General features: G+C 44.8%; 1 protein-coding gene across 3 annotated transcripts; it reads right to left on the bottom strand.

Moving 5' to 3' along the window:
* Positions 1-13,190: 13,190 nt before the first annotated feature.
* B3GNT2 (UDP-GlcNAc:betaGal beta-1,3-N-acetylglucosaminyltransferase 2) lies at positions 13,191-47,336 on the bottom strand. Of its 3 annotated transcripts, none has more exons than XM_075863154.1 (2): positions 47,133-47,336; positions 13,191-22,004 (listed from the first exon to the last, which is right to left on the bottom strand). In XM_075863154.1, exon 2 carries the CDS (start codon positions 21,993-21,995, stop codon positions 20,802-20,804), a length of 1,194 nt encoding a protein of 397 aa, XP_075719269.1. In that variant the 5' UTR covers positions 21,996-22,004; positions 47,133-47,336; the 3' UTR covers positions 13,191-20,801. The 3 variants fall into 3 exon arrangements, with proteins under 3 accessions (XP_075719269.1, XP_075719270.1, XP_075719272.1); XM_075863155.1 differs by lacking the exon at positions 47,133-47,336 and adding an exon at positions 23,341-23,513; XM_075863157.1 differs by lacking the exon at positions 47,133-47,336 and adding an exon at positions 22,981-23,055.
* Between the last annotated feature and the right edge of the window lie 24,753 nt (positions 47,337-72,089).

The raw sequence follows: 72,089 nt of genomic DNA on the forward strand, positions 1-72,089 counted from the left end.
CTATAGTGCCGTCGCCACCCCTATAGCAGCTGCTAGCGGCACCACCGCCCTCATGCCCGGTGTCACCGCTAGCAGCCGCTATGGCTGCTACAGCGGTAGCGACGGCCACTAAGTGAAGAAGCACCCGGGTGGAAAGGCGAATGCAGTTAGTGTGTGTTTCCCCGCTGGTAGTTGCAACGGCGCAGGGATACACACACCCGCTGGCGCCCCTCTTGCAGTGTGGTGGCTGCCGCCCTGTGCGACCTCACTGGTCGAACGTATCCAAGGCCGGCCATGCAGGAAGATACAAGTTCATTTCTTTCTTGTGGCATTAGGGGTAGGAGTGAGAAGAAGGCGGCTGGAGACACTGTGGCTGGTACTAGGTGCATAGTAACTGATACCAAGGACCATGTGTCTGGCACTAATGGTACTCTACATGTCCCTCTTTTGGCATGTATGACAGCCGCTGGTGAGACCCAGGCGTCACCTTAGTTGTATGTCATCCGCTGGTGAGGCCCAGGCCACCATAGTTTGATGCCTCTGGAAGAAAAAATGTGAGAATCCGTGGTCAAGATGACCAGTCAACAACAATAAGTTTATTTCACATTTGGGGGCAGCATGTAGTAGATAAGAGGGTGCAGAGAAGATCACTATCTTAATTCCAAACTGTGCAGCATGTAATCTTGGCTTCCAGAATAGTTTCTCAGCTCAGATTCGGGTTGGTGGTCTCTCTTGCCCACACACAGTGGTTGACGGCTTTCCTTGTATATAAAGTCAAACCTCAAAACAAGGAAGACTTGGATAAAATGGTGGCTTGATGCTATAAATGGTGCACGTTTTTTACTCCAAAAACTGGCTGTCCTAGTTTTTTTTAGAAATGTATCCTTTGAACTCTCTGCAGAAGGTTTTAGTTAGTCAACACCAGGACTGACTTAGTCGCTGTGACGGTTTCTTCGCACGACTGACACCATTGACTTACAATAGAATCTGTCGGGTCCGTAGTGTCCGATGTTTTGACGGGAGAATAGCGCTGTAGGCAGCGCTATTTTTCCCATAAAAATAAACAACTGAATCTACAACGCAGGCTCCGGCGCAGAGGTATACCTAGTCATTACTTTTTTCTTTTTGTCTTGCAAGGATTGTTACATGAGGAAAACACAAAACACACTAAGCCTCTTGTTTTGCCATAAACATTGGATCAGGTGCACAGGTCAGTGATATGTTTATGGTGTGCAGGTAAATGTGGCTTTATGCAACAAATGATAAATATACCTGCATTAACTGTGCAATTTACTAATGTAAAAACAAAAAAAACAAAACTGAAACTTTTAGGGAGTTTCCACTTTTGTCACTATAAATCCTAAATTTCTCTGTGATAACCACTGTTACTGACTTTGAACCACCCAACCAGTTTCCTGATAACAGAACATCCATAAAACATTTTTGTAGGGCAATTATATGATGTCCAGCCATGTCCCTGACTGCCTCTCCAAGACATACACTATATGGACAAAAGTATTGGGACACACCTCTTAAAGGGGTTGTCCACTACTAGACAACTGATGACCTATCCACCGGATAGGTCATCAGTACATGATCACCTATCCACCGGATAGGTCATCAGTACATGATCTGTGGGGGTCCGACACCCAGACCCTGTACCGTTAAGCCGCTCCGGCGGCCTTCGAGCACCGGCCGTACATGCCGGAAGCAGTTAGCTTCGGCCACTGAATAGCGCTGCAGTTCAGCAGCAATGCCGCTATGCACCTGAATTCGATGATTAAAGATTCAGGTGTTTCATTCAGTCCCATTGCCACAGATGTATAAAAGCTAATCTAGTCTAGTCTAGTCTAAATGCAGTCTGCCTTTACAAACATTTCTGAAAGAATGGGTCGTTCTATAGGGCTCACTAAATTCCAGCATGGTCCTGTAATAGGAAGGCACCATTTAAACAAGTCAGTTTGTGAAATTTCTTCCCTCCTAGATATTCTACGATCAACTGGGAGTTGTATTATTGCAAAGTGGAAGCATTTAGGAACAACAGCTTGAAAAAGGTCCTAAGGTTGGACAGAAACGTTGCATCCTGTTTTGCGGTTTGAAATAAATCACCTTTATTTGCCATAGTGCTGCGGGATTTCTTTCTATATACATTCATTATCCTTGGATCAGGATTACCTGCTGGGCACCCATATCCATTTTGGAATTTACCTTTGAGTGCTGCTTTTTTCTATTATTATATGGAAATATTATATATATTTTATATATAATTATATAATTGGCTAAAACATGGCACTGTTTGGGCACCATTCCGTATGATGATGTTCGTTATTTGCACAAACAGTAAACCATATAGGAGAGGGGTGGTTTGCAAAAAAGGTACTACAGTGGGAACCACTCAGAGTAAACACAGCCCTGGCAACACATTGAGTCTATTACCAGTTCTAATAGAGATGCTGTACTGTATGCTTATTAACGGCTGATCATCTCGTGCATGAATATATGTTTCTTAAAATGGTTATATTTTACAATTATTTATTTAAAACTTATCTTCTATTATGATTATTTTTTTAGCATTACTGGACAAGAAGTTGGATGAAGTCCTTTAAAATGTAATCTGGAATGTGAAAGTTGTGGTCTAAAAACTAAAGGGAGGGGAGGGTACAATGAAAAGACTAACGGAAAATGCTGAAAAACAAACATGACATCCTACTAAGCAAATTAATTTTTATGTATGCAATTCTCTGTAACACAATGCCCCAAATAAATCAATGCTGAACTCTGAGGTTACAGAAAGGTGACTTTAGTAGTGAAACGTAACTACATCACATATCAAGGGGAAAATATGAGGATTAAGGATAGGATGCAGAAATGAAATAGAATTGAGAATAGTATTATGTCCTAAGCCAAACACAAAAGCAATAAACGCTATTAGTAAATTAAATACTGCTAAACATCGACAGCGCAACAAATGTTTGACCTCTTGTTTTCCTAGGGAAAACACATTTGGATACATGAAATAATTCATTTAATGATGTATTCATGGTACATACTCTATGCCTATGGAAACCAGATTCCAATCAGCATTACCAATACCATAGCTTTGTTTCCTTGTGCTAATTTGTGAACTCCCACGGTCTTTGTCAGTGATTACCAGTCCTGGGAACCCTGGTCTAGGCATTGGAAAGAGCTGGGATTTGCACTGCATACTGTGTAAATTAGCGTTCATACAGTATTTCATGTTAAGCTACACCTCCCAGAAAGCAAATCAATATTTGCTTAGTAAAGACACTGAAGCAGCAGGACCGTGTGCAGATGTTAGCTTAGGTCACTCAACACAGATCAAGTGGCTTGAGTACTGTATCTTAATTATAAACTGAAGAGTGAAAGTACTATGCACACCAATCTCTATTGGATCGGGTTGGGCCCCTACTTATGCACCCACGCCTAAACCTTGTGCTATCCGAACCTTGCTACAGAGATACTTAATGATAAACTGCTATGCAAAATATTATGGGTAGGTTCAGTGACCGTGGCTAAATGATAGAACACTTTATAGATCAATGGATGTGTATATTTAGTAGTTTTGAAATAATATCCTTTAGATCCCATGCATGCAAGATATTCAGACAGACTTCAACACCTGAGAGCGGGATGTGTGTAAACAGGAGTGATGTCATTGGCATATGCCAGGTGCTCCCCTGATTCCTAGCCCTTGCTCACATCTCCTGATTACATAGATTAAAGGGGTTTTCCAGTGACAAGAAATTGGATAGGCTACCAATATCTGATTGGTAGGGGTCCGACTCTCGGTACCCAAGCCGATCAGCTGTTTTGAAGCTGCTCTTGACCTGCTCCATACTGTGAGTCACGAACACACTTGTAGCGGTAGTTCACATTATTACAGCCTTCACCCATGAAGCAAAAGCAGCACTCGCATGAGCATCGCAGCCCCTACAAAACAACTGATCGGCAGGGGTGCCAAAAGTCAATCCCCCACCGGTAAGATATTGATGTCTATACCAGGGGTCTCAAACTCGACCGGGTAAGTGAGCCACATATAGAAAAAATGGGAAGTTGACGGGCCGCATTACTTTCAAATTTGATACAATACAAAATTATTGTTAATTAATTAGTTATTTGAACTACTATAACAATACTACATTACTATAATACTAATACTACATTACTATAATAATACCGCTAGGTTTAAAATTTGAGAGAATTCTTCACGGGCTTATTTCAGCTAAATGCAGTCCGGCGGCTCAGTTGGAGGCGTTTGGCAGACACACATGTCAAGATTGGGCAGCCCCTTTTTAGATAGTGCCACAGTGCCCTCAGTAGATAATGCCACAGTGCCCTCTGTAGATAATGCAACACACCCCTAGATAATGCCACAGTGTCCTCTGCAGATACTACCACACACCCACTTGTAGATGCTGCCACAGTGCCCTCTGTAGATGCTGCCACAGTGCCCTCCGTAGATGCTGCCAAAGTGCCCTCCGTAGATGCTGCCAAAGTGCCCTCCGTAGATTCTGCCACAGTGCCCTCCGCAGATACTGCCACATTGCCCTCCGCAGATGCTGCCACAGTGCCCTCCGCAGATAATGCCACACACACACCCCAAGTAGATAACTCCATTGGCGCTCCCTCTAGGAGTGGAATCCCCAGCCAGAGTGTTGCCGACGCTTTGGCTGGGGATTCCTCTGCTGTTGGAGCTCTGACGTCACTGTCCATACACTGTGACGTCAGGGGATTCTCCTGGACGGGAATGTGATACCAGGGGCAACCCCAGAGCTGGAGTCCCGGGCAGAGCACTAGTAGGCTCTTCCTGGGACTCCAGCTGTGCTCCTGACATCACTGGGACTCCTGCTCAGGGGAAGCCCCTGACATCACCGTCGATGTATGGACAGCGATGTCAGGGAATTCCACAGAATTCCAGAGCAGAGCCGATAATAGCGCTCTGCACGGGACTCCAGCTCTGGGGAAGCCCCAGACATCGCTGTAAATATGAGGACAGCGATGTCAGGAGATTCCCCAGAGTCCCGGAGCAGAACCAATACTAGCGCTCTGCACAGGACTCAGGCTCTGAGGAAGCCCCAGACATCGCTGTCAATATGAGGACAGCGATGTCAGGGGATTCCCCAGAGTCCCGGAGCAGAGCCTGTACTAGCACTCTGCTCGGGACTCCGCTCTGGGGAAGACCCTGACAACACTGTCCATATATGGACAGCGATATCAGGGAATTCCACAGAGTGCCGAAGCAGAGCCAATACTAGCGCTCTGCACGGCACTCCGGCTCTGGGGAAGCCCCAGACATCGCTGTCCATATGTGGACAGCGATGTCAGGGAATTAAACAGAGTCCCGGAGCAGAGCCTGTACTAGCGGCTCTGTGTCTCACGGGCTGCAGATGACTGCCCCAGGGGCCGCATGTGGCCCGCAGGCCGCGTGCTTGAGACCCCTGGCCTATGCTGAGGATAGGCCATCAGCTTCTCCTCACTGGAAAATCCCTTAAAGCGTAGTTGTATGTTAAAGGGGCAGGGTGTCAGCGTCAGCAGAAAAAGCAAGAATGGGGATTAGGGGGCCCCGTTCTAGAGATAGGTGCGGGTCCCAAAAGTGGGACCCGCATCTATCTGACATTTATGTCATATCCTGTGGATATGTCATAAATGTCCTTCATGGGAAAACCCCTTTAAAGGCCTTGTTCATACAGTTACAATTTGTTGCAGACTTTGCATGAATTTTTTAAGTGAAAGCTAGAATTTAATCCAGGAGAGCAGACCTATAAGGCCTGACTTTATATATTTTTTCTGTTTAGGCTCCGTTCCTGGTTTTTGCTTAAAAATCTGCATTGTGTGAAAAAGGCGTAATACAGTGAAGCATAATACATAGATACGGTAACAGAAACAAGTCCTCCAACCGCCAGTGATCATCAATCAGCCCTGGCAGACTGCTATTCCTGCAGGGTCAGTTTTATAGAAAATAGGGCCCAGAGTAACAAGCAAAGTAGCCACCCTGGCAGTGATGTGATTACTTGTTACCTCTCCAGGCTCCAGCAATTTTCTTCTGTAACAGGAAGCTGAACGAGGTCAGCCCGTCTCAAACAAATCACATTCAGCTTCCCCTGCACTGATCTGTATGATGATTAGATAAGGTGAATTGTGCGGTTCTATGACGTCACTCCGTTCTCTCTATCTTTGGTCAGAGCTCTTAGCGTAAATTAAAATTCTGCCTGACTACTGGAACTGACACAGGAGCGGACTGTTTTCCTCCTTGGGATCCAGTCCTCAGGGCCCCCTAGAAAACAGAGACCTTAGACCAGGGGTCTCAAACATGCGGCCGCTAGTACAGACTCTGCTCCGGGACTCTGGAATTCCCTGACATCACTGTACACATATGGACAGCGATGTCTGGGGCTTCCCCAGAGCCGGAGTCTCGTGCAGAGCGCTAGTATCGGCTCTGCTCCGGGACTCTGTGGAATTCCCTGACATCGCTGTCCATATATGGACAGTGTGTCAGGGTCTTCCCCAAAGCGGAGTCCCGGGCAAAGCGCTAGTATCGGCTCTGCTCCGGGACTCTGTGGAATCTTCTAACATCGCTGTCCACATATGGACAGTGATATCTGGGGCTTCCCCAGAGCTGGAGTCTCGGGCAGAGCGCTAGTATAGGCTCTGCTTTGGGACTCTGGGGAAGCCTCTGACATCGCTGTCCATACATCGACAGTGATGTCAGGGGCTCCCTCAGAGCAGGAGTCCCAGTGATGTCAGGAGCACAGCTGGAGTCCCAGGAAGAGCCTACTAGCGCTCTGCCCTGGACTCCAGCTCTGGGGTTGCCCCTGACATCCATGTCCATATATGGAAAGTGATGTCAGGAGCAGAGCTGGAATCCCAGGCAGAATGCTAGACGCGGCTCTGCTCCTGGACTACAGCTCTGGGCAAGCCCTTGACATAACTGTCCATATATGGACACTGATGTTAATGGCTTCCCCAGAGTTCCGGCACAGAGCCTATACTAGTGCTCTGCTCCGGGACACCGGCTCTGGGGTTGCCCCTGATATCACATTCTGGTCTAGGAGGATTCCCTGATGCCACTGTGTATGGACAGTGAGGTCAGGGGCTCCAACAGTAGAGGAATCCCCAGCCAAAGCGTCGGCAACGCTCTGGCTGGGGATTCCACTCCTAGAGGGAGCCCCAATGGAGCTATCTATTTGGGGGGGGGGGGTGGCATTATCTGCAGAGGGCACTGTGGCAGCATCTGTGGAGGGCACTGTGGCAGCATCTTCAGAGGGCACTGTGGCAGCATCTACGGAGGGCACTGTGGCAGCACCTACAGAGGGCACTGTGGCAGCACCTACAGAGGGCACAGTCATAGCATCTACAGACGGAACTGTGGCAGCATCTACAGGGGGCGCTGTGGCATCTAGAGGGCACTGTGGCAGTATGTACAGAGCACACTGTGGCATTATCTAGGAGTGTGTTGCATTATCCACAGAGGGCACTGTGGCATTATCTACAGAGGGCACTGCGGCATTGTCTGCTGAGGGCACTGTGGAAGCATCTACAAAGGACTCTGTGGCAGCATCTACAGAGGGCACTGTGGCAGCATCCACAGAGGGCACTGTGGCAGCATCCACAGAGGGCACTGTGGCAGCATCTACAGAGGCCACTGTGGCAGCATCTACAGAGGCCACTGTGGCAGAATCTACAAAGGGCACTGTGGCAGCATCTAAAGAGGGCACTTGCCCAGTTTGCCACCCCCAATTGCTGCTGTCCATCCACTAATTGAGGGCACTTCGAAGCCCCTATGTGTGCACACCTATGTGTGATATTCAGCTAGATATCCATAATCCTTACGTATGCTCAATGTAGGCATTGATCCCATGTTTTATTGAGATGACATATGGGCTTGACTATCTGACCATCAGGCCATGTAGGGGGTTAGGAAAATCATTGCTGGAGGGAGATATATAGTGGGTTTTGAATCTCTCAGCGATGCCCAGTTGTAGGAAGAGGTTAAATGTAATTTTTTATATATAATATTGGTCATGAGATTAGACCTGGCTTGTTACAAAACCATATGTTTATTGCATTGTGAGAGTCCCTCTTGGACTCTATATGTAAACATATTTTGTATAGAAGGCAGACATATTCATTTTGCTTCTCCAAAAGGTGAGGTTTCAACATACATGAAATAGAACAAATTAAATAACAGTCTGCAGTTCCACTCCACCTAGATAATATGTCATACACAGAAATAGCTTCAGCCTGGTCAGAGCCTATAAATAGTATTACAGTATTTAGTAACCCTTTTGTGGTTGCTGTGCAATTGACAGAAATAAAACCTTGTTCGATAGATTCAAGAATTCTCATTTAAGGGGGTTTAACACGGGCAGATTTTCGCTCAGTAACAATCTCCGATAACAGCACGTCGATAGGCGTTTGTTTGCTCCATTCATACAGAGCAATGATTGGAATGTATGGGGACAAATGTTGGTTGACACGATCGCTCGTCTCCATCCATTTTTGATCTTGTCAGAAACACATCCCCAGTTTGAACAGGGAGACAAGCAGCTATTTTTGGTTTAATAGATGATCATTCGACAAACAAGCAATTGCTTGTTTGTTGGATTATCGCTGCCCTGTTTACACAGGGCAATGTTTGGGAACCAGCGTTTGTACGAGTGCAGATTTACCCAAACATTGGCCCACGTAACAGGGCTTCTAGATCACAGGATCTGTGGTGAATTTGTCGAGCCCTGTTCTTTGTTTTTTTTCCTCCAGCAAGGAGTGTGGTCGGATACATCTGGCAGCCACTTCCCTCTCTTTTAAGCCAATGGTACCATTCTCCAGTCAAAACCTTCGGACTCACAGGCAGGCTTTATGCCATCGTACGTTGCACTGTATTTTCCTCTACAAGAATATATTTGTAACATGGCATCCGACAAAGTGAACCATTATTATTGTGATAACTTAAGCTCCAATTACCCCTACTGACAGACCGTAAGTTTAGGCCGGATTCACATGCCCATGTTCGGTCCCTGATATACGAACTGTATGTCGGCCGTATTTCCCAAACTGACCACAATTCAGGGACCGGGCTCCTAGCATCATGGTTATCTATGATGCTAGGAGTCCCTGCCTCCCTGAAGGAATACTGTCCCGTACTGAAAACATGATTAAAGTACGGGACAGTATTTCCACGGAGAGGCAGGGACTCCTAGTATCCTAAATAACTATGATGCTAGGAGCCCAGCTCCCTGATCTGTGGTCATTCAGGGATATACGGCCGACATACACTTCGTATATATCACGGACTGAACACAGCCGTTTGAATCCGGCCTAAGAAGATCTGGAGGACAAATTCATGTAAGCGTTACATGTGGTACTCAAAACCATAGTATGGCCTTAAATCCAGTAATACTGACATTGGTCACTACAATATATCATCAGAGTGAAGAACAGTGTCAAGAATAAGGATTTTATATTTATCATACTCAAGATTCCTGCCCTGTGGTAATGAGATCAAGTGATCACCGCTGAGTGACTTGCTAGCTAATACCCAAGTCAACTTGTAGGACTCTTTCATGTGTGACACTCTGAGTGTAGCCAGGGTCATGGCACTTTTGTTGCAGAACAATTCTCCTATTTTCCTTGGGAGCATTAACTGAAATTCTACTCCCTTCCTGCTGACTGTCCCTAAGGAAAGTCATTATTCCAGTGAGGATAAATTAGTTCCTAAATTGGCGCGCTACCTCTGCCATGGCCAATAATGCTCTCCAAGGGGATAATTAACAGTTCTTATGCAACTTCAGCACTGTGGTTAGCACTGTTGCCATGCAGCACTGGAGTCCTGGATTCAAATCCAAACAAGGGCCTGGTTTATATGTTCTCCCTGTGTTTGTTTAGGCTTCCTCCACTTTTCTCTTAGGCCGGGATCACACATACAATTTTGCTGCAGTTTTTGGCACCAAAGCCAGAAGTGGATCCATAAGGAACGAAAGATTTAAATAAAAGACTAATGCAGCTCTTTTATTTTGTATCCACTCCTGTGTTTGCCTCAAGAACCTGAGCCAAAATCTGCATCAAAAGTGTGTGTGATCCCAGCCTTACACTCCAAAAACATAAGAATTTAAAAATTGTGAGATCCACTGGGGGCAGTGACGTATGACAATTTCTATACAGCTCTTCAGAACTTTCAAGTAAAGACAAAAGGTATATGCACATTAAAGACAGCCCTGTCCCCTTTCCCCACTGTTATTCGACTTGGCATTGGAACCATTGGCAAGACATTTTCTGTCCTCCAATGATTATGATGGTATACTGGTAGGTAATCAGGAAATCAAATTGACTTGCTTTGTTGATGATCTTTTGTGATTTTTAAACTCACCTGGGGATCATTTGGGGAGAGTACTGGAGAAGCTACATTATTTTGGAACATTCAGGTTATAAAATTAATGCGCTAAAGAGTCAACTACTCTATTTGACGGATTCAAGGACGAGACCACCATTACATACGACAGTAGATATAGCCAGATCTCATATAACATATCTAGGGATTCAAATAGGTAAATTGCCCTCTTCATTGTATAAGCTTAATTATTTACCCGTTTGAGAAAATTCATGAGTTAAATCGATGGTCGTCACTGCCATTGTCTTTGTTCGGGAGAGCTTCTTCTCTTAAAAATGATACGTTTTGCTCGCCTTCTTTATCCCATGCAAACGATACCTTTACTGATAAAACATTTAGTCAAAAACTGCAGACTGCATTCTTACAATTCTTGTGGCAGAAGAAAGACCACGGATTGCATATAAGAAATTGGCACTGCCTAAGTGTGAAGGTGGTATACAGTTACCACTTGTCCGTTATTACAATGTAGCAGCAATCTGAAGGCACATAGGAGATTGGCTGCATAATACCAATTTGTATTCGAATGTCCCGTTGGAACAGACTCTGGTGGGATCGGTTCCTTTGTCAGCCTTATTACACTTGTCTTATGCTCAGCTTCCTAGTAATGTTAAAACAAGTCTACTGCTTAAAAAGATACTATCGGTGCTTGGAAGGCGATACGGAAGATATGGCCTTCCTTATAGCCTTTCTAAACTTTGGCCGTTGTGGGAGAATACACTGTTCCCGCAAGGATGTCAAAATAAATTATTTTCTCAGTGAAAATCTGAGGGGATCAATGTCTTGGGTCATCTCATGAATGAGGAGGTGGCTATCATGGCAGGAATTTTCTAGTAAATATAATTTGGGTGATAACCAGTATTTGCAATATGTTCAAGTGATTGAGTTTTGTAACACTAAAGTCCACACCATTGCAGCAGTGGCGATACAGGGAGCATTTGCTGGGACAGTGCCGCAGAGCGCTATGGGAAGAACTCTAGCAAGTCTATATGGCAAGCCCAGAAATGCCTATCTCAACTCTTTTAGCACTTCTTGTTTCCGGACTTGGGAGGTGGAGCTCGATGACCCTGAAATTTCAAATAAAATTCTGGACGGATGGGAGGAAGTGAGAAAGGCAATGGTCAATGAGCAGTGGCGTGAGATGCACTTTCGACTTATGCATGGAGCAACATATGCTTTTAATTTCTCTTATAGAAACGCCCTGGCACACTATTTGCGTAGCTGTCCTAAATGTGACTTACACAGAGCCGATCTGTTACATGGAATGTGGCATTGCCCACAAATAAGGGACTTTTGGAACATTTCTTTACAATTCATTGAAGCCACCTGGGGTGTGATGTTGCCCGCAGTTCCACAGGCGGTGCGGTTTCACTATATAACTTTAGATCTTGATGTGGGTGGGCCGCCTTTATTGGCTCAGAAGGTGATTCATATTGTTCTGTTGGTTATTAAGAAGTGCATCTTACGTCACCGGTTGCAGGCTTCTGTTCCGGAGCTTGCGGAGGTACTGCCTACTCTCAAAACATTATTGGGGTATGATAAATTGGAATTCGAACGACAAAGAAAAATCCACAGAGCAGTTTTTCAAAACTTGGCGTACATTTATTGAAAAGCATTATTCTATGGTGGAGATTGGGGTATTAATGCGTACATTTCAATATACATCGTGCCATAATTTGCAGAGTGTTCAGGGCACCCTGGGCATGTTACAGAGCAGTTAGGAGACTGAACACCGAGATGGATGGGTTCAGGGTGTGTGTGTGTGTATGTGTATGTGGGGGGGGGGGGGGGTTGTTGGGAATTTCATTGCAATTGTTCATTTACATGTGTTTTATTGATTACAAGTAGAAATCAAAATTACTTTAGAGATGGAATACACTGTAGTATTATATGTCTTGTACTGAATGTGTTGTACACATTATTTACATGTATGTGTTTTGGTTCTGAATAAAAATATAAAAAAAAGAAAAAAAGACAGCCCTTACAGCAGCTATGGGTCACCCATGTCCAACTGGCCCCATCCCCAGATGCACCCACGCCACGATGCTCAACTTCGCAGCGTTAGCTGAAGAACGAGAACAGCTCTAATAAGGGATATTGGTCAGTCCTTGGTTCTGAAACCCCTGGGAAAAGCCTGATAAAATCGCTGGGGGAAGAGGAGGCTGGTTATACAAATGTAACCACGTGATACAAGGCTGGGTCGCCTGCAGTAGAGCGTTGTTAATAGGTCTATGCTCTGGATAAGAAGGGGGTGAATCCTCACTCTATAAAATCCAAGTACCCTCTCTTAAGGTCCGTTTACGCCGGCCGATAAAGTGAGTAACGATCAATGATACATCGCTGATCTGCTTTCGTTTGCTCCTGTCACACGGCGCTATGGATGAGGACGAGCGGTCATTACGCCGATCACTCATCCCCATACGTTATCATGTCGGCAGTGCATCTTCCTGTTTACAGAGGGAAATGTGCTGACAACGATATTTTACTTTTTTTAAAACAAAATGACCAGCAGATGATTGAGCGTTTATCTGCTGATCGCTGCCATTTACATTGGGCAATCAGCAACGAGCGTTCTATGAACGCTCGTCTGCCCGATAATCGCCCAGTGTAAAAAAAACCCTTATTGAGAACCAATTTAAGAAAGAGACAGATCTAGTACGATGGTGTGAAGGCCTATGAAACATTTGAAGACTTCATTTGCATAAATTAGCATAGCAATGAATTGGAAACATTCAAATTACACTCTAGACATCGGTCATTTCTTATATCCAATGAAGACTAAAAGTACAAGCACAAACTTTTGTCTCAGTGGGAAATAAAAGTAACAGGTTTTATTAACTAAATTCCAATTCAAATCACAGCCCATAGAAAATCCATGCTTGGTTTAATATTAGAAACATTGTGTACAAATAGTATGTGATATAAACAAATCATTTTTTTAAAAAGCAATAGATTTAAATAAATAAAAACAGAGGAACTAGTAAAGTCAACAGGAGTCAACATTAAAACTGGGGCGATAGAAGCTGCGAGACGAAACAAATTCTTCAAGTTTCAGAATTGTATTTTTCATTATAAAAGATCTAGGAATGTGCAAAAAAAATAAAAATACAAATACAAAAAATGTAAAAGATAGGGACAAAATACAGTTGTAATTCTCTATGAACAAAGAAACAAATATATACTCTGATTATTAGCTCAGTCGTAGAAATGAGGCGAACAATAAAAGCAAAACAATGTGAAGGAAGAACTAGGGTAGCGACCTACAAAAGGTTGCAATTTTGAATCTTTTAACCTCTTTTTTCCCCGTTTTTATTTTTCATTGATGTGGCAATGAGAGACCTTGTTTTATGAGGGATAAAATGTATTTTTCTCCGACACAGTTTTGGGGGGGGGGGGGGTACGTTTTGTTTTGTTTTTTACGGTCCAATAACGTAATTTTTTACTTATAATTTATTCGCATACTCCTGTATGCGAATACATTATACTGTGTCACTATGACTATATACTGTGTCACTATGACTATACACTATACTGTGTGCCCTAATAACAGTCATACTGAAGAGACAGCCCTGGGGTCCTGTCTAGGGCCCCAGGGCTGACTGCAGATAGTTCCCCAGTCTCCAATCCCATATTGTACGTTTTTCTCTGATGGAATAAGTATAAGGCCGGATTCACACGAGCGTTGCGTTTTTGCGCGCGCAAACAACGCAGCGTTTCGCGCGCGCAAACACTATTTGACAGCTGCGTGTGTCATCCGTGTCTGATGCGCGGCTGCGTGATTTTCGCGCAGCCGGCATCATAGAGATGAGGCTTGTCGACGCCCGTCACTGTCCAAGGTGCTGAAAGAGCTAAATCTTTCAGCACCCTCGACAGTGAATGCCGAACACAACAGCGAAAAACCTGTAAAAAAAAAAAGATAAAGTTCCTACTTACCGAGAACTTCCCGGCCGTTGCCTTGGTGACGCGTCCTTGGTGACGCGCCTCTCTTGATATCGAGCCCCACCTCCCTGGATGACGCGGCAGTCCAAGTGACCGCTGCAGCCTGTGATTGGCTGCAGCCTGTGCTTGGCCTGTGATTGGCTGGAGCTGTCACTTGAACTGAAGTGTCATCCCGGGAGGTCGGACTGCAGGAAGGAGACAGGAGTAATCGGTAAGTTAGAACTTCGTTTTTTTTTTACAGGTTCATGTATTTTGGGATCGCAAGTCACTGTCCATGGTGCTGAAACAGTTTAACTCTTTCAGCACCATGCACAGTGAATGTCTCCCGACGTCGCGGACCGGAATTTTTTTTGCCGAGTTTGGCCGAACCCGGTGAAGTTAGCTTCGGTTGTCGGGTTTCGCTAATCGCAGACACACTCCGTTTGGATGTTCGGAAACAGAAAAGCACGTGGTGCTTTTCTGTTTACATTCATCCTTTTGACAGCTGTTGCGCAAACACACAGTTCGCACGGAAGTGCTTCCGTGCGACATGCGTGGTTTTCACGCACCCATTGACTTCAATGGGTGCGTGATGCGTTGAAAACGCTGAATCAACGGACATGTCGTGAGTTTTTTGCAACGGAGCAACGCTGCGCAAAAAACGCTGCCATGTCTGCACGGCCCCATTGTCTAATATAGCTACGGGCAACGCACGTGAAAATCACGCGCGTTGCACGCGCGTATTTTACGTTCGTCTGAATAAGCCCTAAACCAAACAGGAAAAAAAAAAAAAAGTCACGTACCACCAAGTTCAATATTATGGCGACTTTCTGGCGTGAAAGCACTGATTCTAAGTGAGGAATATAGATGCAAAAAATAATTGTGTATACAGCTCCTATGCAGACCTATGTTTATACATGTATAAACCGTGTGTGTAGTGTGAACCTGCAGTTGTGTTATTCCCCTCTATTTGTCACCTCTTCCGTCTGTGGGTGATCAAGAACAGTGGGCAGATAGAAGGAAGTATGACTGCATGGGCACCATTGCAAAAAGTTAGTGAAATTTCTTCCCTCCTTGATATTCCACAATCAACTGTGAGTGGTATTATTGCAAAGTGGAAGTATTTAGAAACCACAGCATTTGCACCACAAAGTAACGGACTATGTAAAGTTATAGAGGGACAGCTGAGTGTGGAGGCACCCGTTTCTATGACGGAGCAGCTGCACGCAAGCCGTACATCACCAAGCACAATGCCAAGCGTCAAATGGAGTGGTGAAAAGCACGCCAGCACTGGACTCTGGAGCAGTGGAAACGTGTTCTGCGGAGTGATGAATCACGCTTCACTATCTGGCAGTCTGATGGACGAGTATGGGTATGTAAAACGCCAGGCGAACGTTATCTACCTGCCTGCATTTTGCCAACTGTAGAGTTTGGTGGAGGAGGGATGATACTATGGGGTTGTTTTTAAGTGGTTGGCTTAGGCCCCTAATTCAGCATGCTAAACCATTTGACAATTGTATGCATCTAACTTTGTGGGTACAGTTTGGGGGGGGGGGGGGGGAAGGTGTTTCTGTTGTAGAATGACTGTGCCCCAGTGCCAAAGCAAGGTCCATAAAGGCATGGTTAGGTATGTTTGGTGTGGAAGAACTTGACTGGCCCACACAGAGTCCGGACCTCAACCCCATCGAGCACCTTTGGGATGAACTAGAACGGAGATTGCGAGCCAGGCCCTCCCATCCAACATCAGTGTTTGACCTCATACACTCCAAAACCTTGTAAGAAGCCTTCCCGGAAGAGTGTAAGCTATTTTAGATTCAAAGAGGAGACCAACTCCATATTAATGCCGATGGATTTAGAATGGGATGTCATAAAAGCTCCTGTAGGTGTCCCAATACTTTTGTGGATATATTCTACGTACGTCTGAGCTGTATAAACAAAATGCTACGATACTTTAGTCTAGACTATTTGTAAAGTTATTTCACTTTTTATGTTACATGCATTGTAGCAGAGGGAAAAAAAAATGTCTGCAAAGGTAGACTAAGCCTACGATGCTGCCTTTCTTGAAGGCGTCATGAACCATGAATAGACTATGCTACGTAATTGTCAAGACAGCAATCAACCACTTTGGACAGCCATGTTTTTGTTTTTTTTCCTGCACTTCAGTTGCTGCCACACTTGATTGGTGAATGTTAGAAGGTAACATCGTTCTGCTGTGTAAGGCAAGAAATAAATATCATCATAGGTCTTATTTTGTTCAGCATAAGGAGTACTGAAGCTCGTGTGTGTGTGTGTGTGTGTGTGTGTGTGTGTGTGTGTGTGTGTGTGTGTGTGTGTGTGTGTGTGTGTGTGTGTGTGTGTGTGTGTGCGTACAGCTAGTCTATGAATGAACTGCAAACAGAGACCTCAATGTACATAGCTGGTTCATAGAAAGTGTTGTATGGATGTGTATCTCCATACAACGAGGTCCCCAAGACACGGCACATACTGAGATTGAGGTATTTTCTTATTCTGGAAAAAATTTGGAACACAGGAGAACCCCTTTAAATTCAAGCAAGTAAACATTTCTACAATACATGGAAAACAAACTGCCTTGTGAAATTCCCTAGAGACACAAATAACAACTGATAGGACATCAATATTTACATTGATATATATTTATTTATTTTCCCCTCGTACACAGAACTTTGAGACACGATAAAACAGCTAAGGACTTCTCTTCTGGCCACTGGATAGGAAGGACTTTGCTATAAAAGTATAGGGGCTAGGGGAATTTTTTATTGCATGAATTCTTCCAGCTGTACGTCAAAACAAGCTGGATTTGACTTTTTTTTTTTGCTTTTATAAAGTGAGCTCAACATAGCCAATCAGATTAGGGCACGATCATGTGTGGGTAAAATGATGATCTGTTTATAGACAATGTTCACCTTCGCGCACTTTTAGGGTATGTACACACTGCTTATTTTCAGCCGTTTTTCGGGCTGTAAACGGACGAAAAATCGGAAGCAGAACGCCTCCAAACATCTGCCCATTGATTTCAATGGGAAAAACTGCGTTCTGTTCCAATGAGGCGCTTTTTTTAGCGGCAGTTTTGAAAAACGGCTGCGTAAAAAAAACGCCCGCGAAAAAGAAGTGCATGTCACTTCTTGAGCCGTTTTTCATTCACTCTATAGAAAAACAGCTCCAAAAACGGCCGTAAAAACGCGAGTTGCTAAAAAAAAAAAAAAAACTGCTGAAAATCAGGAGCTGTTTTCCCTTGAAAACAGCTACGTGTATTTTCAGAAGTTTTTTTGCTAAGCGTGTGAACATGGCCTTAGATTGTCCATACATTTGGAATACAGAAAACAGAGGACGAATGGAGAGTACGACTGCAGGATCAGACTACGCAGTTTGTTTGTAGTCTATAACCATGGAGACAGATACATCTGCATAGAAGCTGTAGACACAAAACATTAGGATATTTTTTTAATAAAAACTATATGCAAAGTTGCTTCATTCCGTATTTAAGATACATTTCAGCAATAAAAACACTTTGTTATAAAGGTGAACTTATCCTTCAATACAGAGAACAAGTCTGTTCTTTGCTTTTGAAGTACTAAATGTCTATTCTTGAAGGGGTTCTCCGGGCACTTTTTATTGATGTCCTAACCTTAGGCTGGGCCATCAATAACAGATCGGTGGGTGCCCAACTCCTGGCACCCCCGTTGATCAGCTGATTCAACGTCACGGCTCAATCATCGCCAGTCTTTACCCAGTGCAGCGCCGTACACATCCGTAGCTGCTGTGCCTGGGATTGCAGTTACGGTTCAATTGAAGTAATTGGAACGGAGCTACAATCCCAGGCAGTGTTGCTACGGATGTGTACAGTGCTGTGCCTGGTAAACAATGAAGAGGCCGTGGTGATGAACACCGTGACCCCTTCAGTTAGCTGATCGGCGGGGGTACCGGGAGACGGACCCCCACCGATTTGATAAGATAGGCCATCTGTAAAAAATGTCGGGAGAACCTCTTTAAGTGGGCCTTCACAAAAGAACCCAGGGATGGATAATCCCCATGTTCTAGACGAGAAATACCCAAATATAATGGGGATATCACGTTCTGGATACAGCTATGCAAGACTTTTATATATTAAAAATAAAAATTGATTTGTTATTAGAACTTGTAAACATGATAATTCAAAACAAAGAATATTTTGGGGCCCGACTACGGGTAGGTGATCCGAGGCAATGCCACCAAGAAGACCCACTATCATGCTACATTTTGAGTTGCAAGACAACATGTAAAATACTGTATCTAAAAAGTTTCAGGAATAAGTGGATGGCTTAACATGAACACATCACACGGTTATTTGGCTATAAAAAGCAAGGTGCTCCTGCCTGCTAGCTTATACACCGGGCAGGTGTGCAGGTCACTACATTATATTGATATGTTGTAACACTTCCCACTGAACATTATAACAAGTATATCAACTATTATAAAGGCCACTAGTGAAACTGATTCGTATGATCATGCTACAAGTAATCTTCCTATACTTTTGTAGACAACATGCAACTTTCAGACACCGTTTTCATAACCTCACTGTACCATTTAAAACCTAACTTCAGCCAGTTCCGGTTTGATCTCTGTCAAGCAAAAATCCTTCACAAACATGGAGGTTTAGAAAGCAAAAGATCCATGCTCCAGCTTATATGCCTTACACGGACAAAGGGAATGCGGTCAAAATAGCAGCGCAAGTCTGTCTTCACACAGATATCATGTCTTCCATTATAACTGGAGCACAATGATTATGAGAAGACCTATAGAGTTACAACGAGCGCCGATCAACGAGACAGCTCGTTGATCGCCGTTTGTTTGCTCCTTTCACAAGGCGCTATGAGCGGTAATGAACGGGGACGAGTGATCATTACTACGATCGCTCGTCCCTATACATGTGTATCATGTTGGCAGCATGTCTCTGTTTACACAGGTAGAGGTGCTGCCAACAACTATAATATTTTAGGCATTTAAAACTATACAATCAGCCGATGAACGAGCAAACAGGGCAATGATCGGTAACAAGCGTTCATATGAAGGCTCATTTGCACAATCGCCTTGTGTAAAAGGGCCTTAACAGATCCCATTGACTTATAACAGGTCTGTCCATTTTTTTTTTCCTTTTTATAGAAACGAATAATGCAGCAGTCTACACTATTCTGGCAGTCAAAAAGCTAAGTAAACCTGATGGACCGGACTATAATGGTAGTGTTCAAAAAAATAAAAGGGCCTTTAAAAACAATTTTTTTGGCCCAAAAGAACTACTATTGTTTACCGCGAAAATAACCAATGATCACATTGTTCCCTTCACATGCCAGTGCTGCAGACGCAGTGACAGCTAAATCAACCATCTGCAAACAGCATAGATCTCAGCTTTATCAACCTCCAAGTATTTCCTTGGGAAAGGCCTCATTCAAATCAGCGTCTGGTTCCGTTTGGGGTTTCCGTTCATCCTTTCAGTCAGAGGTACAGATGAACGGAAACCATAGCTTCTGTTTGCATTATCATTGATTTCAGTGGTAATGCTTCTGTTGCAAATGGTTTCCGTTTGTTCTGTTCCCTAAGGTTTGTTCTTTTAGCAGAAACAATAGCGCAGTCGACTACGCTATAGGTTCCGCAAAGAAAACGAAAAACAAATAGAACCCATTTGCAACGGAAGCATTACCATTGAAATCAATGGTAATGCAAACGGAAGCTTAGTTTCCGTTTGGCTTTCAGTTCATCGGTTCCCACGACGGAAAGCTGCAACGGAACCCATGAATGGAAAAGTAATGCTGGTGTGAACAGGCCCAAAGGGAGTAGGGAAGTGGGGATTGTGTTTCAGATACCCAAACCTGGAATAAATCCTCTTAAAAAAAACTAAAAATGTTAAAAAAAAACAAAAAAAAAAAAAACACACACAGTGCTTCTTAACAAAAACGATTCACACGGACAGAAAAAGTAAGGGTTTTCCATAAAGTGGGGGAAGGGTTTATGAACAGTCGTTCGTTTTGACACGGTTAGCATTACCACACATTTTGACAAGACCAAGGTTTACATGTTAGGGCCACTTTAATAAAAGACATAGGTAACCGTATTACTACAGAAATAAAGTTCCATGCTTGTCCGATCCTACTCAGACATCATCCCAAGCATGGATTTAACCACCTTGTGATTCCGTTAAAAAGGGAATATGCTATATGTATTTTATTTAAAAATGTGTGCGTGTTCAAAAATTGTAAAAAAAAATAAATCTGGTCAAACAATTGGGTTCCAATACATAATTTAAGACCAAATATTTCAAACAAAAACTGGAGGAAAAAAACGAAACAAGTGCAAACAAAATATATAGATTTTACAGCCTTCTGGTTAAGCAAAGTCTTTGGAAACATTCAGTGTGACAAAGACATGTACTCATAGCACAGATCCTCACGATATAAACAGTGCAAATCAGAAATCCTTCTGCAAGGCGTAGACCATGCAAACACCCTTTTTAACAGTTCAAACTAGAATCTTGCAACTTGGACCAAATCTTAATCATTTCTTGAGGTTTCCTAGGATGGACCAATATTAAATTGGAATATGAACAAATGTTCTTTTTTTGTTTCTCCTCTATATCAAAAGTCTTGAACCCTTTGTGTTTCTCTGGAGAAAGCCCAAGCTTCTCAAGGCACATTCCAGTATATACGTCATCAATAGGATAAAGGAGAACTCTAGATGTTGCATTGTATAGTCTTAAAGCAAGGTTGCCTGAATAAAGGAAGCCTCCACCCCCCGCATATGGAGGGTAGGAACCTACATAAAGACTCTCAGGAATGTAGTACTTCAGCTTTTTTTCTCTATGAGGTCCAGCATCCTTGATCACATCCCCAACAAATAAATCTTTGGCTTTTTCTGTAGACAACGTCTTCAAGTAATCCAGGATCTGATGCGTATTCACAAAAACATCATCGTCTCCTTTAAAGACAAACTGTACATCTGGACAGGAATGGCTTACCCACTTCAGAAAGAGCACTTCTTTAAGAGTTAAATTAAAGAAAGTGTCCTTATAATTCCAAAGAAGAATGTCATTATACTTGTCACTTTCATATTTTATTAAGTCAGAAAGATCGGGATGATTATCCTCCCGAGGAGTATCTCCAAGGAGAAATACCCTGACAACAGTCATGTTGTTTACTTTTAATTCTTTGCCCCAGGACTCCCGTATGGCTTGTCGTCTATCAAACTGTGGCGTTAGGGACTTTATGGCCAGCAGCAAGAAAGGCTTATCTTTACACTTATCTGGCTGATCCAACACCAGAGAATAGTTCTTACATCTTAAATAATAAAGGAAGTCTTTAAATCTGACTGGCAAGTTCTCAAAGTCCTTTATTTCGGACTTTATATTTGTATCCATTTCACACGAATTTAAAAGACTTGCGTTGGAAGCCACCATATCTTCCACAGTAACGTTATTGAGCAAGTTTAGAATTGGATTGTACAATTTGTCGAGCTTTTGTTGCTCTCTATTCCAATAAGCTCCGATTGCCGCATGTTTACTCCAGAATTTGCCAGTGGGTATTAGAATATGTCCTTTCCCACTTTTGTCTTGGTTGTCGCTCTTTGATACCTCGACAATGACATAAATGAAGAAGTTTACCATCATTAAGATCCCCACCAGTTTTAATCTTCTCCTTCCAACACTCATTTCTCATACCTGAAAAGAGAGAAACAGAGAAATCAGGAAATGTGCACAAAAACAGAAAATATTACGTAATGCGATTCTACCTTTGTATAACTGAATTGAGTGTATACTAGAAACAGGACATTGTTTTATAACAGTCTTAGGCCCCATGCACACGACAGCAAAAAACCTCCGTTTTTGTATGGGAGCACGGCCCGAAAATGCGGCTGTCAGTCAGCGGCCGGCCGTGCCCGCAATCGCGGGCCGTGATTGCGGGCACGGTCGTGTGCATGGGGCCTCACTTGAAGTTCAAGGGGTGGTCTCAGCTTCAATTTAGAAAGGGGTTCTCGAGATATCCCAGGGATCAGCTAATAACCGTAAGTACAGTTTCTGCTCTGGCTAACAGAGGGGGTCCATAGTGGGAGAACAGCCCCCCCCATGACTTCCATATACACTAATAGGTCATCTAAAAAAAGCGTTTTCCCGAGACAACCCATTTAAAAGCTTGATGGCTTAAAGTGTACCTATACCTTCATAAAAAAATCTGACATGTCATAGTAACATGTCAGAAGTTTTGATCAGTGGGGGTCCGAGCGCAGAGACACCCACCGATTGCTAAAACAATGCTGCAGAAGCGCCCAGGCGAGTGCTGAGCCGCTTCATTTCTGATCGGCTCACGGACAAACTTTCTATTGAGCCTGTACACTGCTTTCTCGGCTTTTGAGGAACGCCGAGCAGAAACGAAGCAACACAGAACTTACCTGAGCGCCTCTGCAGCTTCGTTTTACCTATCGGTGGGGGTCTTGGTGCTTGGACACCCATTCATCAAAACTTCTGACATGTCACTATGACATGTCAAAAGTTTTATGAAAGTATAGGTACATTTAAAACTCACAAGACCAAAGCCTATAGCTGCATTACAGAAATATTTTGAGGACATCATGCCTCTTTTACATTGGGTGTCATATAATATGGTCATGGAAAAGGACCAAAAACCATCAATATCTACCGCCTTCCTGGCTTGCATAGTGGCAGTTGTGTGGACATTAATGCATTTGGTGATTCAAATCCACACAAGGTCTCCATGACAACACTGCACCTGCCAGGAAACGTCATCAGGATCCCTTAGTAGTGAAGCTTCAGGCTTTAGGCCTGTAACTTCACAATCATATATCTCAGCATAGAAAATGTGAAACTTAATTTTGATTAATTATTATGTACGTTAAAGGGCTCTTTTTAAAATAAATAAAAAATATCTAGACAGGTTTACTATAATGGTTGTGGGGTTCACAAATGGTTCAGGTCGGACTTGTTTTATAGAAGTCACTTAAAAGGCAGGGAAAGGTAAAATTAAAAAAACAATTCATACCAGAGGCCGTAATGTGCTCTCAAGATCTAGGCGAGCGAACCAAGCCAAGAAGTGTCAGGCATGCAAGGAATTTATTACATCAGTACACTAGTTGTTAGTACTAAGCCACCAGACTGCAAGAAAAGTTCATTACGGTGCTCTCTCGAAAGTCACCTTCAACCACAATAACCCTCCTGTATAGAAACTGCTCTAACAAATCGTGTTAGTGTTTTTTTTTATATACAACCAATCAGATCACTTCTTTCATTTTCAAACCTGCCCTGAAAATATAAAAGCTGGAATTTGATTGGTTGCTATGGGCAACACGGTCAAAATAATGTATTCATAAGAACCAATGTGTTAGGATGCTGCTCCGATGTCTGGTCCAAGCAGTGATGTAAACTTCGTCATCTGAACCTTGCTATAAAGGCCTCATTGTGGTCAAAGGCCATATCAAATACAGATAGCAGTACCATCAGGGGGAAGCCTGTGCAGAAATATTTGCAGTGGCCAGGACTAGACCACTGTTGTGCTGTATAAAAAAGGAGCCGGGCAGCTTATTAATCCAGATGAACATAATGCCCCCGCATTGTAATGTCTGTATTACAGCCATAAGAACGGACGTAACAGGCTCTTGGGCTAAGCGCGCTCCATTCTCAGCAGGTGTCTGCAGCATGTTAAAGCCGACACCTCGCTGTAAAGTGCGGGATCGGAGATAACTTCAACCCTACCCGTTTAACCTCTTAGACGCCGCCATCAATAGGGACTCTGGCATCTAAGCCATTAGAAAGCAAGGCGGCCCTCTCCCACAGTCCATCAACCTAAACAGTGAATGCTGTAAAAATAAATAAAAGATCTGCCCAAATTGCGTTTTTTTTTTTGGTCACCTTCGCTCCCCAACAAAATGGAAAAAGTTGATCAAAAAGTCTACAGTACCCCAAAGTGGTAGCAATAAAAATGACAGCTTGCCCCGCAAAAGACAAACCCTAACAACGCTCAAACTGAAAAGTAAAAAAAAGTTTTGGCTCTCTGGAATATTTTTAACAAATTGTTTTTTCTCTGTAAACCAGTATTAAAAAAAAACACTAGATAAATTTAGTAACACCATAGTCACGTCGACCCCTAGAATAAAGGGAACATGTCATTTTTACCGCACAGTGATCACTGTAAAAACGAAACCCAAAAATCTATGGCAGAATAGCGTTTTCCCATTTCCCCACACAAAGAAGAATTTTTTTTCAGTAACCCAGTACATTAAAAAGGTGCACTTAAAAACTACAATTTGTCCTGTAAAAATTAAATGGCAAAACCGAAAATTGGCTGCGCCTCCATGGGGTTAAACTTCTGAAGGCATAATGGCTCGAGCACACAACCATGTGCGCCGACGGTAAGACAGGACATGTTCTATCTTTCCACAGATTAGAGAGTCACCCACTGGAGTGAATGGGTCCATGAAAACTATCGGGTGCCACTCGGATGCTGTGAAAAACAGCCCGAGTGGCACTCGGTCGTGCGCAAGATTCCTAAGATCCTAATCTTGACACTTGCTCTGTCGGCACTTACTGGAGTCTGGCAAAACATCAGGCCGGTTTCCTTCTGCAACTGGGGGTTACTATGACAGCTCCAGTTAACATGAGAAAACCAGAGTAAATATAAAGTCGATAATTGCCACCTTTGTGGGTGTCACCATTCTAATACAGTAAAGCCTTAATAAAATCCTAAACAGGTAAAGCGCATTGTGAAAAACTATTAGTACCCAGATCAGTAAGGAGTTAAATAGTTGTAGCGTTCACTTACATTTAATCACACCATTGATGTTGTGCCAACGTCCCATTAAATCACACAATGCAAAATAATGGAAAGGAAAATCAGGCTTAAAATAACCTTCGAAAAATCACAGTTGCCCGTCAAAGCTTCTTACAAAGCAGGTGGTATGCAAATACTCGGATACAAACTAGGTTATGATCATTGTCAGGTTTGCAGCCGGTGTGCACGCAGTCGCTAGCAATAAACTAAAAGGGAACTGAAATGGGTTTCGATTTTTTTTCTTGATTATCAGGCATTGCGGCAACACACGACAGAATCCATATTTCCCATGGCTGAGAGTGGACCAGAGAGATTAGTCATTTATCAGCTCATTTAGCTTTATTTACACGGAGCAATCATACTGTAGTGGGGCGATCGAGATATTCATACCCATACAGTTTGTATTGTTGGCAGAAGATCTTGTGTTTACATGGGGAGATGTGCTGCCGACATCGATTATTTTTAGTGGCGTATAAATTATGCGATCAGCCCTTTCATTTCGAGACGATGATCGGGAACGATCTTTAGTCTCTTCGACATCAATGGAAATTATACACCTAGTGGACAAAGTATTGTGACAGAACAAGTTGTAGAATGACTTCTTCTTAAGATGACCCTACACATTAGATAAATGTCATCCAACAGGTAGATTTTGGTAGAATAGGCCAAATATTTACTGAACATGTTATCAACTTAGATGTGATCGTGATTAGCTGGATCCTGTGCAACAGAGATACGCAGTGCCCACTCTCAGCTGAGCCGTCAGTTCAGCTGAACTGACGAAACCGGCATAGAGAAAACTATACAGCTTCTATGTACCCTTTGATAGAGCCATAGGTTCTGACAATGTATGGCCAGAATTCAGTGACCACAGACTAGAGTATGTATGGATGGTAACTAATGGGCAATCATGGCATCTAATCATATATGTGGTCATCGTCAGACCTTGCGGATGCGCCTGGACATTCAGACATGATCACATGTCTAATATAGATCTGCACACATTTTTGGTGATCAGCTCCACCTGCGTAATTTCAGTCTGTGCAAATTAAAATAAACTAAAAAGTAACAAAATCCTTAATGATCTGTTCCGCAGGTACCATAAACATTATATTGCTGCCTTTCAAGTCAAACATGTTTATTTAATTGAAAACAGCTTATCTGCCCTGAACAGTGCCATCCTGCACCGGGTGTGGTAGGGAGGGAATGTGCCCAACGGCTTAATTATAAGATACATGAAAAGACATGTTAGTCCAACAGAACACAAATCAAGAGGTTATACACAACATGGAGAACACCCAGCAGCTGATGTATAAAGCTGCCCCATGATGTCATTTTATAATCATTGTTTGTTTATCAGTGAGAATTGCAATTTGCTTAGTTGCCATAGAAAACCACAATATTTTTATTTAAAGGGCTTGTCCACTTTAGACAACCCTTGTTATAACTCACAGGTTTGTTAAAAGGTCACCATTCCTATTATTAATGCTGGTGTCTGTCACTCATTGCTGATGGGAACGCCACAGGATTAGCTCTCTAGGCCACCACTAGGTGGAGCTAACTAATACAGATTCCATTGAACTCAATAATAAAATCAGTCTTCAGTTAGTTCCACCTTTTGTCGGCTGCAGACAGTCCCAATTCCCATAATCCTCTAACTGAGAATCCGCACTAGGTGAGCTATCTCCATCTAAGAAGGCCATGGGTGCCCCTTCTAAATTAAAGTACGAACCTCTTCACGCCGTGGCCACTTTTCGTTTTTTCCTCCCCACCTTCCAACAACCATATGTTGTTTTTTTTCCCGTCGACATAGCGAGTTGGGTCTTTTTTTTTCACACAGGACGATTTATAGTTTTTAACGGCATCATTTAATGTACCATATAATTACTGGACACGTTTTTAAAGAGGCTCTGTCACCAGATTTTGCAACCCCTATCTGCTATTGCAGCAGATCGGCGCTGCAATGTAGATTACAGTAACGTTTTTATTTTTAAAAAACGAGCATTTTTGGCCAAGTTATGACCATTTTTGTATTTATGCAAATGAGGATTGCAAAAGTACAACTGGGCGTGTTGAAAAGTAAAAGTACAACTGGGCGTGTATTATGTGTGTACATCGGGGCGTTTTTACTTCTTTTACTAGCTGGGTGTTAGGAATGGGAGTGTATGATGCTGACGAATCAGCATCATCCACTTCTGTTCGTTAACACCCAGCTTCTGGCAGTGCAGACACAGCGTGTTCTCGAGATCACGCTGTGACGTCACTCACTTCCTGCCCCACGTCTGGTTTGGGTGTGTGGCTGGAAGCTTAAGGGTATATTTACACGGGTCAGATTTCACGCGCCAAAATATACCTCCCATTAAATGAAGATAATTTTTGTGCGTATCCGCCACAGAAATCAAAGATAAGCCTCACGCAGACAAAACTCCATTCATATGATGCAAGAAAAATAATAAATCTACAGAGTATTTCCACACCGAGCACAGGTAACCTGACTAAGATCCTCTCATAAAGATCACTGACCTGTGTTGCAGCCGTATCAGTCGTCTCGTGATCTGCAGCCCGGGTCAGTGTGGACAGTCACAGCAGCTGTCACAGGGTTCAGTAACCACTGTGACAAAAACATTTTGCTGGTGGTTCCCAAACAGATCACACACAGGCCTATTATAGTTGGCAAACTACTGTCAGCCTCTCTGTGTGCCCATGCTCCATCTTCTAAAAGTCTAGGGGCTTATCCACACATTTTCCGTCCGGATTTGCAGACAGGAAATACGCAGCAGAATACAGTAGCAGCAAAGTGGAGGAGATTGAACAAATCTCATCCACACACTGCGTAAAAATTCAGAGCAGAAATTCACCGGCAGCGTGTATTTTTCAGACCGCAGCATGTCAATTCCTGCTGCGGAAAGTGGACTGAATTGCTGCATTTTTCAGAGATGTCACCATTTCCCAGCATTGAGAAAAAGGCTGCAAAATACGCACCATTTTCTGCAGTCAAAAACGTAGGAAATGGTGCGTTATTGTCGCAGCAGAAAGTCTGCTACTTTCAACAGAATTGCTGCCGGAATTTTCTGCAGCAATTCCGTTGTGTGGACAAGCCCTAGAACCTAAGGTAAGTCAGCATTTTATATATATATATATATATATATATATATATATATATATATATATATAGTACTCCCATTGACTATGGAAATTAGGCGTGCTTTCGTGGCCAAAGAACTGCCCTGATGCTTTTTTTTTTTTTACACGACACGTTTTTTTAAATATGCTTGCGTAAAAAAACACGCCTTATGCACCAACAATGCCCTTTCCCATTGCGGTCAATGGGAAGCTTAAATCATTGGTTTTTCACGTGCCGAAAAAGACGTCAAATACACGCCGTGTGAACAGGGCCATATATTTTCTGTATTAACTCCTCACGGTTTTCAAGATCTCTGCTTGTATATACACACACATACAGTGAAGGAAACAAGTATTTGATCCCTTGCTGATTTTGTAAGTTTGCCCACTGTCAAAGTCATGAACAGTCTAGAATTTTTAGGCTAGGTTAATTTTACCAGTGAGAGAGAAATTATATATATATATATATAAAAAATATTTTAAAAAAAGAAGAAAATCACATAGTCAAAATTATATATATTTATTTGCATTGTGCACAGAGAAATAAGTATTTGATCCCCTACCAACCATTAAGAGTTCAGCCTCCTCCAGACCAGTTACACGCTCCAAATCAACTTGGTGCCTGCATTAAAGACGGCTGTCTTACATGGTCACCTGTATAAAAGACTCCTGTCCACAGACTCAATTAATCAGTCTGACTCTAACCTCTACAACATGGGCAAGACCAAAGAGCTTTCTAAGGATGTCAGGGACAAGATCATAGACCTGCACAAGGCTGGAATGGGCAACAAAACCATAAGTAAGACGCTGGGTGAGAAGGAGACAACTGTTGGTGCAATAGTAAGAAAATGGAAGACATACAAAATGACTGTCCATCGACATCGATCTGGGGCTCCATGCAAAATCTCACCTCGTGGGGTATCCTTGATCCTGAGGAAGGTGAGAGCTCAGCCGAAAACTACACGGGGGGAACTTGTTAATGATCTCAAGGCAGCTGGGACCACAGTCACCAAGAAAACCATTGGTAACACATTATGCCGTAATTCATTAAAATCCTGCAGTGCCCGCAAGGTCCCCCTGCTCAAGAAGGCACATGTACAGGCCCGTCTGAAGTTTGCAAATTAACATCTGGATGATTCTGAGAGTGATTGGGAGAAGGTGCTGTGGTCAGATGAGACTAAAATTGAGCTCTTTGGCATTAACTCAACTCGCCGTGTTTGGAGGAAGAGAAATGCTGCCTATGACCCAAACCGTCCCCACTGTCAAGCATGGAGGTGGAAACATTATGTTTTGGGGGTGTTTCTCTGCTACGGGCACAGGACTACTTCACCGCATCAATGGGAGAATGGATGGAGCCATGTATCGTCAAGTCCTGAGTGACAACCTCCTTCCCTCCACCAGGACATTAAAAATGGCTTGTGGCTGGGTCTTCCAGCACGACAATGACCCGAAACATACAGCCAAAGCAACAAAGGAGTGGCTCAAAAAGAAGCACATTAAGGTCATGGAGTGGCCTAGCCAGTCTCCAGACCTTAATCCCATCGAAAACTTATGGAGGGAGCTGAAGATCCGAGTTGCCAAGAGACAGCCTTGAAATCTTAATGATTTAGAGATGATCTGCAAAGAGGAGTGGGCCAAAATTCCATCTAACATGTGTGCAAACCTCATCATCAACTACAAAAAACGTCTGACTGCTGTGCTTGCCAACAAGGGTTTTGCCACCAAGTATTAAGTCTTGTTTGCCAAAGGGATCAAATACTTATTTCTCTGTGCACAATGCAAATAAATATATATAATTTTGACAATGTGATTTTCTTTCTTATATATATATATATATATATATATATATATATATATATATATATATATATATATATATATATATATAATTTCTCTCTCACTGGTAAAATTAACCTAGCCTAAAAATTCTAGACTGTTCATGTCTTTGACAGTGGGCAAACTTACAAAATCAGCAAGGGATCAAATACTTATTTCCTTCACTGTATATGTATGTATATATAAATCATTGAAGGCAAAAAGCTCCTGAGGATCAGAACACTCCCACTCCATAGCCACGGTTCCTTGAAGAATATAAAGATACAAATACTGCCGTGTGAAAGTGGCCACAGCTATACTTTAGGTTTAGTGGCCCTTTTCAAATCAATAAAGTTGTTAGGGCCTGTTCACATCAGCATCGGCCTTGGGTTCGGTTCGACCTTTCCGTTGGAAGAATCGGTGAACGGAATCTATAGCTTCTGCTGGCATTACCATTGATTTCAATGGTAATGCTTCTGTTGCAATTAGTATCCGTTTGTTTCCGTTCCGTAAGATTACTGTTTTTTTTTCGCGTAAACAATAGCATGGTCCACTACGCTATTGTTTGCATTAAGAAAACAGAAACTTTATGACACGGAAACCAACTGCAACAGAAGCGTTACCATTGAAATCAATGGCAAGGCAAACGGAAGCTATAGTTTCCTTTTGGCTTTCCGTTCATCTGACGGAATAGATGAACGGAAACACCAAATGGAACCAGACGCTGATGTGAACGAGGCCTAGACAGGTATGTATCGAATGCATCGGTTTAGGTCTGGAAAATAAACACTCACATACAAAAAGGTCCCAGGTAGGAAATCCTACTCAAAATACAAGTTCAGAGCTACAGTCATACTCCTTTTAGCCCCATATACATTAACCACTAAATAACAGGGAAACCCCCAGTAAACGAGCTTGTACTACCTTCCCACCTCCAACTGTCTCACATAAAGGGGAATACACAAATACAGTACGCCCTCGCTTTACAATTTCCAGTGGCAGTTCACTAAAGGGGCTATCCTGATTAGAAAACCCATTTTAAAACACCCTATGGGTAAGGACACACTGGGCAGATACGCTGCGTAAAAGTAAACCGCGCATCCGTCCTGGAATCCGCAGGGAATTCCGCTCGAAAAAAAATATGCAGGTCAAATTCCCTCATAGGCTACACTTGTTTGCTGAAGGTCCTAGCAGTGGAAAATGCTGTGATCATCCTATTTTCGGGGAAAAGAAAAAGGAATCCTGAGGATGTACTTACAATGGCGCCAATTCACCGAATGAACACTGAAAATCAGACATGCGCTTGCACAGTTTAGGCGATGTTCACAACTGCATTTGTTTCCCCACTCCATCATAAAGACTGACAAAAAAAAATAAAAAAAAATGATGTGAACACAGCCTTACCACAGGGTTATGGTTTCACAGTACCATGTTGGCTCCTGTAGAGGGATATCTATATGGGGTGGAGAGGCAGCAGTCACACCCGAGTCCTGGTGTCAAAGGCCCCTATTCTACACAAGACATCAGTGTTATACGTCACATGCTAGGTGAGGGGCCCTGATAGAGCGTAAAGGAGTTGTCCGTCTTCAGAAACGGAATTATATTTTTTGTATAATTAAAAGTTTCCCCCCCCCCCAGGCCTTGTTCACACGGCGCTACAAAACCAAATACAATGTGTAAACGTGTCAAACGCTAGCGTTTTGTGCGCGCTCTCCGCACTTTCTTTTGACACGTAATTAGTACTCCCATTGACTATGGAAATTAGGCGTGTTTTCGTGGCCAAAGAACTGCCCTGAAGGTTTTTTTTTTTTTTTACACGACACGTTTTTTTAAATATGCTTGCGTAAAAAACACGCCGTATGCACCAACAATGCGCTTTCCCATTGCGGTCAATGGGAAGCTTAAATCATTAGTTTTTCACGTGCCGAAAAAGACGTCAAATACACGCCGTGTGAACAGGGCCATATATTTTCTGTATTAACTCCTCACGGTTTTCAAGATCTCTGCTTGTTGTTATTCAGTAGGAACATTCATTGTTTACTTCCAGTGGATACAAATTCTGCCCATGGTCATGTGATGGACACACCGATGCGTGGCTCGTTACAGTTATAGCAGGTGTACAAGAGCGGCATCTTCTGTCGTGCAACTGTGTCCATCACATGACCATGGGCAGAATTTTATCCACTGGACGTAAACAATGAATGTTCCTACTGAACAACAAGCAGAGATCTTGAAAACTGTGAGGAACTAATATAGTCACATTGTCACCAGATAAGAGAAACATTTGAGTGACTTCCTCTAAATTACTTCCAGTTTCAGTTACGCTGTATGTCGTGGTGTCAAAATCGATGACACCGCGGCAACAGTGAGACGGCGAGTTTTGCAATGTGCCAAATCCCACTAAACAGCTGCTCAGTACGTCGCCAATTACGGTTAATTTCAAGTTCTTCAGGATCTGAAACCACCATACTGTCCGGTGATTTACTTTCACGGGAAGAAGTGATGGGGCTTGTCATGTGGCATCCTAGAATATTGTCATCTTACCAAACGCGAGCATGGATCGCTCCACAGTACACGAATAACCATATACACCTACATTCATAACATACACGTGTATCTACACAGAAAGGTGAATTCTACTATTAACCCATAGCTATATTCCGTTATACACATTGACATATTAGGGCTAAAAACAAAAAAAAGTCAAGTAACCATACTAGTTTTTTGTTGTTGTTTTTTTTTTTTTAAAACAAAACCTTAAAGTGGTTGTATGGGAGCAGAAAAACATGTCTGCCATCTGGTATCGCAGCTCAGTCTCATTCAAGTGAATCTGGTCGAGCTGCAATACCAGACACAGCCCATGGTCAAGAGTGGTGCTATTTCTGGAATATAGCAGCCATGTTTCTACTCCCGAACACTACTTGAACACCTTGCAGCACTGCAACGTAAATGTAGGACACAGACATCAGTGCTTTAATAATGGGTCGTACCATAATTTTACATTGCAGTGATGGGTGCTCCTGCACTGTCACCAGTAAGTGTCCGGTGCCCCTGAAAAATGCAGCTTAAAAAATAAAAACATAAACAGACATTATGGACTCTTGGAATGTGCAAAAACAAACAACAAAAAAACGGATGATACAATTGCTGCATCCCGTGTCCTTAAGGGGTTAATAATAAAGTATAGTCCAATAGAAAGGAATGGGGGGGGGGGGGGAGGATTACACAGGAGTTAATGTTAACATTCCAGTAAAGGGAGCGATAACGATAATAACATTATATAAGAGAATTACCAGTTACAAATTTCCTTACCGGGTAGACAATTCACCTAGAAATCGGTCACCTAACTTTTTGGGTTTCTATGGATAGTATCAAGCGGTCTAGTAACAGGAGTCAATAGCTGGCCGTACTGTACACTAGGGATGGCCGTATTCTGAATGACCGGTCATTCACGGCTGGGTCTGTGAAGGTTTTTGTTAAAACGACAAATCAACCATCAATCTAAGCTTTGATCGGTGCCTGGTCTGGGCTCCGATGAGATGCAGATCCGTTGTTTGTAACCATGCAGACGGCACCCGTCAACAAGCAAAAAAAATACAACACGGTGGGTCAACTTTTTCCTTTAATTCAGCCTAACCCATACACCACAAAAACAGGATGGGGAAAAAAATACCACGTTTGCTAGGCACACCGCTATGTGACACTAGAGACAAACATCCATGCTTGTGCCATCACTTTTAAACCATGGCAAAATAGTCATAATTGGAATCTCCTGACAGACTCCCAACATCTGACTCCTCAATAAGCCTCTTCACATTTTTTTTTCGGAGCCCATATGATCACTGGTAAACATGAAGTTAATTATTGACCAAGTAACTTGAGAGAAGAGCCTCAATGTTCATGCACAAGGCTGTTTTACAGATCAATGGCGTACAGATCTGAAATACGGCACTCAGACTTCTTTGGGTCCATACTGTGACTCCGATTTTAAATGGCGGCACATGGAAGTATGCTCCAACACATACAAGTTTTAGGCCCTGTTCACACAGAGTTTTTTGACGCGGAAAAAGCGGCAAAAAACGGCCGAAAATGCCTCCCATTGATATCAATGAGAGGCGGAGGAGTTTTTTTTCCCGCGAGCGGAAAAACAGTCTCACGGGGGGAAAAAAGCGACATGCGCTATCTTCGTGCGTTTACGTCTCTGACCTCCCATTGACATCAATGGAAGGCAGAGGAAGCGCTTTTCGCTGCATTTTTGCCCGCGGCGCTCAATGGCCGCATGCAAAAAAGGCAGCAAAAAAGGCAGCAAATGGCGTGCAGGCAGAGCAAAATCTGACTCAAAATTCCAGATGGAATTTTGAAGCAAAATTTTCTGCCTGCAAAAAAACAAAAAAAAAAACAAACTGTATTCTGTAGCATTCAGAGTATCTACAGGTCCTTAATGGGGTTGTCCGGGGAGGGGCACAAACAATACCAAGACATATATATATATATATATATATATATATATAAAGCTTACTAGTACGCCACCCTGTACTTTTTAACCACATGACCATGTTTGCGCCGAATTGCCAGACACCTTTCCTAGTGACGTACAGAAGGGACTATGCATCACAGCTTTTTGAAAACCTACTAAACTTCCAGGATCATGTGACTGCCCCTCCCATCGGGCGATCAGGGCATCTTTGGAAATCTAAACTATTTAGTAAGTGCCTTATTTTAATATTATAAGAGCAATGTCTTGTTTTGTGCCCCCGGACAACCCCTCTAATACAGACCTAGAGGAACTCCATGTGCAGTTGTGTGGGATACATGCACAAGGGCAAAAATAGACCGTTCATTCAGCGACGTCAATGAAGCCACAAACTTCCCATAAACATTAGATCCAGTTGTTTTGGTTGGATCCACTGATGAGCGACTATGTATGGTGGGATGCCAGATCCCCTTGTGTCCATACTCTTTATTAGAGTCTATTCACATGGTGCACCCAAATCAGTTATTGCTGCGATTTTCATCAGAACACCTCACTGCAACTTTAACACGTGATTTTTTTTACTTATTTTACTTAATACAGAAGTGGAGCCAAAATAGGGGAAGTACGGTGGTTCTATAATTCTTGGTTTTTGATCTATTGTCGGTTTTGGCTGTACAGAAGAATCCTAGTAGCATACAGGAAGGGCAAATATCAGATTTTCAAGTAACCCTGCAGTCTCGAAAAGGCAAGTAATTTAAGACTATGTACACCATGTTTATGGGACACGTCAGAAGGATATCTTGTGACATACCCTCATGTTTCTATGAGTCAAATATATGCCAAAGAGCGCTTCTAGCTTATGTTCATCAGTTGAGAATCTGGATACGGTTTCTTGAAAGTCTTAAAAAGCAATGTCTACCACCCTTCTCGATACAAGGCTGGGACCAGGGTAGGCGGAGTAGGCAGCTGGGAAGTGAAAACTATGCATTTGAAAAATGTTGATAATACTGTGTGTATATATTATATACATGCAGACACAGAGGGAACACAACTGTACACATACATACATATATACACACACACACACACACACGCGCGCGTATACATATATACACATGCACACATTAAAGAGGCTCTGTCACCACATTATAAGTGGCCTATATTCAGTGAATGAATGCCATGACTAAGAGCACCAGCCGTGCTCGAAACGCGTAGGCCCATTACACCTACCTAATACTGCCTTGACGCCAAGCCTGTTATCGAATTTTTAAACAAGTTTTTTGATACCAATAAAATTGGGAATACGTTCCTTTTTAAATCACATCATTGCAGCGCTGGATCAAATCCTTCCTTTTTGTACTATGGCCTATATTGTACATAATATGATCGGCGCTGTAATGTAGATTACAGCAGTGTTTTTTATTTAGAAAAACGATCATTTTTGACGGAGTTATGACTTATATTAGCTTTATGCTAATGAGTTTCTCAATGGACAACTGGGCGTGTTTTACTTTTTGGCCAAGGGGAGAGTATGACGCTGACCAATCAGCGTCATACACTTCTCCCCATTCATTCACACAGCACATAGCGATATAGCTATATCGCTTTGTGCAGCCACATAAACACACTATAACATTACTGCAGTGTCCTGACAATGAACATACATTACCTCCAGCCGGGACGTGATGTCTATTCAGAATCCTGACACTTTGCTAATACAATCCCGACACTACAGCACAGCAAGCGATATCTCACGAGATTACGCTGTAAACTGTCATTTCAAACGAGATTACGCTTCCCTTGCTGTAAATATCACAGACGCTACAGAAGTAGTCAGGACTCTGAATAGACATCACGTCCTGACTGGAGGTAATGTATATTCATTGTCCTGACACTGCAGTAACGTTAGTGTGTTTATGTGGCTGCACATAGCGATATAGCTAGATCGCTATGTGCTGTATAAATGAATGGAGAGAAGTGTATGACGCTCATTGGTCGCTGATTGGTCAGCGTCATAAACACTCCTCTTTACAACGCCCACTTGGCCTAAAAGTAAAACATGCCCAGTTGTCCATTGAGAAACTCATTAGCATAAAGCTAATATAGGTCATAACTCCGTCAAAAATGACAGTTTTTCTACATAATAAACACTGCTGTAATCTACATTACAGAGCCGATCACATTATATACAATATAGGGCACTTATAATGTGGTGACAGAGCCTTTTTAAATACGTTTAGCAAAGTCAAATGTGAATGTTATGCTTCGTTCACATCTGTGTTGGAGGCTCCGTTAGAGGCCTCCGTCAAAGATCTGCGCTATTGTCTCAGGTAAAACGACGAACTCCCCAACGAAAGCTATTAAGGTCAATGGGTTCTGTAGGCTGTTGCTTACGTTATTCCCTTGTTCTGCTGCTCTGACAGAGAACAACAACAGAACACACCAATGCAGGTGTGAACTAAGCCTAACTGGGTTAAGACCCATTTAGATATTTTGATTGGGTGAACAAGCGATCATATAAACTCTCATTCCCGATCATTGGCCCATGTAAACATATGAGCTGACAAATAAGACGTTTGTCGGCTGATCACATCTTTTACGCAGTCTGTAAGGGTATGTTCACACGAGGGCGTCCGTTACGGCTGAAATTACGGGGATGTTTCAGCCTGAAAACATCCCCGTAATTTCAGCCGTAACAGCATGTGCAGGCGCTTGAACGCCGCGTCCATTACGGCCGTAATTAGCGCTGCTATTCATTGGAGTCAATGAATAACGGCTCCAATTACGGCCAAAGAAGTGACAGGTCACTTCTTTGACGCGGGCGTCTATTTACGCGCCGTCTTTTGACAGCGGCGCGTAAATTACGCCTCATGTGAACAGACAAACGTCTGCCCATTGCTTTCAATGGGCAGATGTTTGTCAACGCTATTGAGGCGCTATTTTCAGACGTAATTCGGGGCAAAAACGCCCGAATTACGTCCGTAAATAGGCCGTGTGAACATACCCTAAAAGTATTGTCAGCAGCACACCTCCCTATGTAAACAGGGGATGTGATGCTGACAATTTGCAACCTGTATGGGGACCGAACCATCGCACTAAAAATCGTTGGTCTTCAAAAAGTTTGCATTGGCCTGTGCCTTTAAACGAGTGCCGATCGACTTATCAGCGATTGGTGCATGTTATGGGCAGAAATCTGCCAATGTAAACTAGCCTTTAATCTGTGCTAATAGACGTCTGGTGAATAATTGTCGACAGCTACTATGCTGACATTCAGAGACTGTGGCATACATACAATTCAACTGTATGCCCCAAATGTAGTGTGAATAGAACCTAAGGGTACGTGCACACGCAAACTCAAAAACGTCTGAAAATACGGAGCGGTTTTTAAGGGAAAACAGCTCCTGATTTTCAGACCTTTTTTTCAGCAACTATAGAGTCAACGAAAAACGGGGCTCCAAAAACGTCTCAAGAAGAGACATGCACTTCTTTTTCGCGGCCGTTTTTCTATGTGGCCGTTTTTCAAAACGGCCGAGTAAAAAAACGGCCCGTCGGAACAGAACGCCGTTTTTCCCATTGAAATCAACAGGCAGATGTTTGGAAGCATTCTGCTTCCAATTTTTCTGCCGTTTTTGGCCCGAAAATAAACCGTGTGAACATACCCAAGAGTGAAATTTGCTACAGAAATTTCTGCAACTGAAAAACAGCTCCATTCATCTGACCAAGGTTTTTTGTGCAGCAGGTGCATGGATTTCTGTAAGCACCATTCTATTGAATAAAACAGTTGACGAAATTTCACTCACTGGGCTCGTCCACACGCTGCAGAATTAGCCGAGTTTTTTGCGGACGGAATCTCGGACGGAAAAAAACGCAGCAGAAAACAGTGCAGCATAGTGGATGAGATTCAACAAATCTCATCCACACACTGCGTAAAAATTCAGAGAGGAAATTGACTGTATGTAAGTGCACCGTCAGCGCTTCCCTATACATTATATATATATATAGAACACATTTTTTTTTAAAAGTATGCCAGAGCAGACCACGGTTGGTGAATGGGGTCCTTTTGCCATGTTCTGCGTATACATCGGGAGCTTTCCCAGTATATACACTACATCATGTTATGGGACTACGTTCAAGCATGGTTTAACTTACTTCATAAAACACACTGAAAAATGTCTGCTTGTAAGTTGGCAGCATCTGTCATTCTGGGACAACCATAATCGGACATGCAGCCGCACCACAAGGCTCACGATGCGTATTACATGCGTAAATCTGCAGCGTAATACAGTACCAGCATAGACAATGAAATTCCAGGAAATCTCACGTACACGCTGCAGTATTTTTTGGGACGGAAATTGACTTGGTGCATTTTTTTAGAATCTGCGGCATGTCAATTTATCTTGCGTTTCCGCTTGTCCATTCTATCTGCCTAGTGCTGTGGAAAATCACACCAAAATCCACAGCATGAAAACGCACATAATAGTGGATTTTTATGTGTTCTTAGGTGCGGTATTTACATTTTGATGTGGAAATCGGTGCGGTTTTATGCTGTGTTTTTCTTTAAAACTAGTCAGATTCAATTTGCAAGCGGAAACGCAGGATAAATGGACATTACGCGCAGGAAAAGTCTGCACCGTGTAGATGAGATTGCTTGAAATCACATTTACTTTGCCGGTACTGCATTACCCTGCGGATTTGCCGCATTAAAATACACACGGCAAATCCGCACATAATACGCAACGTGTGCTTTCAGCCGAAGAAAAAAAATAAATTGCAGAAGTTCCTTGGGGCTTTCCACAGCTGTAAGATTAGCAATAATACGTTGCCCACAATTACTTAACACTATCAAATTATTGCAGGTAAATAACAGTGTACGCGTCCAACAGATGACATACATTGTAAGAGAAACCTGCCATAGACATCAATTCCAGCCCGTGATAAGTGTCGCCTGCTCATTCCCCACAGAGATATTCCAAGGAGACATCATCCATTATTATCAAACACACGGCTAATGAAACTTTAGTCATAACCAGAAGGAAAATATCCCACAGATGAAACATTTATAGGGGCAGCTTTACCTTCAGGCCCTATGCACATAATAGTGAATATGGGGCCTACTGTACCTCAGATTCCAAATGTAAAACCTGACAGAAAATAAATCGTGGCATGTTCCATCAGAGGCATTTGTACTCGTCTGTCAAGCTGAAGGACAACATGCATGGGGGTTGTAATGGCTGTACTGGTTACCAGCAAACAGGAGTAACGCAGGCCCAGCGCTCCACGGCGGAAAAAACGTGCGCAATTATCGCACTAATGCAAATTTGTTAAACTGCTGTGCAATCTTGCATGTAATTAATCCTTGTGGGATCTCATGTGCACATGCAATTTCTGGAAACTGGGATTGCAAAACAATGTTGAACGTTTTGTGATTTCCGCAAATATTGTACAATTTTTTTTCCTAATGGCGCTCTATTAAAATTGGGTGCGGTTTTAAGATTTTCTCATTCAAAAAGAAGGCTCCTCCTCTAAATTGTATGCAGCAAAACACAAGCGATTTTTTTGCAACACAATTTCACATAAAACCACAATTTTCATATCCCCCCAATTTTCTCTCATGACAGAAAATATATCAGAATTGCAGTGAAATATCACATAAAATTGTGATCAAATGCAATTTAGAAATCACCTCATGGAGAGAGAAACAAACAAAACACAAAATTCACGCGATTCGCAATAAATGCAAAAAAAAAAAAAAGAAAAGAATCCAACACTATAGCCTTAGCCCTTATTTACACGACAGGGTTTCCCGGCCAGGTGACGGCCGTTCATAAAACGGCTGCAGTAGGAACAATAGACCCCTAATAGAGCTATTCACACGACCGATTTTTTGACGGCCCGGGAAACCTGGCCGTCAAAAAATGGGACATGCCCTATTTTCGGCCATTTACACGGCCCCCATAGAAGTCTATGGGGCCGGGTAATACACGGCCATCACCGGAATGTGTCCCGAGTGACGGCCATGTCTTCCGTCGCTCGCGCTCTCTCTCCTCCTCACAGTGCAGAGTGCATGTGAGGAGGAGGGTCTTTTTTTGCTCCTTGTAGGAGTCGGAATCCCCAATCCCCGGCCAGGGATATTGAAGTCAGGGGGGGGGGTGGGTGTAACCTGCAGGGGACTGGCTGGCATTATCTACCAGATAAGAGAAACAAACACAAAATTCACGCGATTCCGCTACAGGAGAAGTGATTGACCACACTGTCCATATATGGACACAGCGACGTCACTCACTTCTGAAGCGGAATCCCCGACACTGTGGCCAGGGATTCCGCTACAGGAGAAGTGAGTGACCACACTGTCCATATATGGACACAGCGACGTCACTCACTTCTGAAGCGGAATCCCCGACCCTGTGGACAGGGATTCCGCTACAGGAGCAGTCAGTGACCACACCGTCCACATATGGACACAGTTACGTCACTCACTTCTGAAGCGGAATCCCCGACCCTGTGGCCGGGGATTCCTCTCCAGGAGAAGTCGGTGACTTCTCCTGGAAGGGGGGGGGGGGTGTAACCTGCAGGGGGCTGGCATTATCTAACAGGGGGGCTGTGGCATTGCCTACCAGGGGGGCTGTGGCATTGCCTACCAGGGGGGCTGTGGCATTACCTACCACGGGGGCTGTGGCATTACCTACCACGGGGGCTGTGGCATTACCTACCACGGGGGCTGTGGCATTACCTACCACGGGGGCTGTGGCATTACCTACCACGGGGGCTGTGGCATTACCTACCACGGGGGCTGTGGCATTACCTACCACGGGGGCTGTGGCATTACCTACCACGGGGGCTGTGGCATTACCTACCACGGGGGCTGTGGCATTACCTACCACGGGGGCTGTGGCATTACCTACCACGGGGGCTGTGGCATTACCTACCACGGGGGCTGTGGCATTACCTACCACGGGGGCTGTGGCATTACCTACCACGGGGGCTGTGGCATTACCTACCACGGGGGCTGTGGCATTACCTACCACGGGGGCTGTGGCATTACCTACCACGGGGGCTGTGGCATTACCTACCACGGGGGATGTGTGTGGCAACAAATTTAAATGAAATTCATCCGATTTTAAAACGGACAGGGAAAAAACCGGATGCAAAACGGGTCAAAATCGGCCGTTAAAACCGGCAACACAGCCCGGAACGGAACGGATGCAAAACGGCCATTTTTAATCGGCCGACACTCGGACCAGGTCGTGTGAATAAAAACACGGGCTGTAAAATACGGAGCTGTTTTCAAGCCAATTTTGGCGGTTTTTCAATTGAGACAATTAAAAACGGCTCCGGAAGTGACATGCACTTTTTTTTACGGGACTTTTTTTAATGCGCCATTTTTACAAACTGCCGTGTAAAAAAATGCGCCGTCGGAACGAAATGCTGTTTATCCCATTGAAATCAATGGACAGATGTTTGGTGGCGTTCAGCTTCCATTTTTTCTTATTTGAAAATAAGCAGTGTGAACATGCCCTTAATCTGACAATAACACGTCCTATTTTTTCACGTGCCCGTCACACGGGTCTGTTAAAACAACGGCTGTGGGAAGAGCCCCATAGAAACAAATGCAGCCACGTAACGGCCGTTAAAAACAACGGCCGACATGCGGCTGATTTGTGCGCTCATCTGAATAAGGCATACATGTCATAGAAATACATAACATGCGATACCACACTTTCTAATGCAATTGCAGTAGTGCTATAACTGCACGGAATTTATCACTGTAGAGCCCCCGTGTCAAAAATCGGTCAGAAGATTTTTCTAATAACTTCGCACAAGGTAACAGGTCAATGAGATAGATCAATAGGATACACACAGGGGACCGTTCTTCAACTTTTGAGGGGAAATGTTCTTTAATACTATACAATGGAAACCGACCAGCAAAATTGGCTCTCCTCTATTGCCCAGTAACAAAACCAGTGACCTAAATATAGTCCAGTCTTTCTGGTCTGGTTTCTCCAAGGATCCAATACTAAACAATTGTAACCAGAAAGGGAAGGGCATTGCCCAAACTAATTGGGCTCCATGTACAATCTTGCTACATCAAGCTTAATTACCATAGCACCCCCTATAGGCCCAATTACCATAACCCTCTGTACTAGACCACAATTTCTACATATCCAAACACAAACGGCATCAACATTTAGCACCTTCCCATCGTATGACATCTGTGGTTAGAAGAACTATGTTTTCTTGATTCATTTCCAGAGAAAATACAGACTGCACGCACTAGTTAATGAGCAGACACCTATATAAGCACAGGCATGAACAGCCAGCTGTACCCGCTTCTCTCTGCCAAATTGCTCCGTCTCTAGTTTCACCCAGATTTCATAGACTCACCAGCTGTTCACACCTTCTAGAACACTGCTCGGAGAAGACATAGAACCAGAGAGGGAAACGCTCAATATACCATATGGAAAGCAAAACAACCGGTGACTACAGATATAGCAGTGCCGAGTATGTTATTCAACGCAATCACAATACATGATGCCTTATATATTGTTTTACACAAGACTGCAGGTCAGGAGGCATAACCAGCAACCACGAGGTCCCATTATTGCAAACCTTGCTCGGTAAGGGTACATTCACACGCAAGATCAAAAACGGCTGAAAATTACTTGAGCTGTTTTCAGAGAAAACAGCCTCTGATTTTCTGCCGTTTTTGAAGCTGAAAACGTTCTTTTGAGGCTTTTTTCTTGACATTTTTGGAGCTGTTTTTCTATTGACACAATGAAAAACCGCTCCAAAAACGGCTCAGGAACTGGCACTCTTTTTTACGGGGCGTATTTTTACATGACGTTTTTTTCAAACAGCGGCGTCGAAAAAAAACGCCCATCTGAACATAACGCTGTTTTTCCCATTGATTTCAATGGGCAGATGTTTGTAGGCATTCAGCTACCGTTTTTTTCAGGGGTATATCGAGGCGTTTACACCCTGTAAAAACGCCTGAGGGTATGTTCACACGTAGTCAACAAAAACGTCTGAAAATCCAGAGCTGTTTTCAAGGGAAAACAGACCCTGCTTTTCAGATGTTTTTTTACCAACTCGCATTTTTCGCGGCGTTTTCACGGCGTTTTTTACGTCCGCTTTTGGAGCTGTTTTCATTGGAGTCTATGAGAAAACAGCTCCAAAAACGTCCAAAGAAGTGTCTTGCACTTCTTTTGCCGAGGCTGTATTTTTACGCGTCGTCGTTTGACAGCTGCCAAACGACGATGCGTAAATAACAGGTCGTCTGCACAGTACGTCGGCAAACCCATTCAAATGAATGGGCAGATGTTTGCCGACGTATTGGAGCCGTATTTTCCGACGTAAAACGAGGCATAATACGCCTCGTATACGTCTGAAATTTGGCCGTGTGAACATACCCTGAGTGTGAACATACCCTAACAGCAACAGAGGTGGCCCCCTCGGCCCCATAGCAGCTGCTATACGGCAGTCATACCCATGCTGCAGATATCTGCATGATCATGATGAAACCCCAAGAAGTTAGGCCAGGGCTACCCCTAGACTTTTTGTAGTACAACTGATTGATTTTAACTATTGAGTGACAGATGCAGTCCTAATGAATACATTGCGTTGATGCAATCTTGTGGACTGCAGCTGTCACTCAAGAGTTAAAAATCAATCAGTAGCACTACAAAAAGTCTAGGTGTAGCCCTGACGTCAAATAGCAAATTCGGCTCTACTACATCTGGATCAGCGGACTGATTGATAAGACTAATAAAAATGTTAAAAAAAAAACTCTTTCCAGGGATCACAGAGCCGAGAAGATGAAGTGGGTTTTATATTACAGCAGTTTAAGCTACTGGAGAATATATTTTTCAGTTGCTTCAGAGTATATATTGTATCAACTACTGAGACCAAGACTGAATGAACATACACATCTCTGGACATTGTTACCAACAAGTGTGTATTCAATATCATCGTGGGGGGAGGGGTGACAAGTTCTCGTAAGAAAACTTCTAGACTGGCACCAAAGAACACAATTCTTCTATGGTCTGTATGCCAAGGACTATTTAGAACAACAATCAGATCTAATGGTGAAGGGATTGTCACCTCATGTTGCAGGTCCCCTAGCTGTTTTTTTCATGGTGTGGGAGGGGTCATGATTAGACCCTTTTTAGAAGACAGGCAGGAAGAACTTTCATAGGGGTCAACAGTTCTAGGTGCCTTTTCTACTGGGATTAATCCAGCACTTCTCATTAGTAAACGCTCAATCTGAGATCAATGGACATTCATGGGACTGCAAAAGATGGATCATCCTCGGGAGGACTGTTTGCGAGTCCCAATTGGGAGACCCTCACCTATACCCTCCATATATCCTGCAGACAAACGACAAAGAATACCGCGGCACTTGTTCAATCACTTCCCTATGTATCACCTATAGAAGTGCTGAGGATTTGGCTGTTCCAAAGTAACCGTGTTTGTGACAATGACATTTTGATGAAAATCTGTATCAATTACCTAAATTCATTGTCGTCATGAAAATGGCAAAAGCGGCTGAGACCAGGCAAATCTTAAACTTTTCTGATATTTTCTAGATTGGGTCTTAAAAAAACAAAAACAAACTATCCTTGTATTTGTTATTGAAGGACGGTTCAGTCTGTCGGATGTATTGGAGTCTATGCCCACCTTTACCTGAATCCACAGCTTCTATAAATAGCTGCATCTGTTTGTCATCAGCGCACACGCAAGCCGTTCAGCAGATACAGCGTACACGCAAGCCGTTCAGCAGATACAGCGCACACGCAAGCCGTTCAGCAGATACAACGCACACGCAAGCCGTTCAGCAGATACAACGCACACGCAAGCCGTTCAGCAGATACAACGCACACGCAAGCCGTTCAGCAGATACAACGCACACGCAACCCGTTCAGCAGATACAGCGCACACGCAACCCGTTCAGCAGATACAGCGCACACGCAACCCGTTCAGCAGATACAGCGCACACGCAACCCGTTCAGCAGATACAGCGCACACGCAACCCGTTCAGCAGATACAGCGCACACGCAACCCGTTCAGCAGATACAGCGCACACGCAACCCGTTCAGCAGATACAGCGCACACGCAACCCGTTCAGCAGATACAGCGCACACGCAACCCGTTCAGCAGATACAGCGCACACGCAACCCGTTCAGCAGATACAGCGCACACGCAACCCGTTCAGCAGATACAGCGCACACGCAACCCGTTCAGCAGATACAGCGCACACGCAACCCGTTCAGCAGATACAGCGCACACGCAACCCGTTCAGCAGATACAGCGCACACGCAACCCGTTCAGCAGATACAGCGCACACGCAACCCGTTCAGCAGATACAGCGCACACGCAACCCGTTCAGCAGATACAGCGCACACGCAACCCGTTCAGCAGATACAGCGCACACGCAACCCGTTCAGCAGATACAGCGCACACGCAACCCGTTCAGCAGATACAGCGCACACGCAACCCGTTCAGCAGATACAGCGCACACGCAACCCGTTCAGCAGATACAGCGCACACGCAACCCGTTCAGCAGATACAGCGCATACGCAACCCGTTCAGCAGATACAGCGCATACGCAACCCGTTCAGCAGATACAGCGCATACGCAACCCGTTCAGCAGATACAGCGCATACGCAACCCGTTCAGCAGATACAGCGCATACGCAACCCGTTCAGCAGATACAGCGCATACGCAACCCGTTCAGCAGATACAGCGCATACGCAACCCGTTCAGCAGATACAGCGCATACGCAACCCGTTCAGCAGATACAGCGCATACGCAACCCGTTCAGCAGATACAGCGCATACGCAACCCGTTCAGCAGATACAGCGTATACGCAACCCGTTCAGCAGATACAGCGTATACGCAACCCGTTCATCAGATACACTGTATACACGACCCGTTCAGCAGATACAACGCACACGCGACCCGTTCAGCAGATACACTGTATACGCAACCCGTTCAGCAGATACACTGTATACGCAACCCGTTCAGCAGATACAGCGTATACACAACCTGTTCAGCAGATCCTGTATACACAACCTGTTCAGCAGATCCTGTATACACAACCCGTTCAGCAGATACACTGTATACACAACCCGTTCAGCAGATACAGCGTATACACAACCCGTTCAGCAGATAAAGGGTATATATAACAAGTCCTCATCCCACAGTCCTGTTGCCTCCAGCCAAATACTGCAGAGTCCAGAAGCAGCCAAACTCAGGCCCCCACCTTCATCCTCACAACACCTCGTTCAGCCACCCAGCAATGAGAGGGTTACACAGTAGAGCATGGGATCTGATGAGAGGGAGGTCCAGGGAACGAGACGCACATGATCTTTAACAAAACATCCGGCTCTCAGCTTTTCCCAAGTAACTAGCAAGGAGGGCGGGTGGTAACTAAAGTCTACTCCTACTGTATGTGACAGCAGCTCGCCCATAGAAAGTATCTCATGGCTGCACAGTTGCAGCGTGTGAGATCGGTGCTGAGCAGGGAGGACCGCACACCCTGTTGCTGCCCGCACAGCTGGAACAGTCGCAGCATAAGGCGCACATACGTGTGTGTTACCTTGGGCGGGACGGTTCCTCTGGAGTGAGTCTTGCCAGGGTCTGATCATCCTCTCTACTGACTCATTGCCCCGCAGCTGTAGCGCATTCACCGGAGGGGTAAAAAGCCCCTGGTCCACTGTCCGTTCACAGCTCCGCGCCCTGCCTGTATTCTCCGCGCTGCAGCTCGTGCGTGGAGCAGTCAGTGCTCTCCACAGATTGTACCTTCACAGCAGGACTGCGTGTCACTCACAGCCGGGGGCGGTGCTTTGGTGTATACTTCATTCCTATTGGACAGCCCCGTCGAATGTGGAGATAGCACTGTGGCCCCGCCCCTCTTCTTACTGGCACGCTGCACAGCGGCAGATCGTGTATGAAAGATCGTCTGGTTAAAAAGTGGAGCAATTGCAAGTAGCAACCAACAAGATCGCTTGAAAAAGGAGAGCTGGCTTCTGATTGGATTTCAAATAAAATCGATAAATTTTTTTAACTGCACTAGTTTTTAAACATGAGCATTATGTTACTGCTGGGAAAAATTAGATCAATACATAACTATAGGGGGTGTAGAGGTTGCAGTCACAGGCTGCCCCTGGGGCTACAATTCCCAGCATGCCCTGATAGCGCAGGTTGCGCACCGCTACCTTAAAGGGGTATTAACAAGTTATCATTTATCCACTGGATACGTGATAACTCCTAGATCGGTGGGGGGTCCCATATCCCCTATTCCACCTAGACGCAAGCCTGCGGCCAGAAGGAGTTGAATGAAGCAGCGGATGAGCATGCGCCCTGGCGCTCCATTAAAAGCCTATGGCACTGATGGAAGTTGCCAAGCCAAGGGCTCCGTCAGTTCCAGAGACTGACGGAGAGTGCCATAGCCACGGGACCCCTTTTTTTTTTTTTATCCAGTGAATATTAACCAAAATATCCCTTTAAGGGTTTATTTACATGTGCAGGTTTCGATCTAAAACCAGGCGTGGATTCAAATAAGAGGAGAAATAGTATCTGTCCATTATAGTTTCTCTCGCTTTATGATCCACGACTGGTTTTGGCTTTAAAAACTGCATTAAAAAAGTGCATGTGTAAATAGGTCAGGATCACACACACAGTTTTGATGCAGTTTTTGGCTACATTTTTTGATACAAAGCCATTAGTGGATCCAAAAGGAAGGAAAGGTATAAAGAAAAGACCAATGCTTCTCCTTTCTTTTGTGTCCACTGAGCCAAAAACTGCATCATAACTGCGGGTGTGATCTTGACTTAACTAAGGCTGCATTGACACATGCAGTTTTTTGTAGCTTTTAAAAAAAATTAATATATAAACAAACAAGGGACTCCTGCCCCGTCACCTCAACCCTCCTCCTCATCGTCCTCCATATCTTTTTTTAGAATCAGGAGAGGGGGCTCCATAACCATTCAGGGATCAGAGTCATTAAAAAAAAAAAAAAAATGCAAGAAGGTCAAAAATAGATGACAATTGCATTATTAACCTCTGTTCCCATCAGTTGTCACTCGTGGAACTTTCCGTTTCTAGCAAAATAACTTCTTTTGTACCGACTTCAAAGTGTACTCAGTTTAAAGATATCATTTTGTTTTTACGAAAACTAAAGTGGCATACATTTGACAAAACTATGGCAGGATTCAATGCAGAATGCCGGGAGTTTCCGAGGAACATATGTCTGACGTCTATCTATTGGCAGACTTAAATGATGTAGGACAACGAGATGTAAGCAAAGAACCATTTGCGAATCTCAAACCAAAAATCATCAGAATGCCCTCAAAAAATCGAGTGTAGATATTTTTATGAGGTGATAACTGAAGGATTACAGAAAATAAAAACCTTTAAAGGGGTCTTCCAGCCACTAAAAATGGATAGCCTATCCTCAGGATAGGCCATCAATAGCTGATAGGGTTGGAGTCCGAGTTTCGGGACCTCCGCCGATCAGCTGTTTTGAAGGGGACGCAGCGCTCGTACAAGCGCTGCTTCCCCTTCATTTCCTCTTGCTCAGGCCGGATTCACACGAGCGTGTGCGTTTTGCGCACGCAAAAAACGCGGCGTTTTGCGTGCGCAAAAGGCACTTAACAGCTCCGTGTGTCATGATCATATGGTGGGCGGCTGCGTGCTTTTCGCGCAGCCGCCATCATTATGACACTCTGTATGTTTGTAAACAGAAAAGCACGTGGTGCTTTTTTGTTTTCATTCATAATTTCCACTGCTGTTGCGCGAATCACGCTGTTCGCACGGAAGTGCTTCCGTGTGCCATGCGTGGTTTTCATGCACCCATTGACTTCAATGTGTGCGTGATGCATGAACAACGCAGAAATATAGGACATGTCGTGAGTTTTACGCAGCGGACACCCGCTGTATAAAAATGACTCACTGTCTGCACGCTCCCATAGACTAATATAGGTCCGTGCGAGGCGCGTGAAAATCACGCACGTTGCACGGACGTATATCACGTTCGTCTGAATAAGCCCTCACTGTGAGATGTCGATGCGCATTTAGCAGCGATTCACAGGTATTGCAGCCTTTTCTCCCAACAGCTGATCGGCGGGGGTCCCAAAAGTCGGATACCGACCCATCAGATATTGATGGCCCATCAAATTTTAGTGGCTGGGAAGCCCCATTAATGAAAAAAGAAACCCAAATCTGTCTGAACAAGAAGCTAGAGCTTTATTGGATCTAGAATCAGACAGTAGGATAATTCTCTATCTATAAAAGAATGTATCATCCTATGTTGGACAATAGAAGAGGATATTAAATCCTATTGAGGGACCTCAACGACCCCACAATCACAGAATTCATATCACATTTAGAAAAAATACTTATTAAGGACCTAGACCTGAATCTTTTATCAAAAAATCAAGTTGGTTTCATTTTACCAAAAAATCTATTCATTACCTAACATACACAGGGGACTAAATCCGCTCAAGGACCCTCCAATAGTCTCAAGAATCAAAAACAGAACTGTAGTGTATACCTAGATAAAAACTTGCGACAATTTGTGACTTCGTTACCTTGTTTTATCAGGGATACGACCGATTTGCGACAAAAACTGGAAGTGTTGGTTTTGGAGGTTGATACCTGTGTGTCATCCCTTGATGTTGAGGCCTTTATACAGTAGTAGCCCACATAAATATAGCCTAGGGTCGGATGAATATTTTTTAAGATCCAGAGTTACTCAATTTACCGACCATAATAAATTTCTCCTTACTATAATTTGTTTAGCCCCACAACTACTTCTTGTTTACATCTAGTGTCTAGCTGAGGGGCACCGCTATGGGGTGTCCTTGTGTCCCCACATATGCTAATCAGCTGCTGGACTGGTGGAGGGAGACCCTGGTGCTTCGAGATAGTGATACTGAATAGAGCCCACTGTGTTATAGTCTGGGGGTGCTACGTAGATGATATTTTTATTCTTTTATATGAGATTTGTTAAAGATATATATGGAGCTCTTGAACATCAACTAGGTAGATCTGAGATTCACGTTCAAGATCAATAAGGAATCAATTTCATTTCTGGATGTAATGATCTCGAAGGACAATCAAGGTGGTCTATAAACGAAAACTTAAAAGCCAACAGCGACAAATTGTCTGCTGTGATGGGAAAGTCATCATTCTAAAGAAAGTCATTCCAGAAGTACAGTATCTTAGAATTAGGAGTATAACTAACAGACCAGAGAATTAAGAAACTGTTTCACACATAAAGGAGGTCCATTACTTGTGCTTACCTAAGCCTAAAAAAATGCAGCAAACAGGGACAGTGACATGTTATTAACCCATGTTATTAAACAGAGGATCAATTGACAAGCGAATAGACATAATAATGGATGTCCTCCTTAGGCCCTGGGGCTTTTCACATGTCCTTTAGAAAAGGTCGCTCCCTGGGTAATATATTCATACACAATCAAGGTCTGTAAGGGCCCCTGGACAAACATTACCCATAGCAAAATATGGGGCCCTTTTACACTGGCCAATTATCGCACTCATTCCCGATAATTGCGCTGTTTAAACAGGGCAGGGATCAGCTGATCGTATCATTTCAAATGTGTAAAATATTATCGTTGTCAGCAGCACATCTACCCGTGTAAACAGACGGACATACTGCCAACATGATACAAATGTATGGGGACGAACGATCGGAGTAACGATCGCTCGTCCCCATATTAGCTCTTTGTGAAAGGAGCACCAATCAACGAGCTGTCTCGTTGATCTGTGCTTGTTTCAGCGGCCAAACTTGGCTGGCGTAAAATTACCTTCACTGTACCTCTGTATGCATTTGATTTCATACAAAGGCATACCCTTTTTTCCTGTTGGATCCCGTACGAATCCGACAGAAAAAAAAATCAGCATCGAATGCTACATGTTTGGAAGTATTCTCTCCTAGAAGAATACCTGCGTAAATATGGCATTCAATGGAGCATGCTACAGTTTTTTTCTGGGGAAGAATAGCTACATAATTATGGCACACCTGGTACGGTATCCGATAGAGCACCGTACTGAAGGCTGCGGTGCCAGGAAGACATATAGCCTCTGTGTTCTGCCGTACCTGGAGGGCTACGGGTGATTTCAAAACTTGGATGTGCCCTGCAGGCTGTCAGCAGAATACAGACTGTCATATCTTACAGTAAACTGGCCAAATAGGTTGTAAATGGCAGTCTTTTGATGAATTTCTGCAGGGTGGAAAAGGGTAAGTTATTAAAGCTACCTCACTTCTGTCAGCCGTACTTATAATAATATGATTTTCATTACAGAATGTAACTAAGACACTGGAGACAAAGAGTTAGTACAGGTAAAAAGGGATAGTTGGTTGGAAGCTGGACAGTACTGTACACATATTCCTAGGAATTATGGCACTGTCACTTGTAGGCTTCCGTAGGTCTAGTTTGTGGGCGTAACTTCCACCTGTCAATCCAATGTATAATGGCCGATATCATTTACTGTTCCCAGATCTTCGTCACCACTGGTCACTGCTGCACACACGGTCCTGACGATAGCATGGTCTGAACTCATTTTGGGGCCTGTGGTCGGAATTTATTCTGGGTTCTGGTCTTGTCCTGGTCTATTTGTTTTCAGTGGTGATAAGCATGCACAGTCACTGACATAACTCCTTATGCTCTGCAGAAAATATATCCGTTGAAGATTGTTCTTTTTAGAATTAAGCTTTAGGCTAGGGTGACACAGAGTTGCCCCTGTATTTTGAATTACAATTGTCGGATTATTGCGACTTGCGCGCAAATTTAATGTTTCCCTATGGGAAAAAAAAAGTTGCAAGCAGCCCTATGACCATCGCAAAAAAATATTTTGTTACTGGTCTGAACATATCCACCCAATGCTTACTTAATAGGGAGGCTAAAGAAATAGTTATGAGGAAGCCTGAACGATTGGCCGTTGAATAATTGCTATGAGAAATGCAAGTTTTACAGCTTTTCCCTTAATTAAAATTAAATTAAATAGCAGAAGCAGGTATTAATGTCAGCGGAACTCACTGTAAACATACAAAAAACACCTGTATGAACCATTTACAGTATATCACAAAAGACAAAACACAATGCAAATTGCGGAGGTTACATCTTCTTCTATAAACCTAACATATATCAGTGATGTCAGTGTACATGCCCACATTGTAATTCCCCTATAAGAAGAAGACCAAAAACAGGAAGAAATTGTGTTTGCTGGCTAATTTCTGCCTTCTGCCACAATAGAATCTTTCGGTTTTTTTCTGTGACTTAAAAAGCGGCCTTTTATAAGGTCCCCTACACTATTTTCTGAATATAGAGCACAGGGATATATCTGTAACTCCCATAGGGTTGGATGTATACTTGACCCCCATACCATACAAATTCACAAATTCCTCCTCACCGCAGTAATGGGAAGAGGGCGAAAGATTAGGGTTCTAATGTTTGGTCGGGGTCAAATCAGTCGGACCTTCACCGGTCTAACATTTATCACCTATGCGGAGGATAGGCAGTAAATGCTATCAGCTGGAATACCCCTTTACCAAGACCCCTCCTCTAAATAGAATTACTGTAGTATCTCCATAAGCAATTTCTCCCAAATTAATTTCTTCTAGGAGTCTTGGTAACTCGTATCTGGCACAACAAATGTGGGTTTCATATACATTAGTGCAAAACAGGACAGTCCAGTAGATTACAGATTCAGTTTGCAGGTTGTTTCTGCAGATGTTCTACAGAATTGTGTATCCTAATTTCTAGTCTTTTTTCCTAGTCCAGGTAGTCCCAGCACTGGTGGGCTGCACTATCCCACATCAGACTCCTGTTATATACGCTGCACGTTACTTTTTTATTATGTACTTTACTATTACAGTCAAATACAGCTGTATCCACCATGAGGTTGTTTTATGTGCAGTGAGACTTGTATTTGCATAGGCTGAGATTCCATTACAATAAAACTTTTAAGAGCAATAAGCCTGTCACTCCTACCATATAATATCCATGTCTGCTGCAAACCAACACCATTACCATACATATCAAACTAAGCAAACAATGACATTTTCATGACTGGAGGCTGATGCATTTTATATGTCACTTTGAAATTCTTGTTAGACATTTTGTGTAACAATAAAAATGACAGTGTCACCATAACCGCTTTCTAAACACTGCGATAACATCTTAGCTGGTTTTTAAAAAAAAGTTATATGTTCTTTTTATTTACTTGTTTTTTTAAATAATTACATATTTAACCCTTAATTAATTAACATCCACCAAATAGATGATAAAGTTTTAATTGATGTTTGCCAGACGGCTGGTCCACCTACCCGCATACTGGACTGGAGCTAGACTCTAGTCTCCCACTCCCCTTAAGTTATACCCACAGGGGTCCAGGAAGAAGAGATCTGAGCTGCTGTATGCAGGGTCTTTGCACTTCAGTCTCGAGGACTGTGTTAGTTGTCCCTATATCATTATGTATATAAGAATATTCACTACCTACCTACCTTTATATCAGTTCTGCAGACGAGAGGCAGCTTAAGCAGCTCTCCAATGTGAAGGATCTTACTCTCAGGACCACTGTCAAAGTGACTTTAAAGGAGGAGTGTGGATTGGGTTAAACAGCAAATAAACCTGAAATTTCAAGTTTGACTAGATTTGTGCTATACTTAAGGCATGTTTGTTCTTATTGTATACCCTTTGGCAAGGCTACTGGGTGATCGGTGAAGACGTCACATCCCACACATTATACAAATCCTTCTGGGACTTCTGCCACCACATAGGGACATGCAGGTTGTCTACTTCCAACCTTATAGTTTAGAACTTTTAATGTGGCTCCAATCAGGAATATATTTCTGTCTGGAATCCTTGCTATTACAAAAAAGTCTTAAACAGGAGTCCCAATAATAAACATTTATGGTCTATCAACTGGATATGCCTTAAATATCTGATTGTTGTCAGTCCAACCCTTGTAGTAAACGGGAGATATGGAAAAAGCAGAGTGAGCGTGCTTGACCGTTTCCATATCTTCTATTCATTATAATAAAGAGCTCTCCACTGGGAACAGAGGACCTTGCAACTCCGTTATTCGAATTGGTATGGTGGGTCCCAGCATTTGGACCAGTCGATAAAGATCAGAAAAGCAGGCGTTCACTGCTATATGACATCCATAAAGGGGTTTTCCTAATGGGACAACTTTCTAAGAAAGTTTGATTGGAAGTCCCATTTGTATTTCCGCCTCAGGTGTGATGACTGATATAGGTGATAGTTATTTATCATTACTTCCAATAAACTTTATTAGCTTGTAGAACAGGTGTTTAGAAAGTGACATGACCATGTACTGTATATGGGCAGGATTCTTTTCCTAATTATATATCCTGTTTTGTTTTTTTAGGGCTACAAGTGTTGCACATTTCCCTGAGTAATTCAAGACAATTGTTTTTGTGTTGTACGTGTCCGTAATGAGGTGCCTGTAGAAATAAAAATGGTGGCATACTTTATAAGGCTATAATACGGCTTAACTCTAGTCCTACTGCTCCGAAATATGTAACTGTAGGGACACTGTGTGCCACAATGCAGGCTTTTCCGTGTGCATGATTCTTTATTTCTTAATAATAACTCATTTTCTGACTGACTTGTCTAAGTTTACACGTCTAAAACTTAGACAGTATTAGTAAATCTGCCCCAGTGAGTTCCTCATAAGTGCAATTTCCATGCAAATTTTTTTTCCACATGCAGCAAGATGGGATTAAAGTGTAACTAAACTTTTAAAAAGTAGGGACATGTCAGAAGTTTTGATCAGTGAAGGTCCAAGCACTGAGACACCCACTGATTGATAAAACGAAACGACAAAAGTGATTGGGTGAGCGCTGTGCCGCTTAGTTTCTGATCGAGAAAAGACGATCAGATACGAAGTGGCACAGCACGCACCTGAGCACTTCTGCCACCTAGTTTTAGCGATCGGTGGTGGTTTCAGTGCTCGGTCTCCCACCAATCAAAACTTCTGACGTGTCACTATGACATGTCAAAACTTTTTAAAAGTTTAGTTACACTTTAATCCCATCTTGCTGCATCTGGAAAAATTGCATGTAAATTGCAATTATGAGGAACTCACTGGGGCAGATTTACTAATACTGTCTAAGTTTTAGACAGTGTAAACTTACACAAGTCAGTCAGAAAATGAGTCAAATTTGGTTCATGCTGTATTATCAATTTGACGCACCTTTCTAGACATGCTAGACACTTTTGTCTTCTTTATACCATCTATTAGTTGGCTTAGTTTAAGGCAGCTTTTTTTAGTCACAATTTTGACGCATTTTGGTGTATGGTGTCACATTTAAAGCCACTGCCACTTTCCCGGTAATTTAACACCCGCTTGCTGAGCGCGTTGAAAAAGATGTTTAAAACAATTTTATTAAATGTGGCGCACTGTATGTACACCAGAATTCTGTATCAATTTAAATAATAAATCTGCCCCACTGTATTCCTATGGATAGCGATTACTGCCTGGCAGTTGTTGCAGTCTGGTGCAGTAGTTTTTATTTATTTATTCATTTATTTGCCCTAGTAGTATTTGTCCCAATGTAATTTCCCTTTCTCTTACACACACACACGGGCTAGTTTCATAGACCACTAAATAACCTACAGTATCATTGTGTTTTTGAGAGTATGAATAATATCCTGGCCATGCTTACTGCGGGCATACTTTGGGGGAATATATTAAGACTGGGGTTTTATTTAATTTACGTTAGAAGGAAATTCATCAAATTTAATTTGGTTCATCTATGACCACCCGTGTGACAGAAATACAAATATTTGTATGCTATAAGCATGAGTAGATTTGTGCCATAATCAGTGGCGGATTAAGGGTACCATGGGGAACTGGGGGGTGGGGTGATAGGTTGGAATATTTCGAAATTGCAAAAATTTTATACAAGACTAGAAAGTGCATAGCTAAACACTGGTTGGATGTGGAGTCTCCCGTGCAGAGGGAAATTGTGGGAATGCTCAATCATAATATTTTGATGGAATATAGAATCTTTTCGAAAAGAGGTAATGTGAAGAAATTTGATAAGCAGTGGGGAAGATGGCTGGATTGCCATGGGGTGGTGTCACCAGAACTGAGCAGAATACGGACACAAATTCTGAGATCATTTCTAGCAACGTCAAGAACACACCTGAGGTGTAAAGTTGGGTCCTGCTAATAGAACTGACTTTGTAATAAGTGCAAATGATAGAGATACTGATGGGGGCTGTGCAGGTGTTGAGGGGGGAGAATGCAATGTTGGGGTCTTTCTGTATGATGTTATACAGAAATAGCCGGACACATCATGCAATGATTGGGGGAGGCAAACATGACCAGGGTTGCAGGGGAGAAGGAATGAGTTGAAAAGTTCAAGGGAAGGAGGGGGAGGAAGGTGGAGGGGAGGGGGCGAGGTTAACAGAGGGCATATAGGAAGGGTGAGAGACAGTTTCGCGCCATTCACGCCCCAGGAAAGCAGTTAGCCTTGTACTGACCTTAAGAATGATGCAGGCCCTGATGGAGCAAGTGCGGCAGGCTGTGGCGGAACGGGGCATGGCCTGGCTTGAGGAGGAGCTCGGGAGGACGGGTCCGGTGGCATCGGGGACGGAGTTGTCGGCAGGGCTGGAGGAGGCAGCGGGTTCGAGTGCGGCTGGGACGCAGGCAGCGCCTAAGGTGATGACATCCCCCCTCCGGCGGTCGCGGCGGGTGCGGCCGCCAGAACGCCTTAGCCCGGACGAATTGCCTAGGGCTCGACGCAGGCTTGGGAGCCCCTCGAGGGACGCTCCGGGCCGTGTTTCCGCTTCCACCGCTAGGGGGCGGAGGTCCCGGTCCGGGAGGAATCCCGGTCGCCGGTCGGGCCCTCCGGAGAGTGGAGGGCAGGGTCCCAGGCCAGTGGGACAGCCTCCCGTCTCCAGGTCAGCACCACGAGGAGTTGCGGCGGGCCGATCTGGCGATGCACCAGTCGGGCGGCCCGCCTGTCAGCAAGAAGATGTCCCCGGACGGTCACGCAGGCCACAATCGGTGGTGCTGCAGAGACGGAGGGAGGGGGCAGCGGTGGAGAGAGAGCGGAGGCCGGAACGGCCGCTGACGTCTGGCGACACTTATGCGGTTCAGGATGGTGCGCACGGCTGCAGAGCCTGCGGTGCGGCTTCAGGCCCCAGATGTCCAGAGGTGGGTGAAAACGGAGGTGTGCCAATGGAGGATGATCGTCGTGGAGGTCCCGGCGCCCCGGCTGGTGGGAACTCAGCGCCCATGCAGTCTGGTGAGTCGATATCACCATTACATACATTTCCAGCGATATTTAGATCCCCGGGGTTTGGGGAGGGTTCCCAAGGGGAGGCAGTTAGGAATGTTGAAAATAGTGGGTTGTTGTCTGTTGGGAGAGGGGGAGAGGGGGGGGGGAGATGTGCAGGAATTGCTTGGCTGTGTAAAGGCGTTGCTAGCACATTGTGAGGGGGGTAGGTTGCCTGCTGCATCCCCGGTTGAGGCGTGGGTTCCGGCAGCGGGGGGGGGGTGGTGAATCGGTGCAACCCCCGAGGACGGTACCCGAGGTGGAGGTCGGGGGAGTGACGGTTGCGGTTCAGACTGATAAAGATAAGGATGTGGATAGGGTGAGGTTAGATGATAAAGCTAAAGGCGAGGTGTACGTTTGTTTTGAGGGGTTGTTGGGGTCGCATTTGAAGACTGAAGTGAAAGAAAAAATTTGGAGGGATGAGTACGTAGAAATCTTTTCGCTTCTTCCTCTGAAAAAGTTTAATTTAGACAAGGGAAAAAGGTGGGAAAGTAAAAAGGAGGAGGAAGAGAAGCGTCGATATCGTTTAATCCTGCAGACGTTTGTGAATTGGTTGCAGGCGTTTGCCATACTGGCCAGTGTTATAGGGGAAAAGGCGCCGGAGAATTGCTCCGCCCTTTTCGGGTACATGGATGCGATAGGTGAGGCGCATCGCTCGTATGGGGGTCAGACTTGGCTGCGGTATGACGAACAGTTTCGTCAGAGGAAAGCGGTTCGTCCCAACATTAGATGGGATAATAAAGACATTGGGCTTTGGTTGAAAGTAATGGCCCCGGCTAAGTTCGGGCAGTCCTTTCAAGGGGGGGGGCTGGGGTTGCCGGCCCCTCAGGACAATCGGGGCAATCGGGGGAGGGACAGGAGGAAGGGCGGGCTTGTGCTGGCAGTTTAACGACGGTCAATGCAAGTTTGGGGCGGGTTGTAAGTTTAAGCACTCTTGCTTCTCTTGCGGCGGGACTTCGCACGGGTCCGTCAAGTGTTTCAAAAAAGGGAAGGGAAAAGGGGGAAGTGGTGGGGGTCATGGGGCTGACGCCGGTGAGGTGGGAAGAGATGGAGCCGTACCTAAATAGGCTCCCGGACAGGGAGAAAGGCGAGTTGTTGTTGCATGGTTTTCAGTTTGGTTTTGTGATCCCTTCCCCGGTTCATGCGGTCCCCCTTTCCCTACGGAATTTAAAGTCGGCAATGGAGTATCCGGAGGTAGTGTTAGACAAGTTGCGTAAAGAAGTGGGGTTAGGGCGCATGGCGGGACCGTTCCCGGTGCGGCCCGTTCAGGACATGGTTGTGTCACCGTTAGGGGTTGTTCCAAAAAAGGAGCCAAATAAATTCTGGCTTATCCATCATTTGTCGCATCCGCGGGGGTTGTCTGTAAATGATGGCATTGCGCCTGAGCTATGCTCGGTGGTATATATGTCGTTTGACGCGGCAGTTGAGTGGGTGCGGCGGTGCGGGGGCCCTTATGGCAAAGACCGATGTGGAATCGGCTTTCCGGCTTCTCCCGGTTCATCCGGACAGCCAGCGGCTGTTAGGGTGTTACTGGGAGGGGGCTTATTATATGGATCGGTGTCTCCCGATGGGTTGTTCAGTATCTTGCGCGTACTTCGAGGCGTTTAGTTCGTTCCTAGAGTGGGTAATCCGGGAAGTGGCAGGGTTAGAGTCGGTCATACATTATCTAGATGACTTCCTGTGTGTGGGCCCAGCGGGTTCGGAGGTGTGCGCCAATTTGCTGGGGGCAATACAGTGGGTCGCTCAGCGGTTTGGGGTTCCGTTATCTCCAGAGAAGACTGTGGGTCCCAGTACTTGTATAGTTTTTCTTGGCATTACCCTGGATTCGGTGGCATTGGAGTGTCGACTTCCTAAGGACAAGCTGGAAGCGTTGCGATCGGAAGTGAGCGGGACGGGTCGGCTTCATAAGATTCAGCTGCGGGATTTGCAGTCGTTGTTAGGAAAACGTAATTTTGCTTGGCGGATAATGCCCATGGGCAGAGTTTTTTGCAGGAGGTTGGCGTCAGCAACGGCGGGGGTTAGAGCCCCACATCATTTTGTGCGGTTGACGCGGGAGCGTGTGGGTTTCGGTATTTATTGTAGAGGACAGTGGTGCGTGGGGCAGTGGCCGGAGGAATGGGTGTCGTTGGGACTGGTTCGTAATCTTGTACTTCTGGAACTCTTCCCAATTGTGGTGGCGGCGGAGATTTGGGGGGAGCACTTCCGTAATAGCAAGGTGCGGTTCCACTGTGATAATATGGGGGTGGTGTTGGCAATCAATAATGTAACGGCTTCTTCACCCCCGGTGGTAAGCTTGTTACGGCGGCTGGTGTTGCGTTGTTTGTAACTCAATTCGTGGATTGTTGCGGTTCATGTTCCGGGGGTACAGAATGACATCGCGGATTCTCTCTCTCGCCTACAGTGGGAGCGGTTTCGTCTGTTGGCACCGGAGGCGGATCTGGAAGGGGTCGCGTTCCCGGGATGGCTTTGGGACGTGGCTTACGAGCAGCACGAGGTTTGATCAAGTCTTCTCTAGCGCCTGGTACATGGTTGGCGTACGACGCGGCGTGGAGGGGCTGGGTGCCGTGGTTGACAGGTTCGCCCGAAGGCGGGTCGATGGAGGAACAAGTGGTAGCTTTGTTGGGGTTTTTGGAATGGGTCTCAGTGGAAGGCTGGTCGGTGTCTAAAGTGAATCGTTTCGTGTCAGCTTTGGCCTTTGGTTTTAAACTAAGGGGGTTGGGGGACGTGACGAAAGATTTCTTGATTGTCCAGGCGTTGAAGGGGTTTCGGAAAAAGGGGGCGGGGCGGCCGGACGGCCGTCGCCCGGTTTCTTTCGCGCTTTTGGAGCAGTTAGGTGAAGTGTTGGGGAAGGTGTGTTTCTCGGGCTATGAGGTAGCATTGTTTCAGTTGGCTTTTTCATGGGCGTTTTTTGGGGCTTTAAGAGTGGGCGAGTTAATTTCCCCTAGTAAGAAGAGAGCGGGGGGTTTGCAAGCGGAAGATGTAACAGGAGGAGGGGGGAGAGTGGAATTCTGGGTAAGGCGGTCGAAATCGGATCAAAGTGGAAAAGGTAAACGAGTGGTTCTGGGCGCGGTGGCAAGGGCGGGGTTGTGCCCGGTGAAATGTTATGAGCGATACGTCGCGCTGCGAGGGTGTAGGGGGGGGCACTGTTATGTCATACGGATGGGGCTTTCTTGTCAAGGTGCCAGTTTACAGCTGTCTTCCGTAGATGTTTGCAGGTGTTGGGTTTGGATAAAGGTATTTATTCACCACACTCCTTTCGTATAGGGGCAGCCACGGAGGCTGCGTCATGGGGGTTGGGGCCTGATGTGGTGAAGCGCATAGGTCATTGGGAGTCGGGGAGGTATAAGTCCTACGTGCGTCTTCACTTTATGTGATTTGTTTTCTCGTATCAGCATGCTGTTTTGGTTGGTGTTATCGTTGTTATTCTTCTATTTCAGATGGTACACCTGCACTGGTGTGGATTCTTGGGCACTCATATGTGCACTGGGGGGCGTTATGGGCTGATGTGCGGCCAGATGGGCGGCAACTGGGGTTCCAAAGGTCGGCGGTGGTGATACGGTGGCTGGGCACGCGCGGTATGGTGTGGAGTCGAGTTTTGCCGGATTTCCATCGGTATGCGCAGTTGGATCGGGTTCCTGATTTGTTGGTCCTTCATGTAGGGGGAAACGACTTAGGTACTCGCCCGTTTAGAGAATTAATTCGGGATGTGAAGTATGACCTTCTCCGGCTTTGGTCCTGTTTTCCGAAGGTAAAGGTGATTTGGTCGGAAATAGTGCCGCGTAGTGTATGGAGAAATGCGCGTTCGGTAGAGCGTGTAAACAAGGCCCGGGTGAAAGTCAATCGGGCGGTTTCCAGCTTTGTGTTAAAAAACGGGGGATTTTTTGTGCGGCACTACGATTTCGAGGATGGCCAAGGGAAGTATTGGCTAGGTGATGGAGTGCATCTCAATGCGGTGGGCATTGACCTATGGGTTTTGCGGATTCAGGAAGGAATTGAGCGGGCAATGATGGATGGTGGGGGCTCGCATACTTAAAGGTGGTCTAAGTATGCTCGTGTGGCGGATTGGGGGGTCCTTGGAGTTGGTGGTAATTTGAAGTAGGGGATTCATCAGAGGTATGGTCCCTAACAAATACATAATTGCTCATGGAGATGGCCGTATTTTGGACTCCTGCTGGGTGGTGTCCCGGGGAATGGTTTTACATACTTGGCAAGCCAACTGCGGAGCAGAAAGGTGCCTCTGAGCCTGTAGGGGACAGCTGGGGGTAAGTAGCTATACAGGGGGCAGTTAGGCGCCAAAGTTTTGGAGCTCCAAGGACTTCCCCTTTCCTAGTAATGTTATTTATAAAGGAATGTTTTATGTTCATGTAAATTTGTTAATAAAATGGCTGCTGTGGCCGAAAATTTCCAACCCACTGTCTCGTGTGTCTCACTGGGGGATGGGAGAGTGACATGGGAGGAGGGGAAAAAAGGCCTGGAAGCAAGAAAGGGGGTGGACAGTATTGATTGGAAGGTTAAGCAAAAGGGTTTGAAATGGGGCGAGCTCTGTAATCCCATGGTCATGGAAATTCTGTATATGATGCTGATACAGTTGATGTCTGACTGTCAATGTATTATTGTTCTTGTTAATAAAAATTGGATTGATTAAAAAAAAAAAAGAAAGGGTACCATGGGCCCCGGGCAGTTCACAAAGTGTGGGCCCCACGAACTCTGAAGATGCTGTACCGTGTATATATATGTCACGTTGGGTTTGTGTACCCACTGGGCCATACCGCCTTGACGGTATGGCAGCTGGCCAACAGTGCGCAGGTCACAGTCTATAGTTCGTATAGTGTACCTGTGGCAGCTCGGACAGTAGCAATGACAGGCTCGGCTGGGACCTGGCAGCAGGCAGACATCAGGCGTGGTGTAGCAGGACATGCGTGATGTATGCAGCACAGCACGACTACAGCTCAGCACGGCACTTGACCAGGATAGCACGGGATACAGGATACAGGTACGGGAAACACTGGGAACTGGAAAACACTAGGAGACCATTTGCATAGAAAAAACTTTGGGTATGACAACAACGCTCAGGCATGGGGGGAAGGGGCTGGGCCCTTCTTATAGTCCAAGGGTACTCATGGGCTAATTTTACATTAAAGTCCGAGACCCGGCCGAAGTGAGCAGCAGTGAGCACTGGCGTCTCCTGAGGAGGACTGGGGCCAGTGCTTGCAGACCCATGGCTGCGGCCGTCAGGAGGTGATTGAGCCTGACGGCCCGCGGCCATGGACATGACAGTATCCCCGCTCTTACGTTCCCTCCTCTTGAGGCCAGAGCGAGAAAGAAACTTCTTCAGAAGGGTAGGAGCATTGAGGTTCCCCTCGGCGTAGATTTCGCAAGGAAGACGCTGCAGATGAAACTCGTCCAGGCTCCTCAAACACCATGCGAAAAGTCCGGAGGAAGCCCTGGAAGTCACGGGTCTCTGCTCCTTGTCTCTCCCAGATAGGATTCGCCCATGCAAAGGCCTTGCCAGTGAGGAGAGAGATGATGAAAGCGACCCTTGCGCCATCAGACGAAAATGCACTTGCATATAGACTGAAGTGGATCTGGCACTGGTTCAAAAATCCACGACAGGTACCTGCGTCTCCATCATAGCGGTCAGAAAGTGGCAAAGAAAAACGGGGATCAACACTGCCAGGAGGTGTAGTAGGAGGAACGGCAGCTTGTCAAACTGTTAATGCGGCGTGTACTGGCAAGGGGGCGTGTTACTATGGCTGTGACACTGTCCAATCAGATATGGACAGTGTTACAGCAAGAGCGAGGATAGATGAGAGTGTGCCGTTGCACGCACGCACGCTCTCACTCTCACTCTTCAGCTTTCAAGATTAGTCTTCTGCTGAACTGGCAAGTGGGCGTGTCACTGCTACGGACAGTGTAAGAGCTGGGGAGCGCTTGCACTGTCCGTAGCAGAGACACGCCCCCTTGCCAGTTTGGCAGACAAAGTACAAGACTTATCTCTCGCAAGAGCTGAAGAGATGAGATCGCGCATGCGCGCTCTTCTCTCCACAGCTCTTACACTGTCCGTAGCAGTGATATACCCCCTTGCCAGTTCGGCAGAAGACTGATCTTGAAAGCTGAAGAGTGAGAGCGTGCGCTCGCTCGCGCATACTCTCTCTTCTATCCTCGCTCTTGCTGTAACACTGTCCATATCTTATTGGACAGTGTCACAGCCATAGTAACACGACTCCTTGCCAGTACACGCCCCATTGACAGTTCAGGGGGTTATTGAAATATTGGGTGCCAAATATAACGACATCGATATCTAAATAACTGAGGAGGGTAGAAAAAAAATATAAAGTGCCCCAGGGTTTGTGCATCCCTGCCCATTACATACTGCACTCAGCTGCACATGTATGGGGAGGTGAAAGGTTCCCTTTAAGATAAGGTAAATATATACAGCACCAGAACAAAGCTTAGTACATATATACAGCCCCAAAACCAAGCTCAGTACATAAATACAGCACCAGAACAATGCTCAGTACATATATACAGCCCCAGAACCAAGCTCAGTACGTAAATACAGCACCAGAACCAAGCTCAGTACATATATACAGCACCAGAAAAAATCTCAGTACATATATACAGCCCCAGAACCAAGCTAAGTACGTATGTACAATACCAGAACAAAGCTCAGTACATAAATACAGCACCAGAACCAAGTTCACTACATATATACAACACCAGCACAAATACAGCTCAGTACAGAGATCATTTGCAAATTCAGTTTAACCCCTGCCATATAAGCTTGTACGACATAAAACAACAGCTCCCAGTATAACCTGAACAATGGTGTGACTCACAGGTAACATCTCAGATTCCTTTTCGTTCTTTTTCTCTTTTCTTCTCCATCCGGTCCAGATGTCTATGATGACTTCTCCCGGCCACGGCCAATTTCTGCAGAGTTTGCCGCTCAGATGTCTTCGGTTCCTCACTTTTCCAACATTTCCGCACCTGTAAACAAAGATATAATTCTCATGGTACCACATACTACGCCCCTAAATATAATAGTATCACACACTATGCCCCTAAATATAATAGTATCACACACTGCGCCCCTGAATACAACTGTACTATACACGGTGCCCCTGAATATAATAGCATTATACTCTGTCTCCATTAATTAAATTGTGTCAAACACTGTAAAGTAAAACACCACACTCAGAATGCCCCCTTTTGATAATGCCAGTCAGAATGCCCCCTGTAGATAGCGCCAGCCACAATGCCGACTGTAGATAGCGTCAGTGTAGCGCCCATGGCCTCGGGCCGTCGGGTTCACTCACCTCCCGACGCCCGCAGCCATGGATCTGTGAGCGCTGGCCTCCGTCTCCCTCCTAGGAGATGCCAGCGCTCGCTTCCGCTCCGTCCGGCCGGGTCCCGTAGGGTGCGCTCACGCCCGCTCTAAAAGGGCCAGCGCGCGCACATGGAATCAATGATTATTAACCCACATGATTCCCTGCTCTATAAGAATGCCCCAGCCCTTCTGATCCTTGCCTGAGCGTTGTTAGTTTTTCCCTGTCTGTCTCGCAAATGGTCCCTTAGTGTCTCCCGTTCCTGCTGTTACCCGTGCCCTGTTACCGTTCCTGTATTCTGCATTGTTCCTGTGCCTACCCGTGTTCAAGTGTCATCTGCCACGTCAAGTGTCATCTGCCACATCAAGTGCCATCTGCCACGTCAAGTGTCATCTGCCACGTCAAGTGCCATCTGCCACGTCAAGTGCCATCTGCCACGTCAAGTGCCATCTGCCACGTCAAGTGTCATCTGCCACGTCAAGGGTCATCTGCCACGTCAAGTACCATCGGCTCATCGGATACTGCCCGCCACGTCTGGCGCCACTTTCCGCACCTGTCTCCATCCGTGCTGAGGCCACAGTCACCGTCCGGACTATTACAGGTACCTAAACATTACTGTCTACTATCTACTTTCACATAGACTGTGACCTGGTCAGCTGCCACCCCGCTACGGCGGAGCGGCCTAGTGGGTCCACAAACCCAGTGCCCGTGACAGTCAGTCACAATGCCCTCTGTAGATGATGCCCCTGTAGATAGCGCCAGTCACAATGCCCCTGTACAAATTGCCCAGTGTAGATAGCGCCCCCTGTAGATTGTGCCCCCTGTAGATATTGCTCCCAACGCTGCCCACAAAAAAAAACACAACATTCTCACCTGTCCCTGCTCCTGCGCCGTCCTCCAGTGACGCAGGACTAGTCAGAGACCAGGCGGCGTTATCCAGTGTAACGGCGCATTCGGCGTGATGCCGTCACCGCACCGCTTCCCACCAGTTCTCTGAGCCGGCTGTAATTTTAACAGCTGGTACGGAAGAACCGGGGCCAACTGGGCCCTCTTCCAGCCTCGAGCCCTGTGCACTTGCCCAGATTGCCCTCATTATAATCCGCCCCAGTTTCTGGCGTAAATGATGGTAAATCTGATGGAGGCCCAGCCGCTCAACTGCTACAAACTTCCCTCTTTTCTTGTCCTATTCGGAAAGTGGAAGAAGTAGAAAGTCCCTAATTTTAGTACAACTGTGGCCAAAAACTGGCATAAACCTTTTAATATATTCCCCTCTAGTGGATATGTCCCCTTGACTTGATATAACCTAGCCCTGGTATAAATCTAGGATTTAGAGATTTGATAGTATAAAGGGCAAGATAAGGACTCGATAATGAGCCTGTCATTGGGTAGATCATTATCTGGTAATGTGGAGAATATGGAAAACAACATCTATATTAGCAGCATTGGACATTGCAGCCACATAAATGCTAGAATTGAGCCTAGTGTGGTGTCCCCGATCAATAGATCTTTCATTTCACTTTCCATCGCCAGATCCAATTAGAGGAGGACTGTCATTCCTGTGACAGGGAGCAGGGTGTCACCGGTATTTTGCATCAGCCGCAACCAGGAGTGGATCCAAAACAAGGAAAAGGTGCAAATCTTTCCATTACACATTTTCTCTGTTTATTTTCCACTCCTGGTTTTAAGTTACAAATACTGATGCAAAATACTGACTAAAATACTGCCGTGTGAAAGAGACCTAAGTGTTTGTATTCCCTACAGCTCTGCGAAAGGGAAAGAAAGACTACAGAGTGCACATTGAAATCAATGGCCCACATTTACTAATGGCCTATGTTAAACCAGTCTAAGTAAAGGAGTGAGTTGGAGTGATTTGCGCCAAATTTATTAAAAGGTGCACGGCTCTTAATACATTCGGCGCTTATGGGACTGTCTTGATGTCATAAAAACAAATCTGACTTCCGGTTCCGGCGCTGGGATGTGAGGACGGAGCTGCATGAGCTCCTGAAGCCCTGATCCCCTAACCCATCTACGCCACACACCCGCAGGATATAAACACCCAGGCATTAGGAGGAGAGGTGGGGGACAAGAACCGGGAGGTTTATGGAGAGATATCTCCTCCGGAGCGGCAGCAGAGAGATCTCCTGTCCGGCCGAGCACAGCACACGAGGTGAGGGGCCATCCAAGATGGCGGCGCCGCTGCAGCCACCACTTTCACAGAGCCGGTCTCAGAGCCCAGAAATTCAGAGGGAAATGCTATCGCCGTCGGTAATGACTGACTCACAGATTGATTATCGGAAGCTGGCAATTGAGGTAGCTACCCAACTGGCCCCCGACATCAGAGAATCCTTAATAGCCACAGTCACAACAACGCTCCAAAAACTCCAAAATGAGGTGACATCTCATGGCAATCGACTAGATGAATTGGAGCAGCGGGTTGGCCTCATGGAGGATGAATCAGCAGGGGCACATACCTGCATTAGAGACCTAATGCGAGATAACACAAAACTCAGAGACCGCTTAGAAGATCTTGAGAATCGGTCCAGAAGAAACAATTTAAGGATAGTGGGACTGCCTGAGCATATTAGACCGCAGCTCCTCCAGGGCATCTGCGAGACGGAGTTACCAGAAGCGCTAGGTCTGACCAGATCTTGCAGAGTGGAAAGGGCACACAGAGTGGGCCCCCCTGGTCCGAGCGCCAACGCCAAAGGAGAGCCGCAAAGCAGACCGCGCCAGGTGATCATGCGGTACTTGGATTACAATGACAAAGAGGAACTTTTGCGCACTTTCAGGAACCGCAATACCCCTTTGCATATAAGGGGGGCAAAAGTCATCCTGTTTGCAGATTATTCGGCAGAAGTCACAAGGCGGCGGAGAGCATTTGGAGGGGTTTGCACCTCCCTCTACAAACGCAAAATTAAATTTCAGCTACAGTATCCGGCCACTTTGAGGATCATGCAGACGGATGGCGCCACCAAGGTATTCCACAATCCTGAGGAGGCGGCATTATATGTAGACAAGATCCCTGGACTTCGGGGCCCTAGACAATCGGGAGAGGAGACGGCGAGTCAAGATACAGGAGGTGAAGGTCCCCGTACACCAGTTTCTTCATCGAGGGACTGTACATGGTCAGATATCGCCCGCAATTCCACTTCCTCACCCAAGCAACAACGGGCAGAATCGTCGAAGATGCCACATCGACAACGCTCAGAAAACCGGCTTGCAACCATCCCGGACTGATAAGTATCGCATAGAGGCTCCATGAGCGCATTTGATTGTGCCTTATATATTAATGTGGCAATTGGTTCTGGTGGGATATTATGCCGACAAAATTCCTGCTATAATAGGCATAAGCACTTGTACCCGTGTTGTATAGGAAGCACAACTTATTTTTTGATACTTTAAAAATTAAAATGTTAAGTTCCAATATATCACGAAAAAATGGCGGGAAGGGGAGGGGGGGAGGGGTCACAGACCAGAAAAAAGTGAAGTTATGTATGCCAATTTAAAGTTTGTCTCACAGGAAATGCTGGTGACATTCCTGGATGGGCATTTTGTTGTTAAAGGTTGTGCCAATTTTCTGGCACCGAATGTAAATGTTGTTATTGTAATGTTGGGAGCAATCTGGAGCAGACGCCGCCGGGCGGCTACCAAGGCAGCAAAGCACGCTTGCCTAGAATTAGATATTTATGACCAGTCAATTGTGAACCTTTTCGGAACGCCCACTTTATGCAGCTGACCTCGTGGAATGTAAAGGGGCTTAGGTCCCCTAACAAGAGAATGATGGTACTCCGTCACTTAAAAAAACTCCATACGGACATCGCTCTTCTTCAGGAGACACATTTGGAGGAGAGCGACTTCCACCGCATGAAAAAGTTGTGGGTGGGCCAAGTATACGGCTCTTCAGCTTGTGGCCGTAAAGCGGGGGTACTTATTTTAATAAATAGAAACCTGGTACACGAGGTAATTCATACTGATGCAGATAAGGAAGGGCGACTGCTCCATATTACTCTAAGCACACCATGTGGGGTATTAAGCATTTATAATGTGTATGGACCTAATAGTGATAATATTGAGTTTTTCAATGGTTTGGAAAGGGCCCTTATGTCAGATAATGTCCAGCACAAAATAGTGGGAGGTGACTTTAATTCAGTTTCTGATCACAAGGAGGATAGACGCACACACAGTTCACAAAGCACGGGATCCATTCCAACAGGGGCTCCCAGAAAACAGGACCGAGTGTTGGGACCTCTGATGGAAAGAATACACTTAATAGATCCCTGGAGAAGGGGTAACCCGGATGCCCGGGAATTTACACATTACTCCCACGCTCAACAGTCCTGGTCCAGGATTGACTACCTCTTAATATCCCCAACACTACAACCGAGGCTGAGAGCCGCTGAGATAGGGGACCTAGTGATCTCAGATCACGCCCCGGTACGAGTAGATTTTCAGGAAATATATCCCAGAGGATCAGACTTCATATGGAGATTCCCGGCTCATTTAGCAACTGATGACACCTTTGTGAGACAGCTAAGAGGGTGGTGGTTAGAATACACGTCGACGAATTCAGAACACAGAGATGACCCCTCACTGTACTGGGATACGGCCAAGGCAGTGCTGAGGGGAAGGATAATGGCGTATACTGCCAGCAAAAAACGGGAAATAACACAAAAATTTAATGCTTCTAGTGCTGCACTGAGGGCAACCTATACAGCATATTTGGCACACCCTACATTAGATGCCAGACAGGCCTGGATTCAGGCAAAACACTCTTTTGACGAGTGGGCAGCTCAGAAAGAAACAATATATACTCGAGACTTTGAAGCTACTTTACATAAGTTCGGAAGTAAGGCGGGTAAACTTTTGGCCAATATGGCTCGAGGAAAGCGCTCAGTGCAGCACATAGCGAAATTAAGGGATCATAATGGGCGAGAAACATGCGATCCAATTAGTATTAATTCCATCTTGGCTAAATTTTATGAGGAGCTGTACTCTGATACATCTTCCCTTCCGCTGACAGACACACTGTTAGACAAGGTCACTTTACCGGTCATCTCCGCGGAACAGTTGCAACTTCTAAATGCCAGGGTCACAAGGGGGGAGGTGGATGAGGCAATAAGAAACCTTAAAAATAGTAAGGCGCCTGGTCCAGATGGACTGACCGGCGAATTTTTTAAAGTAATGCGGGAACAGATTACGGAGACTTTGGTCTCCTTGTTTAACAATGCTCTGGGAGAGGAGGGGTTACCACCATCAGCAGACACATCTTATGTGAAATTATTGCTTAAACCTGGAAAGGACCCCCTACTACCAGGATCATACAGACCCATATCGCTCATAAACGTGGACGCTAAACTCCTTTCCAAAATCATAGCTGATAGGTTAGCGAATATAATGCCGTTCCTCATAGCCCCAGAACAAGTAGGTTTTATTAAAGGTAGGTCGGCGGTCACCAACATCAGGACGGTTCTGGCAGTGCTAGATAGAGTACAGCATAACCCATTTCCGGGGGAACATTCGGCTTTACTTTTACTTGACGCGGAGAAAGCTTTTGACAATGTCCGTTGGAATTGGTTGGATGCTGTCCTGGATAAGATGGAAATAACGGGGGCATTCAGGATATTATTACACCACATATACAAAGACCCTAAGGCTAGAATCTCCACACCAGGCTTTCTGTCTAAACCATTCCGTCTATGTAAAGGTACAAGACAGGGGTGCCCGCTATCGCCACTGCTGTTCAATCTGGCTTTGGAGCCGCTGGCACGTTATCTGGCGTCATCCAATTTATATACGGGCATAAGGGTGGGGGAGATGGAGGTCAAGGAAACGTTGTTTGCAGATGACATCTTGTTATTTCTCGCAGACCCCCTTAAAGATGTTCCGCGTATCTTCCAGGCATTGAACGACTTTGGGAGCTACTCAGGGTACAAAGTTAACACGTTAAAATGCCAGTTATTAGATTTGGGAACGCAGGACCCAACATATAGGCGGTCCCTAGCCTCCCTGGATGTTGAGATGGCTAAGTCAAACATTACTTATCTGGGTATTAAAGTGGGTCGGGCACCCAACTCGCTGTATGATCTAAATTATCCCCCCCTTATACAAGATATCCAAGCAGATCTTCTGAGATGGCACAGTCTACCTCTATCACTGATGGGAAGGAGCTGTTTGGTCAAAATGTCAGGATTTGCGAAATTACTCTACCCGCTCCAGACTATCCCACTTCTGGTCAAGCACTCAGATATCAATACACTCAACTCATCATTTACCAAATTCATATGGGGGGGGAAGAAACCAAGAATAGCGCTCACGAAACTCATGATGAGGAAGGCGGAAGGAGGGGTCAATTTCCCTAACATTCGGGGTTATAACCTGGCCTGCTTGAGTAGACATCTGCTAGATTGGAAACACAACACAGAGTTCCACTCCAATACTAGACTGGAGAGACAGCTAGCAAAACCTTGGGATCTCATGGCTCTGGTACACACAACGTTCACTTGTCTCCCAAAGATCGTCAAGAAATCATCTCTGTTACGAGATACCATCATTGCCTGGAAGGTATTGCGCAAACACTATAACCTCTCTTATCGCATTTCAAAACATATGCCCTTATGGCAGCACCCAGAGTTTGCAGCAGGAAGATCTAACAAACTAATGTCAGAATGGAGGGAGAAAGGGGTAGCGACTCTGGGGGATATGTTCCACGCGCAGGATAAGAGGTGGTTAACCTTGCAGGAGCTCCAGAATAAATATGTTTTTGTTCGGCATCAGCACTTACAGTACTTACAAATAGTTAATCACTGTAAAACTAAACTAGCGGATGTAGCGGATGAGGTCCCCCCCAACCTGTTTGATTCATGGTTCACGGACAATCACAGACACTCCATTT

The sequence above is a fragment of the Rhinoderma darwinii genome, chromosome 4 (assembly GCF_050947455.1).
Source record: "Rhinoderma darwinii isolate aRhiDar2 chromosome 4, aRhiDar2.hap1, whole genome shotgun sequence".
Classification (NCBI taxonomy): domain Eukaryota; kingdom Metazoa; phylum Chordata; class Amphibia; order Anura; family Rhinodermatidae; genus Rhinoderma; species Rhinoderma darwinii.

What these genes read in the sequence shown, in the direction of transcription:
- B3GNT2 (XM_075863154.1), bottom strand. Translation starts at nt 21,995, where the DNA reads ATGAGTGTTGGAAGGAGAAGATTAAAACTGGTGGGGATCTTAATGATG.